This window comes from Kogia breviceps, chromosome 6 (assembly GCF_026419965.1).
Source record: "Kogia breviceps isolate mKogBre1 chromosome 6, mKogBre1 haplotype 1, whole genome shotgun sequence".
Taxonomy (NCBI): Eukaryota; Metazoa; Chordata; class Mammalia; order Artiodactyla; family Physeteridae; genus Kogia; species Kogia breviceps.
This window is the reverse complement of record NC_081315.1, coordinates 103,862,205-103,934,293: the sequence shown is the minus strand read 5'-3', so window position 1 is coordinate 103,934,293 and position 72,089 is coordinate 103,862,205. Positions and strand designations below refer to the sequence as shown.

Here is a 72,089-nt window from a genome sequence, read left to right as displayed (position 1 = left end):
TGTAGCAACATGGTTGGACCTAGAGATTATCATACTAAGTGAAGTAAATCAGACAGAGAAAGATAAACATCATATGATATTGCTTATATGTGGAATCTAAAAAAATAATACAAATGAACTTATTTACAAAACAGAAATAGACTCACAAACATAGAAAAGAACCTTATGGTTACCAAAGGGGAAAGGAAGGGGGAGGGATAAATTAGGAATTTGGGATTAACAGATCCACACTACTATATATAAAATAGATAAACAACAAGGACCTACTTTATAGCACAGGAACTATACTCAATATCTTGCAATAACCTATAGTGGAAAAAGAACCACTATTTTTAGAAAAAAATCTAAAAAAGAATATATATGTATAACTGAATCACTTTGCAGTGCATCTGAAACTAATACAACATTGTAAATCAACTGTATTTCAATAAAAAATTTTTTAATAAAGAACTGGCATAGGGACTTCCCTGGTGGCGCAGTGGTTAAGAATCCACCTGCCAATGCAGGGGACACGGGTTTGAGCACTGGTCCAGGAAGATCCCACATGCTGCGGAGCAACTAAGCCCGTGAGCCACAACTACTGAGCCCACGTGCCACAACTACTGACACACGTGCACCTAGAGCCCGCGCTCCACAACAAAAGAAGCCACTGCAATGAGAAGCCCACGCACTGCAACGAAGAGTAGCCCCCCACTCCCCGCAACTAGAGAAAGCCCGCGCACAGCAACAAAGACCCAACACAGCCAAAAATAAATAAATAAATAAATAAATTTTTTTTTAAAAAAAGAACTGGCATTTATCAAAGTCTCATAAGTCCTCGGCCACTTTTTTTTTAAACTTTATTCACAGATAATGTGTTAAAGAATGACATTCATTTTTAATTTTTATTTTTGGCTGCGTTGGGTCCTTGTTGCTGCACATGGGCTTTCTTTTTAGTTGCGGTGAGCGGGGCTGCTCTTCATTGCCGTGCACGAGCCTCTCACTGCGGTGGCCTCTCTCATCCTGGAGCACCGGCTGCAGGGGTGCAGGCTCTAGAGCACCGGCTCAGCAGTTGTGGCACACGTGCCCAGCTGCTCCACAGCATGTGGGATCCTCCAGAAACAGGGCTCGAACCCGTGTCCCCTGCATTGGCAGGCAGACTCCCAACCACTGCGCCACCAGGGAAGCCCCCCTCAGCCACATTTTATACACTATTTAATCTTCCCAATCACCCTCTTAGGAAAGTATTATTATTATGCCCATTTTACAGATGAGGACACTGAGACTCTAAGAGATTAAGTCAACAGCTAAATAAGTGGATTGACCTAGAATTTAAACGCAGGCCCAACCAACTTCCAGCTTGGGCATACGCCTCAGGCGAGGATGGCTTAGTCAAGCACCACAGGTGGCTTTATTCTACAGAGCAAGATGGTGCTTGAACAAGGAGAAACCCCGTAGATCCTGGGGTCGACTTCTCAACAGCTTCTTCCCTCTGTGGGCCTCACAACCCACAGAGCTGGCTTCTGTAGCCTCCAGGATTTGGAGGAGGGAAAGAAAGCGAAAAAACAAACAAAGCTTTCCCTTTCCAGTTGAATAGAAATCGAAGCTTTTGCACTGCTCCCTAACAGCAAAACTACAAAAGGATATTGTAGGAGGCAAAGAAGGGCACCCATGGTCTATAAATATTGAACTTTTGTTGCAGGGACGTGCAGGATGAGGAAACACTTGGCTACTTCTCCACTAGAGGAACAGGGTTGCCATACACCCCTTGGAGCCTTCATTTTGTTGTCAGTGACTGTTTCTGTAACTATTAAGAGAGGAAAGGGGGTATAAACAGAATTAACAGTAATTTATGATCTGAAAAGAGACAGCAGGAGTTTGAAATCTGTCTCCATTAGGATACTTTCCCTGCACTTCACTGGAACCCCAAGCCACGGGATCCAGTAGGAAAAGGGTATCTATTGAGCAGTCCTAGCAGGAGAGATGCTTTTCCTTGTGCCCAAAGGGCAAGGTTCAGCCAACTTTCCACAGAGGGATCTGGCCTGTGCTGAGCATGCTGCTGGGACCCTATCTCCAGTGTGGGTAGATACTGTGCTTTTTAGATTTTTGTTTTATTTATTCCTTGTTCAATGATCCCCCCAATTTCTACAGGGAACTCCAAGCCTGCCCCTCTTACACCTCAAACATCGGCAAAGCCCACCAGGAAAACTGACAAGAGAGACACTCATCAGCTCTTCAATGGGAAATTTTCCATGAGGCTACCTTTGATAAATCCCAGTTCTCTGAGACAAAGGTTTATTCCACCATCTAAGGCAAGTTTTATGCCCTTCCGTTTCACTTTGCCAAACCTACTTTTCAAGTCAAGGAATCGCAAGGCCACAATATGTAGCAACTTCAGTTGGAGTGAAAAGGAAAGCCAATTGAGTCCCAGGATTATTGTTTCTTTTCTTTCTCCTTTCTTTTGGTGTGGACATTGAGATGCCCTGGCCAGGCTTAGAACACAGTCTCTGGCATGGGCTTATGGTCCACTCAACATTAATGATGTGATCACGCCTTCGGATGAATCTTGGATCTAACGAAAGAGACAAAAAGAAAATTCCATACACCACCCCAAATCTGTTAGCTGAAGTGCCACATGCTTTAGTCCTTCACCAGCGAGTCTCAGATCGCTAGCGACCCCAAGTGGCCAACTTCAAATGATGGTAATTATTTTCTGCGAAAAAGAAACATAAGGTTTTTTTTTACTCCCAAATCCTCCTAGACTTTAAAAACTGCAAAGCTGGAAGATCCATTAATGTCATCTGACCCAACCACCTCTTTTTATAGGAAGGATAGGTCCAGGGAGGTAAAGAGGGGCTCCAAAAGTCACACAGCATGTTAAGGTCAAGTTGGGAAGCAGTATAAGGAAAGGTTGGAAGAGATTCTATGGGACCGGATTTTAGTTCCTTAATGGAAGGGAAAAAAGTTTTTTCCCCCCAGGCCACAAAAGAAATATTGCTATTACAAAAGAATTGCCACAGTGAGAGTGCGTGTTCTAACAGATCCGAAGTTCCATTAGGTACACACCAAATGCACACATTTCTTTTTTCCTTTTCTATGTCTAAACTGACTAGGGCACCTTAAATTAATCATTGCAAGTGTGGTGCTGGCCTGGGAGAGAAGGAAGAAGTCAGAATTTGGCAAATGTGGATTAGATGCTTATTCCCAAAGCCTGAGCCTCAAGTAAAGAAAAAGCTGGCGTTTGGTTCCCATCCTTATAACAGCACAGCTGAATGAGCACTATCATTCCGCCCTTAGAAATGAGCTAATGGAAGCTCAGGGAAATTAACTAACTTGCCCAAGGTCAGTCACTACTACAGTGCAAAGCCAGCTTTCTGCATGACCTTCCTATGAATGCCTTGGTTTATCCATCCATCAGATGGGATAATAAAGCCTGCCTATAGAACCAGAAAATGCTAATGTTAGAAAGGCTCCTCAGAGTAGCCCCCTTCCAAACAAAGTGGACCCCTACAATATATATAAAACAGACAAAAATGATGAGTGTCTGTTTATGATAAAGTCCATCGAAGACAACATGTGTGCTGTTTCAACGAACACCAGGATATCCAACATTCCCTAAAACAAAACCTGGAACCTCTAAGGTTTCGCTCCAGGTCAAATCTCCACTCTTCCCCGCTGTGTCATCTCTCCCTTGAGGGTCTCACGTGGTCTCTTCCTACCATCAGAGGGCCGGACCCCTGGTGTGACACCCCCTCCTCTTGGCAGCTCTGTCCCAAGCATGCACAGAAGTGCCTTTGCTGTCGGCCCTGAGCACCATGGAGACAGTCTGGAATTTTCCCAGCGTTGTTCCTACAATTACTGCAGGAGAATAGAAGGTGAATGGACAGAGAGGGTGAGAGAAACCTAAAATCAGTCTGATTTACAAAGCATGAAATTCTCATCCACATTTTGCCAGAAGTGGTTCTCTCCAGACCTAGCAATCCCTGCTCTGTTCCAGGAAGGGTCTTAAGATAGAAACACTCCATGTAAATTGTTACAGTCCTGAAAAGTAATGTGACAACATGCTTCAAGGTCTGTGAAAGATATTCTACCCTTTGGCTCAGTAATTCCATTTCTAGCAATGCACCTTAATGAAATAAACAGTGCAGACAGAAATTTATACACGAAGGTTACCATCACTAATTTACTATAATTACCTTAAAAATGGAAGCAAATTATACAATAGAGCTTATGAGGTAACCAGAAGATGAAAGATTATGTAACTATCAAAAATGATGTTTTCAAGATATTTTTAATGACACTAAATGGAGAAAAAAGCATTTTAAGTGGCATTAAGTGAAAAAAAGCAGGGTGCAAAACTGGTACATGTCATGTCAAATATTTTAAACCAAAATAAGAGAAGTGTGAGTGTAGAAAAAAATAAGAAGAAACCTGCCAAAATGTTCATGACCAAATGGTAAGATTGACCAAATGGTGAGATTAACATTGATTTCCTTCCTACTTATTATTTTTATTTAGTTTTACTATGAGGTTGCATTAATTTACAATCTGAAAATAAAATCGTCTTTTTTAAAGACACTGACCCTGTAGCACCCAAAGCTGATGCATTTTCTCAGGCCATGTCCTCCTCCCTCTGCTCTGCCCTCACCTTGTTCCTCCACCTTGGTGCCCTGTCCTCCACCCGCCTCACTTCTGCCATCCTTTCTGCTCGTCTAGCTGAGAGATCACATTCATGACCCAGCCAATGATGTGACCCTTCAAGAGACCCCTCGGAGTCATATTTGTCAAGATTCATGTGCCCCTGCTCAATTCTTTACCATTCAATAGAGCAACCCAGTGAGACCTACATACTGAGCATCTTAGAATGCTCTTTTCCTTCCTCCTGGTTGAAAGGCAGGGTTTTTTATAAATTTGGAATTCATTCGACTAATATTTATTGAGTGTCCAAGCCCTGTTCTAGCAGGTCCCTACGCTCAAGGAACTGGCATTCTGGTGGGGGTGACAGATAATAAATAATCATACAAATAAGAAGAATATCAGCTGTGATCATGCCACACTAGGAGGGCCTAGGCGGCTGCTGAGATGATTACACTTCAGATCTGTGGTGGCAAAGACAAAAGGGAACATCTCTGATGATGAGGTGTTTGGAAAAGCCCAACTTCTCCAGGGCTCGTGTACTGGTGGTAAATGTTAGAAGAGGCCAAGAATTCTCGAGAAGAAAGCTGTGGGAGACTTGGAGAGGCAGACATGCCCACACTGGGCAGGGCCAGCTGACTCCCACTTCCTGGTAATCCCCCCACCTTCCCCCCTCAAGTGACGTGGGTTAGGAGAGAGACACCCGAAGAGGCTTGTAAAGGGATTTTTGAGACTCAAATATCCCTGCCCAAAAGAGACTCCTGTAAATGGGCTGTAGGTGACCTTTTGCTTACTTCTTGTGTGAGTTACAGTTTTTTACCAGAAGCATAACAAAAACCTTAAAATCACCAGTAGTCATAAAGGCTTTATCTTTATAAAGTTTCATCAGTGAATACCTTAGAGTCAGTTGAATGTACAATAGGTTTAGGAAACTTGAGGCAGGGTGCAGTGAGAATCTAAACTATAAAGGAGAGAAAACCTCAGACTCACCTCTGCTTTCCCAACACAACACTGCACGCGCGTGCGCACACACACACACACACACACACACACACACTCACTCACTCACTCACACCCATCCTCCCTTCCTGGGTCACCTATGGGGTCACTAGCGTGCATTCAGAAAAATCTCCTACTTTTCTGTAACTTCTGTAATACTTCTTTCTAGACATAAGGGATTTCAACAGGGCAGAAAGCTGTCATTAAATCACCAGAAGACTCACTAAGCACCAAACAACAGACTGGAAAATATTTGAAGCTGATTGTAACAGATTAAGGCAAAGGGTTCTGTCCTCAGGAATCAGTCTTTGAACAGGAAATCAGGGGACCTAAGGGGGGTGTTGGGGGAAGGGAGAGAGCAGACATAAATCAAGGAAACAGCACACACCCCATTGCTCTTGGGCCCATGTCAAATTTTTAGAGAAAACTCTAGAAAATGAAAGTGGATGTAGCTCCAAATACATCCCAAATGTCCACTTCCAACTCTCAAGAAGCAAGAAGGTGAAGTGGAATAAAGCATCTTCCAGCTCTCCTAAAAATGTTTTAAATGGAAATGAACCCCTTGGACTATGTTGCCCACTGATCTGGCCTCCAGCATTTCCTTTCTCTAATTATTTAAACCAAACAGCAAATTGACACTTAAGCAGATGCTGCCTTGCTCCCTGTACGTTCAGTGTAGGCTTTGTTTCTCCAAGTGTATTAATGGGCCTCAAAGGCAGAAGCCATAGCTGGTGCTCTCACTGAGTCCAGGGCTACTAAGGTGTTCAATATGTGTTTACTGATGGACTCAATCCAAACCTCAAAAATGTGAGGGTCTATAGATACATATTCCCTGTTAATGAAATGCACATAAGCAACCAGACTGTGGAGAGAAAGGGTTTATGAGCCATTGGTAATCATCATAACGGTAAATAAAATACCTCTTTGCAATTTACAAAGCGCTTTCATAAACTTTATCTCTTAACTCCCATGACAGACATGTGAAATACATATTGAGGTTAATTTTCCAGTCCCAGCACCTTTCTGAGACCATAACCAGATGGACTAATTACTCAGTTCATAAAAGAGCACGCCCACTCTCACCCCAGGAATCCCAGATCAAGCTGCGTTGGCAGAAGCATACAGCAGTGAGCTTTCCTTGCAAGCCCTCAAAAAGACAGAGTCTGTAAATAGAGCTGCAATGAACATTTTGGTACATGACTTTTTTTGAATTATGGTTTTCTCAGGGTATATGCCCAGTAGTGGGATTGCTGGGTCGTATGGTAGTTCTATTTTTAGTTTTTTAAGGAACCTCCATACTCTTCTCCATAGTGGCTGTATCAATTTACATTCCCACCAGCAGTGCAAGAGGGTTCCCTTTTCTCCACACCCTCTCCAGCATTTATTGTTTCTAGATTTTTTGATGATGGCCATTCTGACTGGTGTGAGATGATATCTCATTGTAGTTTTGACTTGCATTTCTCTAATGATTAGTGATGTTGAGCATCCTTTCATGTGTCTGTTGGCAATCTGTATATGTTCTTTGGAGAAATGTCTATTTAGGTCTTCTGCCCATTTTTGGATTGGGTTGTTTGTTTTTTTGTTATTGAGCTGCATGAGCTGCTTGTAAATTTTGGAGATTAATCCTTTCTCAGTTGCTTCATTTGCAAATATTTCAGCTCTATTTACAATAGCCAGGACATGGAAGCAACCTAAGTATCCATCGACAAAGAAATGAATAAAGAAGATGTGGTACATATATACAATGGAATATTACTCAGCCATAAAAAGAAATGAAACTGAGTTATTGGTAGTGAGGTGGATGGACCTGGAGTCTGTCATACAGAGTGAAGTAAGTCAGGTAGAGAAAAACAAATACCGTATGCTAACACATATATATGGAATCTAAGAAAGAAAAAAAAAGTCATGAAGAACCTAGGGGTAAGATGGGAATAAAGACACAGACCTACTAGAGAATGGACTTGAGGATATGGGGAGGGGGAAGGGTAAGCTGTGACAAAGTGAGAGAGTGGCACGGACATATATACACTACCAAATGTAAAACAGATAGCTAGTGGGAAGCAGCCGCATAGCACAGGGAGATCAGCTGGCGGGGGGGGGTGACCTAGAGGGGTAGGATAGGGAGGGTGGGAGGGAGGGAGACGCAAGAGGGAAGAGATATGGGACACATGTACATGTATAACTGATTCACTTTGTTATAAAGCAGAAACTAACACAACATTGTAAAACAATTATACTCCAATAAAGATATTTTTTTAAAAAAAGAGTCTGGACAACAGCAGCTATAAACAGCAAAGTAAATTCACTGGGGAAGAGAAACTGTGGACTTTATTTTTCATATTCCTGCCATTAATTGATTCATTTTGTGTTTGTGGGTATTTTTATTTTGTGTTTTTAATATAAATTTTTGAATAGTTTAATCCCTGCCCCACAAATATCTGACACTAAAAACAAAAAAACTACTAAAATGAGCTGGGGAAAGAAAAGCTAGAAAATGGTTTATGCATCAAACTATTTCAGCTTGGCTTACTTTATTTTGACAATAAAACCATAGTGTGAACCAAGAAACTCATTAATAAACCTGTTCTTACAATGTTTCTAGACCAATTTTTCAATTTTAAAGGCTTTGAAAAGTGAGTTCAGGATTGTACAGTTCTCCAAAATTTTCAGACTTTTCATGTTATAATGTCTATAATTTATTTTAAAGTACATCAGTATAGGAAGTATAGTGTGTGTGCACGCGCACAAGGGTGCGAGCATATGCATGTGTCTAAATTAGTTTTAATCTACCCCATAGGGTAGGTTAGTTAACATTTGAAGAACCCTTATCAGAAATATACACCCCAGGAGTATTAATTAATATTTGAAAGATCCTAATTAGAAGTCCCCACTCCAGGAGCTCCATGACAATCACTTCAAATATCAAATTCCCAATCTAAAATATAGGGTTCATTCATTCAGCATAAGGAATATTTGAAATAATTTCAAATACTGTTGAAATGAATAGTGTTCAAACATGCAGATTGGTTCGAAATACAACACAGGTATCTCCACTACAGCATAAGTGGAGTATAAAAATCTAAGGAGCCCAACAGTCTGCTTCAGTGGGAAACCCTGGCTTGGTCTCATTTTAATACTATGTTATACTTGATAGAGAACTCTGTTCCCTCATCCAACTGGAAAGCTGGCTAATCTTACCTCTAGACAGACTATTGCTACATCTGCCTGCAGTAAACCTTTCTTACAAGGTGCTTTTAAGTGTATCAAAGGGTAGAGAACTAGAACTTCACCAAGATGACAAGATCATAGCTATGACTGCTGTGGGCCCTGCTTGCTAATAAATGTTTGCACCGCAGCAGAATTCATCGAAACTTCATGGTAACATCACCTGGTAACAAGGTCACGGGGAAGGGACCATGGCTTTCACCTACCTACGACCCTTGGAGGCAACCAATATCCACCAAAGCAACATGACAATTACAAACAGCCAAACTGACAGGACAGTTTGCAACAGCTCAGCTTGAACTAATACTACTGGAATATGTCAGGAGTAAAATAATGTTTATGCCCCTGTACCTGCATTCAGCCCATAGGAAAAGGCACTTCATCCTCCCTTCTATGGGAAACTTTGGGGAAGGCGTTTCCCTCTCTCTCTCTCTCTCTCCTCTCTCTCTCTCTCCCTCCCTCCCTCCCTCCCTCCCTCCCTCCCTCTCTCTCTCTCTCTCTCTCTCTCTCTCTCTCTCTCTCTCTCTCTCTCTCTCACACACACACACACACACACACACACACACACACACACACACACACACACACACACACACACACCATGCAGGTCTCAGATTCAGATTCAAGCCTAAATGACAGTATCCAATCCATCTTTCACCAGCTAACGAACGACGGATTCTTGGGAGCCTGCCTGAACATCACTTAATATAACAGTCCTCCATTCATCATTGGCTATTGATCCCTAGGTGTATATTCCACTGGTTGGAAACAGAGAAAAGGAAAGATGTGTGCTCCCTGAATCACTATCAGAATACTCTGCACCCATCAAAATTATTTTTTCTAACAATATTTAATAACATGATAAAATATTTACAACACAATTGTTAGTGGAAAAAAAGCTTAGTGTTCAAGAGGATATGTAGTATGGTTTCACTTTTGTTTTATAAATGAAGGATAATAAAAGAAAATATCCCCCAAACGTGTATCTGCTCATCTCAGAGAGATGACACTGCTGAAGGTTTCTATTTTCAATCATTGTACTTTCAAAATGCTTTTCAATGAACAAAAGCGCTTATAACCAGTTAAAAAATATGTTACTGTAACAATTTAAATATTTACTCTTACCAGGGTGGGCTCTATACCACTGACGTTCAACAGGAATATAATGCAAGCCACGTATGTAATTTTAAATTTTAAAAGTACAAAGAAACAGGTAAAATTAATTTTAATAATATATTTTGTATAACCCAATATACCAAAATATTATCATTTGAATGTGAACTCAATGTAAAATTATTAGTGAGATATTTTATATTCTCTCTTTTGTACTAAATCTTCAACGAATTTAGGGTATATTTTACACTTAGAGCACTAGCTGTATTTCAGATTGGCCACATTTTAAGGTCTCGATAGCCACATGTGGCCAGTGGCTGCTGAAATGGACAGCATAGCTCTGTACACTAGCAACAGAAGAATCAACATTGAGATCTCTCCTAATGTGCTTTAGACCTTGACATTCTCACATAGTCATATTTTAAAGTTGGGACTGCAAAGGCCCCATCCTTTACACTTCATTTGCTCACTGAGCCATCATCATTGGTCAGGCACTTGGCTGGTGGCTGAAGATGATGAGGTGAAAGAAAGGGATTCTTGCCCCTCCGGTAGTTCACCGTCCAGTGGGAGAGATGAACCCAGACAGATGATTACAATAGCACATCGCAGATGTGATGATTATACATCTCAGGTATAGATGAGTACCATGGCACATAGATGAGTACAACAGCGTGGATAGAGCGCAGATTCCTGCAGGAGGGACAACTGAGCTGTCCCTGAAGATGAATGGAGTCTTGGCAGAGGCAACAGAATGAGCAGCAGATACAGATGCTGAAAGGGGCAGGCTTCTCTCTGGGAACAGGATGAGGTCAAGGGTGTGTGGACACAGGCTGCCCTGGGAATTGCTGTGGGAGCAGAGAGAGGGCAGAGGCCACGGGGTGGAGAATAAACAGGAGACACAGGATTCGATTCATGTTCTAGAAAGACTATTTTGACTACTCTATGGAGGGTGAACTGGAGCCAAAGAGAGACTGGCAATGTGAGGACCGGTTAGGGAAAGACAACCACACCCACGGGAAAGGGGGTGATGCCTGGCCACACAAGTGGCCGCAGGGAATGGACACAGTGAACAGAGGTAAAATGAACAAAACTTAGCAAGCAACAGGGGGTGGGGTGTAACGGAGATGGAAGAAGGTTCCAGGAAAAGTTGACTCCTACTGTCTGAGTTTGGCTGAGTAGGTAGACAGTCATGACCATAAACGATGGAAGCCCAGCCCTGCCACATCCACCAGCCCAGAGAAGAGGCTTGAGCTTGGATCTCTCTCCATAACCAGCCCGGATGCCCTGTCAGGGCCCACTGCTCCTCAAGGCTGGGGTCCCACCCTGACCCCTTGCCTTGACTTGGAAATCCCCTGGGGCCTAACACACCTCACCAGCCCCTGCCCTAGTGCCCCTGTCTGGACAGAGCCACAGCTGCCCACCTGCCCATCTGCCTTCTTGAATTTTCTCTCCTACTAGGAGGCAAGGGGAAGGGAATCATTTACAGTCATTCCTCTTAAATATTTTTTCCTCTCAAATTTAATATCAGACTGATTAGAAAAAGTCACTTAGCAACACCAAAACACTCATATTTTCTTTCCAGTGCCAAAACCATATTTCCAGCCAATGTAATGTCTTATATTAACTACAAACATCCAGCATACACCAAAAAAACCTTAAAACTGTTATTCACATTTTTAGAACACTTTTAGTTTCTAGGGCACTTCACTGGTTTCCCATTTGCTTTAAAAAAAAAAAAAAAAAAAAAGCTTAAAACAATACAAATTTATTATCTTACAGTTCCAGACGTCTAAAAGACGTCCAGAAGTCTAAAATGGGTACCAACCCCTGCTCGTGACACGCCAGGCTCTTCCTGACCTGACTCGCTCGCTGCCTCTCCCTCCCTGCTCCCGTCTTACACCCTGCTTTCCAATCAGACCCACAGCTCCTGGATTGCATCACACCCTGTCTGTCACCTCTGTCTGCCCCTCTGCATGTGCTATACCTTCTGCCTGGAAAGCCTTCCCCCACCTCCTTCGCCTTGTTCATCTCTTTTCTGCCTTAGCGTCCACCTGGAACACTTCCAAGCCCACGCCAGCCCCACCCCAGGCTGTGTTAGGTGCCTTGTCCCTTGGGATCCTTAGCAACTTGTCCACACCCTCCACAGGCCTCCCCACACTGGATTAGAAGGGCCTGCCTGTGTCTCTGCCTGCCTCCTGCTCATGAGACTGAGTAGGTTGTGGGCACATCCTGTGTCTTATGCATCCTCTTTTCTCCCTGCCCAGAGTCTAGCACACGTGTTGAATAGATGAAAAGCATCGTATGCTTACTCTTGGTAACAGGAGCATCCTGGGTTGAATAGTGGCCTCCAAAAGATATGTCCAAGTCCTAATCCCTGTATCTGTGAGTGGTCTTATTTGGAAATGGGGTCTTTGCAGATGTAATTAAGGCTCTCTAAAGGAGATCATCCTGGATTTGAGTGGGCCCTAAATTAAATGACTCGTGTCCTTATGAGAAGAGGACAGTCCACACAGAGATGCACAGAGAGAAGGCCATGTAATGAGGGAGAAGAAATTGAAGTGACGTGTCTACAAGCCAAGGAACGCTGAAGATGGCTGGGAACTACCAAGGGGTAGGAAAAGACAAGAAGGATTCTCCCTCAGACCCCGCACAGGGAGCAGGTCCTGCCAATACCCTATTTTCAGAATGCTGGCCTCCAGAATAGCGGGAGAATAAAGTTTTGCTGTGTTAAGCTACCACATGTGTGGCAATTAATTACAGCAGTTCTAGGAAACAAATACAAGGGATAAAGGTGACATAGGATATGAATGCACATATGATGTCTATATGCTAAGCAAAAAAAAAAAATTGCCTGCTTATGCTATTGTTCGATTTGGGAAACCCCCATAAATGCCTAACCTGCTTCACTCTCTCTGCTGCATGAATCATCCATGATGGTAAAGTAAGCATCTTACTAAAACAAGCAGGTTCATTTTCTTGACTTGACGGCTCTGTTTCTCCCACTGTAACCTAGTTCCCCCCCAACTAGGTTACAGTCCACTCCCCACGGTGGAGTCAGGTCAGGTACTGTGACCTTGTATAGCCCCTGCACCTATGATAGCTCTGCCCCCAGCCCCCGTCTTCCACCGCTGGCTCTCCCTCCAACACCAAGTACTGGCGGTTCCTCCTCTCGGCCACATGCTCTCCCAGGGCACGTTCCAAGATCGCCCATCCCAGCCCTGAACTTCTCACTCTCCCAGGTATGTATTCCATGCAGCATGGACTCCAGAAAACAGAATCTATGAGCATGTAATGAGCAAACATGTTTTCCACACTTTCCATGAGCTATCAATACACTGATAATGATGGTAATTGCTAATTTAGAGCAGCATCAATTAAAGGAGGATCATTTCTTGTCTACCTACAACATTTTCAGGTTCGAAATCTCAAAACCATACAAGGTATCCTTAAGAATGCCGTTGGTAGGGCTTCCCTGGTGGCGCAGTGGTTGAGAGCCCGCCTGCTGATGCAGGGGACACGGGTTCGTGCCCCGGTCCGGGAAGATCCCACATGCCGCGGAGCGGCTGGGCCCGTGAGCCATGACCGCTGAGCCTGTGCGTCCGGAGCCTGTGCTCCGCAACGGAAGAGGCCATTAACAGTGAGAGGTCCGTGTACCGCAATAAAAAAAAAAAAAGAATGCCATTGGTTCTCAAGACGTTTTCTTATTTATTTACTTAAACTGAGATTTGGGATTTACCTGAATAAGTATGAAGGTATGCTGGCCTCCACAAATGGTATCTTTTGTGATACATGGTTTAAAAAGTCAATATCTAATCCTACCGTAATTTATTTGCTAATTGCATGCCATAGATAATATTCCTACTCTTTAACTCAGCCAGCACTCCCACTCCCCCCCAAAAAATAGATTTCAAGAATGCAGGGAAGGCAAACCAAGCGACGGGTCCATGTTCGTGGAATGCCACAGGAGCTTTTTATCACTAGGAATATGCCTATATGAAAATAAGATCCACACCCAGAAGCAAGATTAGCAGTTCTTTCCATGATGCAGGAAAGGCATCGAGGGTTGAGAACTCCAGAGTTTATTTTTGTAATTTTGACACAATTCAGTAATTTTCCAGAAGGTCAGAGGGCCGGCAGCAATTGGTTGGTTTCCTCTGATACACAACAGTTAACATCTTTCCTGGTGACCGGGTCCTCCCAGCCTGGTTCAGGGCCCTGTTATCCTCCCTCCTGCTATTGCCAATGCCTCCTGCCCACTCCCTTCCCACAGCCTCTCAATCCATCCCTCCAAGATGCTAGAGCATCTTTCCAAAATCCACATTTAAACAGGTCATGACCTCTTCAAAACTTGCTTCTCACCATTGTCTTCGGGATAAAATGTGAACTGCTTGGCAGGGCGTCCAAGGGTCCAGCTCACCCTTAATCACCACAGCCTTGCCTTTACTCTGGCAGCAGGTGCACCTGAGCTCAGACCACAGCAACGTCACTTGAATTTCCGGATCATTTCTCTCATTGCCAGTTTACAGCATCTCCTACACTAAGAGATTGTTTTGTTGTTTGTCATGCATATAGCACTCTATTTCGTTTACATTTGAAAGCTGCAGTCTCTGTCCTTGCAAATTTGGTTATTATTTAAACTATGTATTTACTTTCATTTGTTTTATTTTTATTGGTTTTAAAATCCTGAAAAGACTAGAAAACATAACAAGCTCCTTAAAAGTAAGCAAAAGCATTTAAAAAAAAAAAAATAGGTGTGCTAAAGGTCTTGTAGTTGGTGTAGAATGTCCTTGTTCTGAGAGACCCCTGCTGGAATATTAGGCTGTGACACAGCATCTGTAACTTTTTCTCGAATGATTCAGTTAAAGAAAAATGTGAATGTGAGAGGGTAAAATTTTTTCCATTGAATTTTAGGCAAACTTGTCACAGGACAAACGGATCCCAAATGAGCTGACTCTGGGAGAAGCTGCTGCACCTGTAAGCCTTCCGCGTCCTCATCCTGCTTTCTCTCGCTCAGTAAGTCTCTGAGATCCCTGGTCAGAGACCCCCTTGACCTTCCACTGGCTCCTTCATGCCCTCCCCTGCCGACTTGATCCCCCTCCTTTACAATAATATTATGTCAACAATTGTCTTCATTCCTACAATTATTGTGTTTGGGGCTGCAGTCAGCTTCCCAGGAGGAATCTGAGAGCTCCTAGGGCCTATAGCATCAGGCACACAAAAGGGATTCAAACACATTTTCCTAGAAAGAATCAGTGAAGAAACAAGGAAATGAGTGTCAGGATACCATCTATTTTGTACAGAACGATATTCTTTTACTCACTAGGGCACTTGGAAAAATGAGGTAATAAGAAATGAACTGGGCCTAGAAGAGCTTACACTTAGGGAGCCTGAGGATTTGAGTTTATAAGTAAGAGAAATGGGCTCTGGCAGCAGAGTTTGCTGCTATGCTGGGTCAAGAACCATCCCAGCAGACAGCAGTGGGGACAAGCTCTCTGGATGCAGGGGGTAACGACTCTGGGAGCCGAGGAAAGGCCCCTGGGAGCACCAGCCATACTGTTGTTCTCAGACTTGTTGGAACGTGCTGGCTTCAGCCCAAGCCATCTCCAGTGGTTGGTTAAGCATCCCCTGAGCTGACGGCTTCTAGTCTTTTTTTTTTTTAAAGTATAGTTGATTTACAATATTGTGTTAGTTTCACAGTAAAGTGATTCAGTTATACGTATATTTTTTCAGATTCTTTTCCATTATAGGTTATTACAAGATATTGAATATAGTTCCCTGTGCTATACAGTAAATCTGTGCTGCTTATCTATTTCATGTATCGTAGTGTGTATCTGTTAGTCCCATACTCCTAATTTATCCCTTGCCCCTTCCCTTTCCTCTTTGGTAATATCTAAAAAATAATACAAATGAATCTATATATGAAACAGAAACAGACTCACGGGCATAGGAAACAAACTCTAGTCTTTTCCTTCTCTGTGGACTCACCACTTTCCATGGGGCGCTCCTCAGAGCGGTTCTCAAAGCCAAGTATGCAACCCCATGTTACAGCAGACCCACAAAAAAGAACAGGGCTTTCACAGCCGAGAATGCTCACAGCCCTGAAATGAGAGATGGTGCAGAAATGAAAATCTCCAGTGAAGCCTGAGTGAGGACATTTTACAGCTACCTCACCTCAGACTATTGCATCACCTAGTACCTTGTTTGACACCATCTTTACACCCATCACATCTTTTAATAAATCTTTTCTCAGTTGTTGAACCTCAACACAGCATAATTCAAACCACCTTCAGTCTTAAATTGGTCTTCAAAAAGCATTTCCAAATTCCACAATATCTTTCTTATTGGATAATCTATCAATGTATATATCACCTGCCATGTCTTCAGAATTGATATCTTCGAACTCTTCAAATATTTTTTTAAATGTAAGGTTTGGGTAATTGGATCATAATCTGGATTCCTACCACCCCCTTCTCACAACCACCTTCATGGAGGGAAGGCAGAGAGGAGTGGAAACACAGCCCTTGCAGACACACCAGACTATGGGTAATAAGTACCCATCCTGTCTCTAAACTTGATTCCTCAACTCTAAGGAAGTAACAGCAATTGTGCCAACCTCAAAAGACTGCCCTGGGTAGTCAAATGATATAACAAACGCTGGCTGCCGAGCCCAAAGCATGTAGCAGTAGATAGTCAAAGATGCCAGTCTTCTTCCCCATTCTAACAAAAGTGAAGTCTGGTATTTACTGAGCGCTTACTACATGTTTCATATATAGTAATCCATTAGTCTTCACAGCAATCCCATGAAATGAGTTTTATTTTATAGATGAAACTTGAGATAAAAGGAGTTGGAAGTGTCAAACCAAACACTGAAAAGCTACAGGTAGGAGAAATAGTTGAGGTGACTCTATTGCAGCAGCAGAACTTTGAACAGTTACACTAAAACTATCTTCAAAGTGTTCAAAAGAGTCATGTGAGGTCATGGAAACAGTAACGGATAAGAGATCCAAAGGCTTGTGCTCCTGTCCTGACCCCATCATTTACTAGTTTTGTGACTGTTGTGGGAAACTCTCCAAAGGCCCACAATACGTTTTGAGACTGCTGTGCTGTCCTTTCTCCTAGGCATGTATGCACTTGCTAGATGGGGACCACTGCTCTTGAGAGCAGGGAATTCCAAGGTCCTGGTGTCCCTTCCTGAAAGATAGGCTACATATCTGCAGTGAGAGAGGAAAATAAATACCATCTGCAAATCTCCTGCCTCAAAAGCCCTTTGGTTTAGAAATTTGGCTTGCTTACATATGTCCTCCGAAAGGCAAAATGTAAGTTCCAATCAGATGGCAACAAGGGCTCATAATTTATGATCCTAGGGAAAATTTTAAAGGCAGCTCTATGTCCCCTACCCTTGTAGAACCAGTTCCTCCAAGGCTTTGGCTGTAGACTTCAGGCACGATTCCACTGATGTTCTTCTTCCCAATCCCTCCTCATGCCACTGAGCAACACTGGGGTTCAGAAACATTTGACATGGGAAGGTCACAACCCACCCCCAGCAGGCAGTAATAACGGGATATTATAGCCTGACATTGTCTGCATAAAGCCCTCTGAATTGCCTCTGTCTCCTGACAATCAAAAGAATTAATCAAGGTCTAATGCAGAAAAGAGAGATTTGTACTAGGTTTGGCAGGCTCTAGGCCACTGACTTTCACTGAATTTGGTCACTTAGGTTCCCTGAAACTTGAGTTTCTTATCCAAAAATAAGACAGCAATAATATCTATCTTGACTATTTCGAGAGCCACCGGGAAGATTAAATTTAGGAGGCAGTTTGGCACTGAGGTTAAAAGCTCGGATTTACGATTCAGACTGACTGGTTTCAAACTGCACCTCTGCTACCTACAAGCTACCTGACTGTGGGCAAGTAATTTAACTTGTCCATACCGCAGATTCCTTACTTGAAAGAGGAAACAGCGAAGATCCCATGCCAGAAGGTTGCTGTGACAATTCAATTGGTTAATAGATGTAAAGCCTTCAGAATGGTGCTTGCCATATAGTTAGTGCTTATGTAAGTGGTAGTTATTATTATGTGAAAGCACTAAAAAAGCCAAAACTGTCATCCAAAGATACTGGTACGCTGTGGAATGAGCCTTCTGTTCACTTTCTAACAGGAGCCTAGAAGTTTGCTTTTAGAGCACTTCAAAATATGCCCGGCCCAAATCACCAAGTCAAGGTCCCCATCTGCTGTCATCCCGAACAGCAGAAAGGATGACCACTTCCTGAGGGCGGTGGTGAAAACTGGAACCATGAGTTATAACTAAATAGCATTTTCTAGCAAATGAAGCACTTGGATGAGCATTAACCCTTCAATGATCACTGCCAATTCACAGGACATCTTTCTCTACCATCCCCTCTCAGAGGCAGACATGAAAAAGTCTAGGCCATAAAAATCCACATGCCAGGGATAAAAATCCTCACTCTTTCTGAAAAATCACTGTGAAATTCATCCCCAAACCCTCACTGCATCAGTTCCTGGGATTCAATGACTGAACAATCTATAAACTATGACCTCAATGATTCCATGACTTAACTTCAAATGTAAAGAGAGAAAAAAAAAAAAGTTTGAGTCAGTGGCTTAAACTGCAAAACACACAAATAGACCCAAGCCATATGATCTTATTGTATAACATGGTGGGAGAGATACTGGATATCAGCAGTGCCGGGCACCCAGAAGACTCCATATGATCATCGCATCTGTCAGTCACTTCAATTTTAGCAGGCAGCACGTTAGCTAACATTACCTAACACATACAAGGTGCTCCATAAACATTTGTTAGATCTGGGGTTTCCTAAACACTTTCACATACATTATATGTCTTTTAAACCTCAAACTACAGAATAGGCATTTTTACTTACACACTCTCATTTCGCCATTGGTGAAACAGAAGTTCTTATTGGTTCCAGGATTTGCCCAAAATTATAACAGAGCTAATAAATGACACAAATGCAACCTATATCTGCATCTCACAATTGAAGACTAGCGTGTGTGACGTTGTTACCTAAGTATAAGAAAATCACAAGTAGCATGGATTTGTTCAGATTAGACTGTCACACAACACCCCACTCCCACCTTATGGGCCTTGCCATGGTAAATGCAGTTGTAACAAAAATACATTCTTACACTTTGATCAAAATTGGACAATGTACATGAGAAGGTCCACATTATGCTAGCAGCAGGCCAGCTGAGAAGCTGTCTCAAGAGGGAGATTTGACAAGAAAAGGAGAAGGCAAATAGGGTTCTGGGAGGAATAAGCACAGGAGGATGTAAGCTTGTCCCTCCCCCACCTTCTCAAAGTCCTCCCTCTACCCATGGCTCCTTGGAGGGGCTGCAGCATTTCTTTTCATCCCTTCAATTCTAGGAGGTTGTGCTGACTCCCCATTTCCTCACCTCCCACTCACTCCAATCTGCTTTCTTAGCACCGCTCATGAAATTGTTCTCTCTGGTACAAAAGAATTTTTCCCCTTCACTTATGAATAACATTAGTATGACAGAATATAAGCACTCTCCTTTCCCTTCTGTCATTTCAGTCAAGTCACTAATTCATATTCATTATACAAATGACTGGAAAAATTAGATAAGAAAAATAAAAATTGTTAAAGTTTTAAATCATCCAGAATTCCACAGTCAAGAGATAACTGCTATTAACACGTTGGTGTATTCTTTCCAGACTTCTCCCATCATACCAACACATATATACATATATATCTTTACAAAACAATATCAGAATATGACTATTTTAAGACCTGCTTGCTTTTAACTCAAAATATCATGCACAGCTTTTCATGTTAGTACATGAAAGCATGTAAACATCATCATGAATTTGGCTTAAACTATTTAATTAATTCTCTATTACTGAACATTTAGGTGGTTTCCAACTGTTCGTGATTACGGGCAACACATATGAGCATTCTTGAACATACATCTTCAGGCACCTGTTTTATCATTTCTTTAGGATAAATGCCAACAAGTATCTGATTATCTCATTTAGCTTTGAGAGTCCCTTGATTTTTAAGATAAATTTCAAATGCATGAGCTGAACTCATTTTTAATCTTATCTCCCTTTGCCCCATCATTGCCCCACATATACTGCTGACACCTTTTGCTGTTTTTACCCTCCTGTGCCTTTCTACCACTTCACCTATCCCCCTCTTCTTTCTCCAGTATTAAAATATCACCTTCTTCTAGAAGTCTTCCATCATCCTGATCATTCACCAGTACAATCAATATTATACTACTGTCCCTTATAATCATCATCATTATCATCATCACATACATATAGCAATTATTTTGTACCAGGCAATATTCTAAGAATGTTACATAGATATGTCATTTTATCCTCTCAACAAATCTCTGAGGCAGCGACTTAAAACCCAGTTTTACAGATAAACAGACAGACTTAGATGCTTAGGTTTGTTAGAATTTCTGAATCTGTGAGTACTTATACAACATTTTAAACTAAATAAATACATGTGAATATGTGCAGCTCTAACTCAAGGTACAACTTCAGCTGTTGCAATGAATAAATTATTCTTCAAAAAAACTTAAAAGTGATGTCATTATCTAGAGGAAAGAACTATAAGATGCAATTTAAAGGAACTAAGCAATTTAAGGTAAAGCTATTTGGATTTAAAAAAAATAGAAATGAAGGTGAATTATGAGTTTTCTAGGTTAAAACTCAAGTTCCAGAATCTGGTAAGCACTTTAATTGCCTTTACACATCAGTAAGAATTGGGGAAAATCCAGCCTATATACACCATTTTAGTTTAAGTAACATGCCTTTTCATCAGTTACTTAACATCCTATAATAAAAAGCAATGTTATTACTTTATTTTACCCAGTTAGTCAAAAGGAAAATTGGAATCCTTACTCATAAGAAAACAAAACCAAAACAACACCCCATTATATAGCTGTTAAGCATTTATCTAAGCACATTACATTTTTAAAGCATTCAACAAGTAATGAGTTGAAATTAGAATTGAATTTGTTTTCATTGTCAGAATGTGGAAGTAAACCATCCACTGAATAAGTTATTCAACTATTAAACCTTGACCAAAAAAGAAAAAAAAATTATTGTTAATTGTTTAAACCTCAATAAAATTAAAACAACTTTGTTTTCCTTTCCAATTAGCTAACAAAGCCCACATGACTTTCACTAAGTCACTTAGCTTCCACCAAAGGTAAAATACTAGACACTCAATGAAGAAGGTGGCTTCCTGAATGGTGAGGTCTGTGTCAAGTGGTGTGAGAAGACAAGACACAATCGACCCCCCAGAGGACATCCACTTCTGAGGAGGAAATAGACATTACAGTTATTCTAAAACAAGCACAGTTACACCATGTATCAAACAACATTGCATAACTTTTTGAAATAAAAAACTATCATCTGCTTAAATGCTTTCCTTTTCATTTTACAACTTGTTGGCCTTTTGAATTTTGCACTATCTGAATGTGTTACCTCTTAGAAGAATAAGCCTTTTAGGCTATAACATGGGGAAAATGATTAAGAAAAACTAAAATAACAGTTTGGCACACCTGATTTGGTGGAGAATTCCTACCTGCTACACTTGTGAACAGCTACAAAGATTATCCTTGTCCAAAATATGTGTATTAATCTCTCTATCTCTCAATATTTGTAGTACATCTAAAAGTTTCCCACATAAGAAATCCTAAAAGCCAAAATAAGTAAAAACTTGTCCACCCTCTCTCCATTCCAAAGGCATGACCCAGAGAGGCCACTAGAAATACTAATGTCTTTTTAAGTCTTGGTGGGGTTTTCTTTTAAGCTTTAAATTTATTTTAAATTAAATTTTAATTTAATTTATTTAGCAATGCCTTGATAATTTAAATTCATTTGAATAGATAACGGTTCAAAATTCAAAGGGAACAAAACTTTCCCCTTCTACCTCAGTCTCCAGTCACCCAGTTTCCTTTCCTGAAGGCAACCATCAGTGTTACCAAGCTCCTATGCATCCCCCCAGAGGCCTTCTTAAATCTAACTCCATCCCCAACACACTAGGCTGGAGAAAATTTAATATCATTTTAAAGAACAAATTTTTTCAGGTATAATCATGATTTTCATACAAATATAAAATGAATACATGTTAAAATTTTCATTATAACTTATTAAATAATGAACCAATAAAGCAAGGCATTAGAACCAGTTTAAAGAGGAGATCAAAGAACTACACCTATTTATTGGTAAGGAATGCCAAAGTGAATTTACAAATGGATACAAAATGAATCTGTCCATATATCAATAATCAGTTGCATCCCACCAGGCATAATTGACTTGCATTTCTGTAAACAATGATCCTTTCACTAGCATCAGGTTTCTACAACTTACAGAGTTATAAAATAACTCAAAGTCATTGAAAGACGGAGATAAGCAGGAAGGATGTATTCAGACAGAACACTGAGTCATCTTTGCCCATTTTGGTCTTTCACCATTTTTCCTGATGGTCACTTAGGTGGAATCCTTACCCCCTCCACTATACTCTATGGGAAGGTGCAGAGATCTATCTCACAACAGAAAATTCAGGAAGACTCCTCCAGTCTTTGGTCTACACACTGCTGACGTGTTCAATGTCCTTGTGGTAGTGCTATGAGGGGAAGGGGCCTTCCATTGTTTCCCAGATGCTTTATTTTAGGTTCTCCAGAAGCAGACCCAGAGATAAGGACTTGAGGAAAGGTACTTTATTTAGGAGGTACAGGTACCACTAGTATGGAAGGAAGGAAGGAAGGAAGGGAGGGAGGGAAAGACAGCCATTAAATTATTGGGCAACTGGAGCTTAATCCCATAGAAAAATTATGAGAAACATTGCAAAATATCCCCCTCAGGGTGTCCTAACTAAGAGGTGAGGGAGCTGGGGCATTTATACTCCAGCTCCCTAGAGTCACTGGAAGAGGGCTGCTCCCAGAGGTGTTAATTCTCTGGCACTTTTGGCTGACTCTGATGGAAAGTAGAGCAGACCTCCATGAGCAGGAGAAATATCTATGCCAAAAAGATGTACATACTGGCAGATAGAAGCCTGCAGGAACACAGGGAAGCAATGGGGTCTGGAGATGTAGGCAAAGCACGAAAAGCATCTGCCTCACATGCCAGGCTTGGATGTGAGAGCCTTGGCTGGGCCTGGAAGCTCTGAAACTGGAGACCTAAACTTTGTGCCCCTCATGGCCTCCCTCCTCTGGGGTCCTGTCCCCTCCTGTCCCAGGTACTCTGAAGGCACAGGACATGGGTCCTAACTACTTACAAAACCACCAATCCCCTGTCCCTTTCTAGTCCTGGGTCCACTTCTCCTCTCCTCTTAGAGATTTGGCCTCCCTGCTCCCAAAGGCACTCACCTCTCTAATTCCCAATAAGACCACCAAAAACCAAAGCCAAAATAGCATGTTGTCTTCAGTCAACTTTGAAGCACATTTCCCTGGAAGCAAAGGAAGCTGGAGTCTCAATCCCCTTCTTGAAACAGAGAGAGAAAACAAGGAGAACAAAACACAAGCTCATGTTTCAAACTTTATCCTGCCATGTAGGCACTCTGCTCCAAGCTGCCTGATAGAGAATGAGTAGTAAAACTGCAGCATCCTCTTCAGTTGACTGTGATCTGGTGGCTTCTGCTAAAGAGCACTCTCCCCACTTGCTTCTGGAATGCCCCAGTGAATAACAGAACAAGAAATTGGCTAAGCTGAGGACTGCTTTGGTCTCAGCAGCGACCCAAAGGCAACCCCCGCCTTCAGTGTTTGGAGGGTAGTATTCCTTAGGTTGCCCCTTCCTCCCCACCCCTAAGCCAGAGCTCTAGGGCATATTTCTCCTTAACCCAGAAGTGGGAAGTGGTAGCTATAGTCCCTGCCTTCTCTCCACATTTCATTTTCTCATTATTTTAGTTAATTTACTCTTCTATAGTCTATGGTGAGAAAAGAAAGTAGCTACCATTTTTTGAGAGCCTAGAAAACACGAGCAGCTTCAAACACATTATCTCTTAAAAACCACCACAACCCTGCCTTGTAGAAAGCATTATAAGGTGAGAACATTGAGGTCCAGAGAGGTTAAGAGATGTCCCTAAGGTCACAGAGCTACAGGTGGAACTAGAGTTCAAACCTACTCCATCTGACATTTTCCACTGTACCATGATAGGTATTTTATTTATTAAATCCTGACTGGCTTTCATGTCTTCTAAGGCTAAAACTTCATGCGAGGATGAAAACAATAGAATTTTCTCTCAATTTTTTTCAATTATTTTTGAATATTTGAGCTCTTTCCATTATAATGATGACAAATAGAAAATAAAGTTGAAGAAAATTCATTACATCAATTAGTGGACATCAAAGTCAATTCTCCATGCTCCAGAAGCAACATTCTGCCAAGCAATTAACAATTTAACTTGACAATGGAGAACAGTTTCCAGTGCCTTTCCTCAGGCAGCACAATGGTTCCTTCCCCGTAATATTTCATCTTTTTTTTATGCTCATAGGATGGAGTGACTGCACTGAAAAGATCAGAGGCTTTGCTGACAGACTGACCTGATATCTAGCAGTGGATACTGAGCAAGGCATTCATTCAATCAGTACATGCTTCCTGGGCACCTGAGTACCAGGCGCTTTTGGGCAACTGGTTCTGACTCACAGAAACTATGAGGTAATAAATGTGTGCTGGTTTAAGCAAGTTTGTAGCAATTTGTTATACAGCAATAGAAAACCCATACAAAGCACAGGCTGCCCCGAAAAGCCCAGGCTTGAAACTAAGTGATGAGATTAGGCCCCCCCTGAGGAATCACATTTAAGCAGAAGCTGAATGGTCAGCAGGATCAGCCAGGAATGTTGGGGAAAGAGAATTCCAAGTCCCTTCACCTTTTCCCCAGATGGAAAATGAGAATTTTCTCTAGGTACCCATCAACAGCTGCCTGCCTTGACAGTTGTTCTGAGGACTAAGTGAGACAGTGTGCATGGTGTGCTTTACAAGGTGCAAATAACAAGCCCAGTTACAGTGATGGTTGGTGGAGATAAGTTATTACCACCGGTATTTTATGAATAAAGTTCTACTACCGAATGTCTCCCAATGGTCAAAAAGCACATGAATCAGCATTTCCTGCCCATAGAGTCTACTCTTTTTAACCCTCCTCTGGCTGGTCCAGGCCTTCCCCTGGTCAGGCTTTCCTAGGCCTTCTCATGCAGGCAGGGGGAAGAGGCTGGGTGAGCCCTCTAACCAATCATTTTGCAGATACATTTGTTTCTCTGGGGCAAACCACTGTGGCATTACTGGCCGGTTTTCTTATCAGCAAATAGCAAATAATTCCATACTTAGCTCTGGCGGCCCTGCTTTCTGATTCAGTTCACTCCCCTCTACCTAATTAAAATGCACTTCCCAAAGGCAGGGATTGTGACAGGTCTTTCTTTACATTCCCAATACCACAAAAAGTACTAGAGAGGCTATCCCATTCCCCCGCCAGCCCCACACACACCAAAGTCTGATGGACCGGTTCCTAAACACCCTCCAGATCCCAGCTCAGAATCACAGCCCCTGAGAAATCACCCTCCACCCCAAGTGGTAGAATAATCTCTTCTATCTGCACCTCGAACCTGCTTCCTGATCAGACTGTATCATGACTTACTCATTGGTGTTGTCTCCTCAACTAGCTGTTTCTTGAGCTCTAACAGCTCTGAAACAGCATTCTGAAAGCCTCCGGTGTGCTAGAATCTGGGCATACAGTAATGAATCTAACACAGTCCCTGCCCTGGACGCAGGATGTAAGCAAGGAGGTTTTTTTTGTTTTTTGTTTTTTTGCGGTATGTGGGCCTCTCACTGTTGTGGCCTCTCCCATTGCGGAGCACAGGCTCTGGACGCGCAGGCTCAGCGGCCGTGGCTCACGGGCCCAGCCGCTCCGCGGCATGTGGAATCTTCCCGGACCGGGGCACGAACCCGTGTCCCCTGCATCGGCAGGCGGACTCCCAACCACTGCGCCACCAGGGAAGCCCCAAGCAAGGAATTTGAACATAATATGGTAAGTGCTTCAATCCATGTGTGTCCCAGATGCTTTTAATCTGAAAGGACAATACCTGAGCCCTGAGAATCTAAAAAGTCTTCCTGGAGGAAGCAGCAGGGGATCTGAGCCCTGAAGGATGGGAAAGAGTTAGGCAGTCCTATGGACTAAATTGTGTCTCCCCCGCCAAATCATATATTGAAGCCGTCAATGTGATGGTATTTGAAGGTGGGGTCTTCAGGAGGTAATAAGGATTAGATGAGGTCATGGAGGGTAAATCCTTCACAATGGGATTAGTGTCTTTACAAGAAGAGATACCAGAGAACTTGCTCTCTCTTTCTCTCCCTATCATGTGAGGACACAATGAGAAGGTGTCTGCCTGCAAACCAGAAAGACTTCATCAGAAATCAACCACACTGGCACCCTCATCTTGAACTTTCCAGCTTCAAGAACTGTGAAAAATAAATTTCTATAGTTTAAGCCATCCAGTCTATGGTATTTTGTTATGGCAGCCTAAGCAGATTGAGACAGGTGGGCAAAGAGTGATGGGCCTGGATTTTTTGTCAGAAGCAACCATTTAAGGAAAGGCATGGCGGCATGAATCAGCACAAACTATGGAGGAAGCTATCGAACTGCATGTGACAAGTGTGAAAAGTTGAGATATGCAAGACTGTATAGCCCAGGTGATGATGGCAGTAATTGCCTGACAGGAACCCACTTTCTCTGAGAAGCCCATCTTCCATCTCCACAGGATTAAGCCCCCAGCAGCCATGTTTCTATCACATGACCCTCCTGGGCACAGCTTATTTGATTATGGTGCCCATGTGACCCAATCAGATCTTCTCTGGTAAATTTAGAATTGGTATGAGAAACTCCCAATAAGACCAGGACGTTCTCTTAAATACAGATGAAAATGTAAAAGCTATGTGGTGGCCATGCACAGAGAGAAGCATACAAAGATCTTTTCACGATGAGAAGAATAAAGTAAATGGGCCTGGCAAAGAAGGAGCCAGAAAAAAAAGATATCTAGAGTTCATGGAAGATCCTTTCTAGTTCTTGCCTCTGGTCACTTGAAATACCCCCAAATCCTTCTGATAAATTCCCTTTTTTCCTTATATGCTTCAGTGGTTTGACTTGGTTTCTGTGACTTGCTAACCAAAAATGTTGATGTATCTCATGTCTCTGTCCAAGGCTCCTTTTCCCTTAATCATCTTCTCTTTCCTCTTAGATAATCATCACCTAGCCCCTAGATAAAAATACCACTTATATTCTCTCAAGTGCCAAATTTGCCTTCTTCCCTCCCATATCCAACCGCCTACTTCACATCTTCACTTGACTTAGCCAAAGATATCTCAAACATATCACATCCACCAGAATTCTGAGTCCACCTTCTCTCCTGAAACTGTTTCCCCCACTGTCTTTCCCATCTCAGTAAATGACACCAGTATTTACCATTCCTCAAGCCAAACACTTGGAATTATCCTTATCTTTCCCTTCCTTCAGTGCCCTCATTCAGTCTTCCAAGAAGTCCTACCACCTCTATCTATAAACTCAATCCCAAACTGCCCCATGTCTCTCTGTCTTCTAAATCCAAGCCACCAAAATCTTGTACTGTTCTACCTCAGTCATCTCCTAACTTCTCTCCCTCTCTGTCACTCTTCCCAACCCCCTCCCTTTTCTCTACTACAACCAGCATGTACATACAATCATTATTCTCAGAGCTGCCAGAATCATCCTTTTAGAATATGTCAGGTCATAGCATTCACCCATTTAAAACCTTATAATGGCATCCTGTTGCATTTAAGGAAAAGTATTTTAGTCTATAAGTCCTGATATGATCTGGTCCCTGTCTGACTTTTCTAATATTACTCACCTGCTTGCTTACCAAGCTTCAGAAACTGGTTTCTGTTACTTTATTTTTTTTTTTCTTTTAAAAATATCTAGGTCTTTTTTTACCTCGGGCCCTTTACATCTAATAGTTCCACTATACCCTGTCTCCTCCTTTTTATCATTCAAGGATCAGTTCAAATGGAACCTCCTCAGAGAAGATGCCCTGATCACATGTGTAAATTAGGACCAAGATTAACTATCTCACATATGGCTCTATTTCTTTCAAGCACTTGTAGCAATCTGAAAAGATCTTGTTTATTTGTTGTTTACCTGTCTGTAACCTGAATTCACCCACTAGAAAAGTCATCACCATGGAGGCAGGTACCTTGTCTGTCTCATTCACTCTGTAGACCAATGTCAAGCCCCATGTCTGGAATATAGTAAACATTCAATGAAAATTTATTGAGTAAATAGATGAAACCAAGGACAACAATGAAGAGTTTTTAAATGGGAGAGTAACATGAAACATCTTTCCTGCATCATCTATGTCCAACAACAGTATGGAGGATGGATTTAAGGTGGGAAGAGTCCATGTTTTATTCATCTTTGATGAATTCATCCTGATGTCTAGTATGGGATAGTCCAGTCTACTGTTATATAATAATGAGATTCCCAAGCAACAGCATTTTATCAAAAATCTCATTAAAAACAGACTTGTTTTGGTGTGTTTGGGTAGGAGATGGAGAGTTAGAGATATATAACACAAAGGTATTTTTCTTGTATGCATTTCATTAATAAAGGCATAATTTTAATTGAACGTGCATTTTATTAAGACAAAAATAATTTTTTCAAATAAACAGAAAAGTAAACATCATCTGAATGCACCAAATTTTTTAAAAATAAATTCTCATGATAACCCTTGAATTATAGAGTTTGAGTTTGAAGGAGACGTAAAGATGACCTGGTTCAGTCATCTCAGAGAAAAGATATGGTTAACAGGCCTGGAGAAATTGAGGGTTCAAGACCAGAACATAAGCTATAACCCAAATTTCTGACCCTCCGTCCTGGACACCATCCTTTCTACCACCTTGAGTTGGGAAGGTGACACTAACGGTGGAGTTGGCAAGATGGTGACCCAAAGCAATTCATGTCAAAGTTGGCAAAAAGCCATTGGGCTATTTGAGTCTAAAATTTCAGGCTCTGACTTTTGTGATTTATTCATTAAAAGAAAGTTCTTCTTAATCTCAATAAAAGAGGATCTTTCCCCAAAAGAAAAGGAAAGCCAAGTCTTGCTTTACATTGGCAAGTCCACTTTGAGCCCTTTTATAGTCCACAACCAGATGTGCACTTAGAGAAACCATCTGTTCCATTTAGGATGCAAAACAAACCACATATAAGGGAACTCTCACCCCAGATCCTTCTCTGAATGTGAAAGGAAATAATAGGGTAAACCATAAAACAGAAGTCAAAGAGATAGGTAGGTAATTAGATGGATAACACAACAGAAATTGCAATCAATGGCAATAGATGTAGGTGTTTGATAAAAGTTGGCAGATGAGAAAGGTATTGAGACTGTGGCTCCATGTGTTTCAATTAGAAAATTCTCAGTAACCGAGGCTTTGGGGAAAGTCTGTCAATTTGGAAACTTTTGCCTACGGTCATGTTCACTTCATAGACACCTACTTCAGTATCATTATTTTTTGGCCTTTCTTTTGACTTCACATTCTAGCTCTCTCTTACTTACTTCCTATTATTGCTTAAAAGTTTGTAGCCTTTATGTAAAATTCACTTTGTTTTTAGCTACACTCGTTCAGGGAAATAAACACCAGAAAAGCTGCATTTGGCATGTCTTATAAAACTGCTTCTGGATATTTTTTGCCATACTAGCAGCCTGCTTAGAGCTTTAAAATGGATTCCCCTATTGCAACGCTGTTTTCAGGCTGATTGGCTGGAGTGTGGCTGGAGTATTCACCACGTGGAAATTCCTCTTGGTACATGATGAACTCAATTGCGCTCTTAACCCAAATCCAAGAATGTGGGCCAAACTTAGCTTTCTGCTGAAAATCCTATTTACCACAGACATGTCTTATCAGCAGCCTTGAATCAGGAAGGATTACAGTATCATGACTATTTTACTGGAGAGTTATAAGAACTTTATTCTACTGTTTTCAGTGTGTGTAAGCAACCGTCAAGGCGTTCTTTCAATCAGTGCTTACTGAGCACCCATTCTGTGCCAGACCCTGGGCTAAATGCTGAAAATACCAAATGATTCATAGTTACTTCCACAGCTCCTGTCCCCAGAACTCATCAACTAGTGCAAGGGGTTGGTGTAAAAGCCAGACCCCACAATTCCCACCTCCTGATATTCATGACCTTACAGAATCTCTTGCCCTTGAATGCGGGCAGGATCTGTGACTTGCTTCTAATCAGTACGATATGGCAAAGATGATAGGAGATCACTCCCTGTGATTAAGTTACATCGTATAAGCTTCATTCTTGCTGGCTTTATAAAGTACGAGGCCATGTTGAGGAAGCCCATATAGCAAGGAACCACAGCTGACTGTGAACTGAAAGTCAGAACCCTCAGTCACACAGCCACGGGGAATGAATTCTGCCGACAGCCTCAATGAGCTCAGAAGTGGCTTCTTGCTGAGTCAAGCCCCCAGATTAAAACACAGCCTGGCTGACACCTTGATTGCAGCCTTCGAAGACTCTGAGTAGAGGACCCAGCTAAGCTGTACATAAACTCTTGACCCATAGAAACTGTGAAATAATCAATGTGTGTTGTTTTCAGCTGCTCAATTTGTGGTCATTTGTCACACAGCAATAGAAAACAAACACAGCAAACTATAGCTTATGAGCCAAATTTGTTCTGCTGCCTGTTTCTGCATGCCCTACAAGCTAAGGAGGATTTTAACACTTTTAAGTCATTGAAACAAATCAAAAGAAGACTGTTTTGTGACATGTTAAAATTATATGAAATTCCAGTTTCAGTGTCTGTAAACAAAGTTTTATGAGAAAACAGCCACACCCATTCATTTGTGCATTTTCTAGGGCTGCTTATGTACAACAATGGCACAGTTGAGTAGGGGTGAAAGAGACCAGATAAACCAAAAAGCCTAAAATATTTACTATCTGGCCTTTTTCAGGAAAAAAGAAAAAGTGCTAGCCCTTGATCTACTGGAAGGGACAGACAGTTAACTTGATAAATTACAAACTCAGAAGAGGCATGGGAGCTGGTCCTACTGTTGAGTAAGAGAGTTTTCCAGATGGAAAGTGAAGGAAGGATATCACAAGGAGGGATCAAAAGTAGACAGACAACAAGCTTTGGGGAAATTATTGCATATAATAAGATCCTCAATTTAATCCATATCTCTAAACTGTTATTGTGGTTTGCCTAGGGCTCTTGGCCAAATCATGTCACACATGCTTCTGCCTAAATGAGTCTAGTGATACAGCTGCATCCCCGCTTCCAAATGCCATAAAATCCACAAATGATCACTTTCCAAATTGGAAAGCATTAATCTTATACTGCCATTCTTGTTTGGGGGGTGCAGAGGGGGGGGATATTTGTCTACAGTTTAGTGGCTACAGATCACAGTCTGTTATTGGGTTACTTAAAGATTCAGTTTCACCTCATTTTCTTGAATGCTCTACTCCTATCTTTGACACTCATGTCTGTTCATTTGTAGGTGGAAGTGAAGTTTGAAAAAAAGGCACACACTCAAGAGCTCCACCCAGGGATGATCAGTTACCTGGACTTACAGGGTGAATTTGTCAGGGTCTGGCCTTCAGTTTCTAAGTCCAGAATCTCTTCATCAGTGCTATATGTCTGTCATTATTATTATGATACTCTCAAGTTTTATCAGGGGTTATAGCGTCATGTGCCTCCAAACTAAATGACCCCCAAACTACTGCATATTCTGTGACTGCACGTTACAATTTTTCTGTCTCCTTTGTGTTCTTGGGTGTGTGGGCACCTCTCCCTTCTGCTGGCCACCTTCCAGTAGCATCCACACTAATAAATTGCTGAGAGCTTAAAAAGGGATAACATAGGTCTTTAAATTATGGGGAAAACAATAATCTATAGAGAAAGAGTGAGGGCCTAAAGTGTTCTTCAATCACTTAAATGATATCAATTTACTGTATTCAGTTGGTACCCTCTTTGGCTTTGAGGAATCCTTTTATGCTCTTGCCTAGTTATCAATTGCATTCCAGGGAGCTAAGTTCAATATAAGTTAGAAATTACTACTCTGCTCTTGAAATGCTCAGGGACAGTAGAAAACAGAAAACGAAACTATCATGCAAATGATTGATCTTCATTCAGTACATACCTGTTTACAGTCAATCGATCTACATTGTGTGTTATAAGAATTTCTAATCAATGTCCTTCAACTTAGATCTAAGTTTGAGGAATTCAGCAAATTGATTAAACCAATCAATGGCTCCATATCGTTAGGGCTTTATGACATTTTCAGAAGCTCAGCAGTTACTTACAGGCAGCAGCAAAAGACAGGACAGTATTGTGGCTAGCTGTCTGCCAGTGTCCTTGGATGGTAACTTTCCCCTTCTTACCCCTTCCTCTCTGGGCTCAGCAGGAACTAACAGGCTCTTACTATTTACTTACTATTTTTAGTTTTAAAATATGGGAGGTGGGACAGAAAATGGGCAGGGAATTCTGTTCAAACAAATATGGAGATAGTGACCAACTGTCTCCATTTGCCTGGGACTGGGGAGTTTCCCAGGATGTGGGAATTTCACTCCTAAGACGGGGAAAGATCCAGGTGAACTGGGATAAGTTAACCACGCTGTATATGATACTAATTGTGCTGTGATTATTTTTTTTTTTTAGAAATCCATAACTGAACTGAAAAGGAAAAAGGAAGATGGTTTTCTAGCAAAAGTAAAAAGAGAAAAACACATTAAGAGGCTCCTGGTGGTTCCACTGATTGGAAAAGTTTATCAATGAATATCAGTTACCACTGCTTGTGGTAACTTGACCTTCCAAGTCTTTCCTACCTCTGAATTTCCCCGCTAAGCCCACATATTTTTCTCTTCTAGAATATAAATCTCCCTTGCCAACGGCGCCCGTAATTTAAAATACTTCAGCATAGATTCTGTGCAGCACAAAGCACATTTTCAGTAAGTTTCACTCCAGGATCCTTCTAAACGGAACTCACACTCCTGAGGATGCTACTGTGTAAGCATTTCCATTATCCTCATCTCAGTTAACACCAGAAGCTTTGATAATTACCATTAGGAGAGTCAGAAATGCGCCATCACTGGTGAAATTACTGGTTTGTTAATTAGCATCGGGGATATCAGAAAGCGACCCTCACTGGTAAAATTCACAGTATTCAAGAAGATATGCGAGTTGACAACTATTTTAGAGACACTCCAGCTATATTACTTTCTTAAGGCTGCCATAACAAAGTACCACAAAGTACAGTGCTAGAGGCTAGAAGTCTGAAATCAAGGTGTGGGCAGAGCCATGCTCCCTCTAAAGTCTCTAGGGAAGAATTCTTCCTTACTTCTTCCTAGCTTCATCTAGTGTTTCTCTGCAATCCTTGGTGTGCCTTGGTTTGTAGCTGCATCATTCCAAATTCTGCTTCCATCTTTACATTTCCCGCCCCATGTGTCTCACTATCTTCACACAACCTTCTTATAGGACACTAGTCATTGGACTTAGGGTCCACCCTAATCCACTATGACCTCAGCTAACTACTTCTGCAAGGACCCATTTCCAAATAAGTTTCATTCTGAGGTTCCAGGTTGACATGAATTTGGAGGCACACTATTCAATCCATCACACTTCCCATGCCTAAAGAGGGTATAAGACCTTAACAAGCCTCTAACTGTAGAGATGGTTCTTGAGAGCTGATTTCTAACAGTGTCCAGCCAATTGGGTTGAAGGATTTCTGGTTGCCTGGTAATAACTAGATGGCATACCTCTGGCATACAGTTGTCAGCCTCACATGAACCTTTCATCAAAGTGAAGTTCATATCACTGAAAAGTTCAGAAAGGTCGGAGTTCATGAGACTTACAGAACATTTGAATGCACTGTCTTGCCTGCTAGACAATATATGCTTGAGGAATACATATTTGTACATGTGTAAGAATTTGGTCTAACACTTGCTTTCATTATAACCTGGAAATGAGATTGTAAGGGAATAGTGGTCACCCTCACACATGCCAACATTTTGGTGGCCTCTGTTATTAACCAAAAAGAACCAAGGAGTTGGGCATAACCAAATTGATGTAAGTTGTCTGCAATCCTCTTTAACCTCACTTCTTTCTCTCTCCTTCCCTTCTCAGCCAAACTTCTAGAAAGAATAATCTACTCTCTCTTATCTGCACTTCTATCATTTCCATTCATCCCTCAACCCACTGAAACTTGGCTTCTGCTGCCATCAAACCAATAGAACGCGTTCTCCAAGGTCACCCACGTTGTTTGAATTGCCAGACTCACCGGATGCTTTTCAATCCTTCTCTTAGGAACTGTGTCAGCAACACTGGACTCTGCTGAACATTCGTTTCTTCATACAACCCTTTTTCCTCGGCTTCTGTGACACCCCTTTCTCCTAACCCTCCTACCCTCTTTCAAGGGTTCTTCTCCTTCTATTTGCCCCCTTCACGGTGTGTATTTCTGAGAGTAATATTCTGGACCCACTATTGTTTTCATTCTACAACCTCCCCAGGTGAGTAATTCAATTTTCACTGCTCTAAGTGATGACTCCAGAGGCATATTTCTCTAAGCTTCAGATCTGCATGCCCAATGCCTGCTCAATGTCCTGGGTGACCCATGGGGAGCTCAAACCTGCTTGCTTAAATCAATCTCATTGCTTCCCACCAACATGTAGACTAACTCTTGGGCTGACCTCAGGTAACGGCTGCAGCAGACAAGGCAGAAACTTGACCACTCCCTCTCATTTTCCACTCTCATCCAATCGCCAAGTCCTCAACCCATCTCTTCTCTCCCACTACAATGGCCCTGGTCCAGACACTCACGGGTTCCCTCTGTGCTGCTGCAGGAACCTAACCTCTTGCCTCAAGCCCCCTCAAATCTACCTTCCATACATACTGTCTAACACAAGAGCATGCCATTCATTCACTTAAAGTCCTGCAATAACCCATCTCCCTTTCTGAAAGCAGGATTTCTCAACCTTGGCACTGTTGACATTTAGAGCCAGAAAATTCTTTGTTGTGGGTAGCTGTCCTTGCATTATAGGATGTTTAACCATATCCTGGTGTTATCTCCCAAGTTGTGCCAATCAAAATTGTCTTCAAACACCACCAAATGTCCCCTGGAGGGGTGCCAAATCACCCCCACTTGAGAAGCACTGACCTGGAGAACAAAGCCAAAAATCTCTAATGTATCAAAAATGGACCTTCATCAGCTGGTCCCTGGCTACCTGCTAACTCTATCTCTTCCCTCTGCCTGTGGTGTATCTGACACCCTACGAAAAATCTTTATAATTATACTTAACATATTGCATCATAATTAACTCTGCATATGTCTGCATTTCCCATGAACCATGAACTCCTTGTGTCTGGAAGACCATCACTTATTCCTCTATCTATTCAAAGCTCATAACAAGTGCAGTGCATGTAAGTATTTCATGTTTGTTGGATAAGTGAACAAGTGAATTGGAGAGGACTTGGAAAAATAAAACAACTTTGGCTTTTGTGCCTACTACTGCTGCATCTCTGATGAGCTACAGCCACACACTCGCCTCTTCAACTTTTGAGCTTAACCAAGCATATTCCTATGTGGCTCTCTGTGTCACGCTGTACACTTTGTCTTCCCAGTTAGGATGTAAGATCTTCCAAAGCAAAGATCTTTGAATCAAGCTTCCTTCCTAAATCTCACATCCCCTACTACAATGCTGGGCTCATAATGTAGCCTAACAATGACTTTGAGAAACACACTGACTCTCTGTAAAAACTTCAGCTGTGGAACACAAGCCTGGGTAAGGTAGTAATTAAGTTGGATTCTAGAGTTCAACAATTCAAATTCCAATCCAGGTTCTTTCCACATTTTCGTAGCTCCATAACCTTGGACAATTCATTCAACATATCTAAGTTTGTGTGTATTTGTGGGGCACAATGAAGATAGTAATAGTACTTACCTCATCCATTCAAAAAATATTCATTGATTATTTATTACATGCCAGGCACTGGAGGTACAACTGAGTTCAAAACAAAGTTTCTTCCCTCATTTGCGCTTACATTTTAACAGATAAAGACAAACAATAAATATGTAACAGATAAATAATGTAATTCCAGATAATGGTAAGTGCCGCAAAGAAAATATACTAGGGCTTTGGGATATCACAATAGGTAGGTGAGATAACCTTAGATAAAATTATCAGTAAAAGCCTCATTGAGCATGGATTTGATCTCCTAAATTACAGAGGGTATTGTGAAGATAAAATGAAATGCATGCTTGCGAATTTCTGAATAATGAATATTCATAATTTGCAAATGTTCTACAAAAATTTACTATTGCCATTACACGGAATCCCCACTAGAGGGAACTACCGTTCATTGAGTACTTGCTGCATGCCAGGCACATGGCTCATCATTTTACATGCAATTTCCATTGATCCTCCAAACAGAAACAACCCTGAAGAACAGATATTATTGGTTCCATATTCCAAGACTGTCAGAGAGCAACTTGCCCAGGGGTCACACAGTTGGTAAGTGGTGGAGCCATGCAGGTCTGTCTGACATCAAACCTGTGCTTTTTCAGTTAAACCATGCTGCCTCTTTCTTCATACTGACTTCCTTCAAAAACAAAGAGACAAGAGCACAGCAGTCGAAGATCAATAAGTAGGAGGGGGAAGGAGAAAGATCTATACGAAGTTCATGGTTCACAATTTGGAGTCAAAAGCCCTGGCAAGTCACAGAATGAACAAAGCCCTCACATTAAGGGAAAATTCTTCAGAACTGTTTTCAGAGATGGTCCAGCTTACTGCTCCATCCTGGGGCTTCAGACCTCCTAGATTCCCATGAAATCAAAGCTCAAAGCAGTGACTCTTCATAGCTGTGAAACAGAACTGACAGAAACACTTCCTCAAGGCCCCCCTCGGGACAGAAGTAGGTGGAAATTTTCACTCTGTGCATCCAACAGAATTTATTTTCTGTAAACAATTTTCTGGTTTTTCCCCCCTGACTACCGAAGACTCTGCCCAGAAAAACAGGTAAAGGGACCCATAAACTTCCATTTCAGGAATACAGAGTGCAGAGATGTACCTCGAATTCAATGAAAGTCATACTTTACAGAGTTAGCAGGGTGGAGAATCTGACTGCTTTGTGGATAAATTAACAACCTGACAAGTGAACACAACCAGACAAGAAACGTGGGAAATAAACTCCCAAATGGTTCATCCCATCATCCACCAAACATTCATTAAGCATTAATATTGTGTCTGGCTTAATGAAACAATTGCCATTTGCAGCAACATGGATGGACCTAGAGATTATCATACTAACTGAAGTAAGTCAGAAAGACAAATACTATATGATATCACTTATATGTGGAATCTAAAATATGACACAAATGAACTTATCTGTGAAACGGACACACAGACATAGAGAACATACCTGTGGTTGCCAAGGAGGAGGGGGGGTGGAAGAGAGAAAGATTGGGAGTTTGGGATTATCAGATGCAAACTATTATTTTATAGAACGGATAAACAACAAGGTCCTATTCTATAGCACAGGGAACTAGATTCAATATCCTGTGATAAACCATAATGGAAAAGAATAAGAATATATATGTGCGTGACTGAGTCACTTTGCTGTACAGCAGAAATTAACACAACATTGTAAATCAACAACAAAAATAAAAAAGTTTTAGAAGTTTTTTAAAAAGAATCAAGAATCAGAAAAAAAAATATTGTGTCTGGCTCGGAAGGAAGACACATGCTGCATTACTGTTCATAGTGTTAATTTACTTAACTATATTTGCATTTTGTCCAAGAGTAAACACAACTGAATAATATTTATTGTACAACACGTTCTGCACTTTTTAAATTAAAATAACAGCTGTGTGCTGGTAAGGGTTTGCCAGCTGTCCAAGGAGGAGTGGGTGGTGAGAAGCCTAATGATAGAGTCTGCCAATTTCCATGGTGTAAATATTTCCGCCATGGCCAGTTTTGAGCTGCCACTGTGAAATAACTCAGATGAGGAGTTCAGAGAGATGCCAGGAGCCGGGGAGCCAGCTCCAGCACTCCACTGAAGATCAGAAGTTTGCTAGTGAAGTTTTTCCCCAGCAGCTTGAGAAGAAGTAAAATGTAGTCCACAACTTGCAAGTTAAGAAGACAGCATAACATAATAGAAAAAGCACAAAATAAAATTTCAGAACCCTGAGTTCTAGGCTTGCCTCTGCCTCGGATATCCTGTGTAATTTGGGAGTAGACATTTTTCCCACTCTGAGTCCAAGCGTCTTGTGCCTAAAAGGCGGGATTGAGACACATCAGTAGTTTTAACCATGGCTACACATTTGAATCACTGTGGATTTTTTTTTTAACTACAGCTGCCTGGATTCTACCTGTCAGAATGATTCTGAGGGTTTAGAGAGGTCTCTAGGGATCTTCCTTTTTTTGTTGTTTTGTTTTGTTTTGCTTAACTCCATCTTTCTATACGTATATCTGAGACTGGGGAAGCATTGGACTGTTTTATGTTTTAGGCCCCTCCTAAGTGAAATATCCATATTTCTAGCCTAACTAGTGTTGCACACAGATTAACGGTGACCCCCAATGATCTCTATCTCCCAGCATTCATGCCCTTGTATAGTCTCCTCCCCTGCAGGGTGGGCAGGGCTTGTGACTTGCTTCTAACCAGTAGAACATGGCAAAGGTAACGGGATGTCATTCCCATGGTTCTGTTACATTATGTAGGACTCCATCTTGCTGACAGACTTGTCCTAGAGATTCTCATTCTCCTGCAGGCCCTAAGAGAGCACGCAGCCATGCGGTGAGCTGCCTGTGGAGGGACCACGTGGCAGAGAGAGCTGGGGGAGACACCAGCCAACAGCCAGCAAAAAGCTTCAGTTCTTAGTCCTACAACCACAAAGAAACCAACTCTGCCAACAATATGAGTGACCTTGGCAGCAGATTCTCCTCCAGCTGAGCCTCCAGAAGTGAGGCAGCCCAGCTGGCACCTCAATTACAGCTTCATGAGACCCTAAAACAGAGAACACAGTTAAACTGCGCCTGGGCTCCTGATTCAGAGACACTGAGATAATAATTATGTATGGTTTTTAAGCTGCTATGTTTGAGGTAATTTATTATAAGGCATAAAACATACATCCCCAAACACTAGAACCTCATTCAGCTAGAGATGCTGAAACCAACAGATTCACGCTTCCCTTTTCAAGCCCACTCCACGGCGTAAGCTCACTGCACGGAGTGACTGGAGGATTATGTCACGCTTTTAAAAATATAATTTGATTCCCCCTTTTTATCAGTCTTTAGTTTGCTAAATTTTATTAAGTTGAATGTGCAGATGATGTGACCTCACTGTAAAATTATATTACACTTTCTGGTTTATAAACTTTCTTAATCTTTACCATGTCCCTGTGTAGTCCCCCTTTATTGTTGTACTAGTTTTCTTTTGCTGAGTAAAAAAATTACCACAAACTTAGAGGCTTAAAAACACATTCATTCACAATAGCCAAAAGGTGGAAGCAACCCAAGTGTCCATCGAGAGGTGGATGAATAAATAAAATGTGGATTGGAATACTATTCAGAATATACACATATACACTGAATAACGGAATATTATTCAGGCTTAAAAAGGAAGGAAATTCTGACACATGCTACAACCTGGATGAACTGTGAAGATATACATGACATGAAACATCAGTCACACACAAAAAAAATCCTGTATGGTTCTGTTTTTATGAATTATCTAGATTAGTCAAATTCATGGAAACAGAAAGGAGAATAGTGGTTGACAGAGCTGGGGGTGAGGGGAAATGGGGAGTTGCTGTTTAACGGGTATCTAGTTTTCAGTTTTGCAAGATGAAAACTTTCTGGAGATCGGTTGCACAACAATGTGAATATACTTAACACTACTGAACTTAAAAATGGTTAAGATGGTGAATTTTATATTGTGGGTATTTTACTACAAATAACAAACATTTTAAACTAATTACCAAAAAAACCCCACATTTATTATCTGACAGCTTCCATGGGTCAGGGGTCCAAGCTCAGCTTAGCTGTCTTCTGCTCAGGGTCTCACGGGGCTGCAGTCAAGGTATCAGGGCTGCATTTTCATCTGGAGTTTCAACTGGGGAAGAATCCACTTCCAAGTTCATCCAAGTTGTTGACAGTACCCACTTCCTTGCAGCTATATGACCGAGGGCCCTGTTTTCACTATCTGTCAGCTGAGGGCTGCTCTCAGCTCCCAGAGGCTGCCTGTAGTTTTTTTGCCACAGGGGCCCACTGTCTCAGTCTGTCTGGGCTGCTATAACAAACTACCATAGTCTGGGTGACTTAAACAGTAAACACTTATTTCTCACAGTTCTGCAGGCTAGGAAGTCCAACTTTCAGGCACCAGCAGAATCGATGTCTGGTGAGAGCCCACTTCCTGGTCATAGATGACCATCTTTTCATGTTCTCACTGGGTCCTCACATGACAGAAAGGGCAGGGAGCTCTCTAGGGTCTCTTCTATATGGTCAGTAAACCCATTCATGTTCCACCCTCATGACCCAGTCACCTCCCAGTGCCTCCACCGCCAAATACCATCACTTTGGGGGTTAAGTTTCAACATATGAATTTGGGGGGTAGGGGGACACAAACATCCAGTCTATAGCACCATCTCCATAGGACCTCTCCTAACATGGCAGTTTACTTCTTCAAAGCTGGCAAGGGTAGCTTCTCTCTTCAGCCTGCGAAGACAGAGTCTTATATAACATAACCTGGGCAAGGAAATGACACCTCATTACCTTTGCCATCTTCTATTGGCCAGAAGCAATTTACAAGCTCCTCCTACGTTCAAACAGAGGGAGAGACAAGGTTGTGACTCACTAAGAGTCACCTTACGTGTGTCTGCCACAACTGCTGACCCCATTAGTTATACATGAGAAAACTGAAGCTTAGCAGGGTTATGTGACAAATCCAAGGTCACCCATTCAGCAACAGGCTGACCAGAGACCTCTAGCTGTGGACTTCTGGATGCAACTTCCAGGCTCCATTCAGTCCCCACATGTAGGAGCCAACAGGCACTCACTGGAAAGACGGAGGCAACCCATCTCCTTTTACTGGTGGCAGCAAAGACATCCAAACATTAAGAAATAGGTCTCAAGTCTCAGCAGGAAATTAGCTGGATTATGTGGCTTCGGTGTTTCTTTTCATTACTCCCAAGTTCAATGTCAACAATCGGGATTTTAGAAGCCTATTCTGAAGTCCAATCAATAATCTTGTTTGTAAAAATACTTTGGAAAATGTAAATCACATTTTGTCCCCAAAGAAAAAGATTATCACTTTAAAAATGACTGCATGTTTAGCCAATTCTTTAAAAGGAAACTGTACCCTGACTTGTTAAAAATCACATCTCTTAGAAGTGAGATTTATATCATATCAGAGAATCTTAGAACACAACTAGAATACATAGTGCTAACTACTGGCTCAGCTTCAAGGCAAAAAGCTTCCAGCAAAGTAAAGGGAGGTGAGGTCATATACGAAATAAAATTAGCAAGGGAAGATGAAAAGAGATCAGTGAGGTCAGCTTAGAATCTAGTTTTAATTTACACCCAACACTCATTTTGTAACCTTATGTAAAGGTTTCTACCTTCTGAACCTGCCCGAGATCACCTCCCAGGATTCTCCTCTGCTGGACAAGATTTAGGTGCCTTTCCTTGTCACTGTGACAATACACAGTGATAGGAAAAGGAAATCTATTCCTCAAACTTGTGAAACTAAGAAATTACTTATATTGCAATTTTTCATATTTATCCCACCTAATAATGATTGTAGGGTATTTGAGAGTCATGATTACCAGCTAACTCAAAAGAGATTGGTATTCTTCCAAATGAATGCTTTCTGATAGAATGTCTAAAAAACAGGAATGAAGGAAGGAGTGGACTGATGGCCCCTTCCCCTAGTAAAAATGAAGAGATCAAATAACATCATGGAGAAAAATGTCACCAAGGAAAACCATGTGCCTTTGTTTCTAAATTAATTACAAGACCCTTACCTTTCAAGTTCATTTCCTATTCATACTTATTGAAACATGCTATTGCGAATGAAAGTTCATTTTGAAATCAAATATCAATATATGTTTTCATCTTTCTTGGGAAAATATCAAGGAATGTGATTGCTGGGTTAAATGGTAAGTATATATTTACTTTTTTAAGAAACTACTGAAGGTGCTGTTTTCACCTTGTTTTCTAAAGGTGCTGTACCATTTCACATTTTACCAGCAATGGCTGAGACTTCCAGTTGTTCTGCATACTTATCAACACTTGGTATTGTCAGCCTTTTGAATTGTAGCCATTTTAGTCAGTGTGGTTTTAATTTGGACTTCCTGATTAGTAATGATTTGTGCATATTTTCATAGGCCATTTGTATATCTCTTTTTGTAAAGTGTCTGCTCAAATATTTTGCTTAGTTTTTTTAAGTGGGTTGTTTAGCTTTTATTGTTGGTTTGTAATATTTCTTTATATATTCTTGATATGGAGTTTTCATTTTAATACATGAAAAAGATAATTAATAAAGGCTGAGATGGTACAAGGGAAAAAAATCAAGCTCAAGTAGCAAATAGCCCCGAGATACATATGATTTAAACCTTAGAGTTTCTTCAGCTATAAAGACCAGAGGTGGGAGCAGGTCCTGGGCTGGTGTCCCTTCCTATGTGGGTATCTCCACCATCGATATTGGAAAGCAAGCTACTTTCTTTACAGTTTCCATTTAGATGCAACTTCAGCTTGCCTTCATCTCCTATTAGCCTTCATCTCCCGCCATGGTAAGAAGAGAGAATTCTAGCCCTCCCGTTCATCATCACCCCAACAAGCTACTGGAGGGGCACAGCTGTGATGAGCACAGGAGCTGTCACTGATCATCAGAAGGAATTATGGACTGGTGTTAAGTGGGAGCATTTCAGGCAACTTACTTAACCACTCTGTTCCTCAGTTTTCCCATCTGAAAGATGGGATGACAGTAGTACTCGCCTTACGGTTTGTTGTGAATATTAAATAGCTCAATTTATTCAAAGCACTTGAAACAGTGTTTGGTGCTATGTAAGCATTTATTGTCACGATTCTTTCTTTTTGAACTACATGAAAGAGGCTAAATGCATGGTGATTGACCAACTGACAATATAGGTGACAGAGTAAATCATTAAAGAACTAAGATCTCCATGATCTAATACCTATTTCCATGTCCAACCTTACTTCCCAACTCCCCACCCCCTTCTCAAGCCTGTGCTCCATCCTTGCTAAGCCTCTTTCAGTTTCATAAACTCTCCATCTTCTCTGCACCTTTGACCTTTGCACCTGCTGTGCTGCTGCTTGGAACACTGACACCCACATTCTACCCCCCCACAATATGGCTCTCCTCACTGCTTCCAAGAAGCCTTCCTTGACCCAAGTCTCAAATAGATGACCCTCTCTGTGCTCCCATGCACCCCCGGACCACTACATGACATCACTTCACATTCTGTACTGTGATGACATATTTGTTTGCCTCTCCCACTATCGAGTGAGATCCTTGAAAAGGATCATGTTCACTGGGCCATGTTCACTGGCTTCCCTCTACTTGGCACAGGACTTGGCATACAGTAGGTGGGTGTTCAGTATGCACAGGCTTTTGTTGAATGATGAACAAATGAATAAATGAAATGCCTACCAACACATGTTATAAGAGTCACTACTATGGGCTACACTGGAAAACCTAATAAAAAAAAATCTTACAATCCAATTAGGAAGATAAATCCTAAGTAGCAAAAAGTTAAATAATTTTAAAAGATTCAGATACACAGGTAATTACAAATAAAAATTAAACCCTCTTGTACATGTCACTGACCATGATATCAGGGTGGCAAGCTAACTTCAAATAGCACTGGAAATGCTACAAAGTCTTCTACGCAGGTCCAGAAATCAAGACTCATATTTCATTGATGATAAGATAACACATTTTCTCAAATTTTAACATCTCAAATTTATGATGCACACTGTAAATAATAACACATCTTAGTTTAAGCAGAAACCTTTCTCTTTCTTAGTGGTACATAAAACAATGGTGCATCTTAACAATCCTTGGTGTTTGATGACATCCATGATGAAATAAGGGGAAAGGGTCAAGGAAATCTAATTATTGTATATGCATTTTTTCCTTAGAGGAAACATCAGAGAATTTAAGAGCTGGGGTGTGAGGACTTTGCTAATCTCTCCTGTAGCAAGTAATTAAAAATAAATGGTTACAAGGATCCTGGAAGGTCACTCCTGCCCCTCAATACCCAAGGTGCGTATCTGATGCAGTTTGAGTGTAGAGAGCTTATCTTGGCAACCGGTAAGGATAAAACCTAAGAGATGAAGGGGCGTGGGCTGCATTAACTACATATAAACAGTCAGTATAATACTGAACTATCATTTTTATGATCTTCTAAATGCAGATATTCTTGCACCTTTCCACCCTGTTTTGTTTTTTGTTTTTTGTTTGTTGTTGTTGTTTTGTGTTTTTTTGTAGTACGCAGGCCTCTCACTGCTGTGGCCTCTCCCGTTGCCGAGCACAGGCTCTGGACGCGCAGGCTCAGCGGGCCCAGCCGCTCCGCGGCATGTGGGATCTTCCCAGACTGGGGCACGAACCCGTGTCCCCTGAATCGGCAGGCGGATTCTCAACCACTGTGCCACCAGGGAAGCCCCACCCTGTTTTATGAATTTTATGAAAGATAAAAAATAATTCAGCTATCCTGCAAAGTCCTTTATAACTAACTCCTTCCTCTGCCCAATGATCATTCCTATGTGCAGAATATTTTGAAAGGTGATAAACGATTTATTTGTTCCATTAAAGACGCCTCCTTACTAAATGAGTGTTCTTTAAAATGACATGGTTCCAGCAAGAATCACACAATCACTTCTAGTGACCCAGAAACTGAAGATGTGTAATACTCATCAGTATACTGCAACGTCCCACCTGGCAAGTATAATGTTTAATTTATTTGATTTCTTAACTGATTTCACACTTACTAGGATTTTCACAGGGTAGTCACACTAATTTTTTAAAATAATCTTCCTGTAATACCGCGGCAGATAGTGAAAAGTAGATTTTTGCCAGAAACTGCTTTTTTTAAAATTGCAAAATAGGGATTTTGCAGTTAACTTATCCCATCTCTCTTCTCTCTCTCTCTGTCAGTCACACACACACACACACACACACACACACACACACAGAGCAAAGCAATGCTGTCCTGTCAAGCTAAATCCATCTTATTTTGATATTTAAACATATCACGTAATTTGTATCTTTAATCAACACAGCCAATTTGGCTAATGCACATGGGGTGATTGGGTGTCTATGTGCTAATAACAGTGGCTGGGTGCTAATGCTGGGAAAGGCTAAATGCCCTGAGAACAGACTTGGATTAACTGTGAGCATTTGCCTCTTGGCTTTCCTAGAAATATTTGGTTTCACCTCCATTTAACCTTGACATTCATAAACAGAATCTAAAGGTTTGACAAATAGGGACCCAACTTAAACACAAAACAGAATGCCAAAAATCCTACATGCATTTCCCAAGAGGGGGGGGAATGCAAAGCTGAATCAGACCATCTTCTTTTAACACCTTGCACTTTGACCTCATCCAGTAAAGCTGGTTCAAGAATCAAGTAGTCTGTTATTAAAAAGACTTTGGTGTGGGTAAAAGAAAAAAAATGTGTATTTGAGGAGTACTTAATTACCCATGAAAATATTCAAGGACCTCTAGCCTTGAAGAAATTATAGCGTCACTTTTACCAAGTGTCTTAAGGAACACTATCTAGTGTAATTCTGAGTGAATATAGAATTCTCTTTTCAAATAAGCTGGGAATTCTTGAATATAGTGCAGGCCCTCCCTCCTCTGAGTTTCACTTTACCGATCTCCATCTTAAGGGCTCAAAAAACTCTTGCAGCAAAGACACCTATTTAAATTTGGTTAACCCATTGTTACCTAAATCTATTTGACCACAGAATCTTTTTTTTGAGCAAGAACATTTTGGGAATGTTAGCTAAATGAAAAGAAATCCAGGAAAAAGATCAGGAGACCTAAAGCCCAAGGTTAGCTTTCCTTTTAGTTCACTGTACAGCTTGGAGCAAGTCCTTTTGTTTAATTCATGCTTTGAGAAAATAAAAGTGTTGGGCTAGATAAGTTCTGAAGTCTCTCCCAGCTCATAAATGAAATGATCTGAGAAAATCTGATGAAAATGAAGGTGAGAGGCTGAAGAAAATATTAGACATCACCTAAAGGACTGGGATAAACGAGGTGAGAATAATGACCAAGTAGGTAAAAGGGCATGAAGATAGGGCAATTCATTTCGAAGAAAGTCTTACCAAGCAACCCAGGAGCAGATCTGGGTCATTGTCAAGAGAAATCCAGGTCAGACCCAGGAAGACAAGATGCTGAAAAAGCAAACAGACAAAACAAAGACTGAAACAAAAACTGAGTCAGAAGGGTGGATGGAGAGTCAGCCATATGTGGGATCAAAGGAGGTCCACGAAATAGTTTGAGGTGAGGGGTTCATGAGTGAAACTGAGAACAGAAACTTGGCAAAACTACCCTTTTTATCTGGCGGGCAACATTCTGGGAGCAGGAGTGGGCTGGACAGAAGAATCTGTGATAGACCAGTCAAAATTAAAATTATAGGTCACCTTTTCAGCAATATTTGGTTGGCTCGTTGAACCTTTTAATAAATTTTGAATGAAATCTGTCTTAAACTCAGTAAACAAAAAGGAAAAGAATGCGGTTGAGTAAGACCAAAGCTTTCCAACCTAGAATCCCTGGGCTGCTAAGGCTTGCAAAGGTTGTAAAGGGTCGCCAAGTAGCCTTTCTGCTAAAAGAAGTAGGACTGTTGTCTGCTTTTTCAGGATGCTGAGCAAGAGGCCACTGCCTGTGGTTGGAGTCCTCAGGGACACAGCTAGGGCAGGGGGCCCACATGGGTTAGGGGAAGGCAAAAATGCAAATGCCTGACCAGAAAAACACTGGGAGAATAAGAGCTCAACCTGAAGAGCCAAGAGTAAGCAACGGTCAGCAGAACCCTGACGCTCTTGGTTTGTGCACCATCATTAAAAAGAATTTTGAGGGGACTTCCCTGGAGGTCCAGTGGTTAAGACTTCGCCTTCCAATGCTGGGGGTTCAATCCCTGGTCAGGGAACTAAGATCCCACATGCCTCGTGGCCAAAAAACCAAAACAAAACAGAAGCAATATTGTAACAAATTCAATAAAGACTTTTAAAAAATGGTCCACATTAAAAAAAAAAAAAAAAAAAAAAAGAATCTTGAGCACAATATATACCTGCACTGTATGCAAATTACATAGGTATAAAACTGTACTAATAAGTTATATGCACGACAAAATATACACAAAAAAGCAGAAAATTTAAACCAGTGAGAAAAAAATAAAGAGGTATAAAGCTTCTAATACCGCATAACTCCTAGAGAGAAAGCACTCCACTTTGGGAGACCACTGACAAAGACAAGATGAGAGCAAAAGAAGATGAAAAACAAGCGAAAGGGGAACCAGACAAAGAGATGGCTGCAGACATGTGGGAGCTCACTGCTTGCAGCTGTACAGCATGGAGGCATCAGGCTGCTTTAAAGAATTAGGAGGAAAGATAACAGGAATCTGAAAGCCCTTTTTGGAAATTCAAGACTATAATGTAAATATGCCTGTACCTATGATAAGGCCACCAGCATTGAAAAACCATAATAGTTTTTTAAATTTCGGCTAGAATTATATCAGCTCAGTGTAGTCATATCTACCTCCTAACAGATGGTATTGCATTTGTTTATGCCTTGACTTTACAAGTGGGGGAAGATATTATCTTTCATCTAATAAGAACCCTGCAAGACAGAAATTTTTTAATGGAAAAATATATATGGAAGTTCTCAGATGTAAAAATATTAAGAATTACAGGACTAGAGTATCTCTAACTCTGTGATGTGAGGTCATCAATGTGGCCACTTTCCTTCACCAAAACTATTCTTCAAACTGAAAAACCTTTTTTTTTTTTTGCGGTATGCGGGCCTCTCACTGTTGTGGCCTCTCCCGTTGCGGAGCACAGGCTCCAGACGCACAGGCTCAGCGGCCATGGCTCACGGGCTCAGTTGCTCCACGGCATGTGGGATCTTCCCGGACCAGGGCACGAACCCGTGTCTCCTGCATCGGCAGGCGGATTCTCAACCACTGCACCACCAGGGAAGCCAGAAAAACCTTCTTGATCAGTGCCATCCAACAGAACTTTCTGCGATAAGGAAAAATCTGTATCTGTGCTGTCTGCTATGATAGCCCCTAGCTCCATGTGACAATCAGGCATTTGAAATGTGGCTAGAGAAACTGAATTTTAAGTTTTATTTAATCTTAATAATTTAATTTTAAACAGTCACATGTGGCTAATGGCTACTGTATCGGATAGTGCAGCCCTAGAATAAAATCTCAAACAAATGTATAACAATCAGTTATTAGAAGCAATAAACATAGTTTATGAAGATTTGGGCAGACTTGCTAAAATCCCACAATCTAATTTGTCAAGTAGACTGAATTCAACAAACCACAAAAATCAAAGGATGCTGTTTAATAGGCTTTAAGTATAAGATATTAGACTGTAACCAAAACAAAGAAAACCCACAGATACAAGAGGGTCAGTGACCTGAAAAAAAAATAAAAAGAGAATAAAAACCCACAGGGACCACAACGGGCAGCAAATGGAATGAGCCTGAAGCATGTCTAGAGTGAAGATGATCAGGGCTGAGCTGAGAGATAAGGATATAAAAGTGCCAGCGAGGAATCCCTCCTCTAGACTTGGCTTGCATTTTTGGCCTCCACCTCTGAAGAGGGATGAGAAGGAATTGGAGAAGGTCCAAGGAAGAACAAAATGATTCAACTGTTGGATCACAGATTCACAATGGGGAAATACTGGATGCACTGTGGCTTTTTAATCCAGAGAAATAGAATTTGAGGGTAACAACAATATCTGCCTTCAGGTATCAGCGAAGTCACAATAAGTGACATCTGCCAGATGGTCCCCATGCACACGGAGGAGAAAATTACACTTAATATACAGCAAGGATGATATTCCATTTAGCCAGAAGGAAGACTTATCTATTCATAGGTAATGGTTTAACAGGGAAGCAGTTTCATTTAATCAAAGAGCTGTTGAGCAACAGAGCCTGCAGGGACTGAGCCTAAAATATAAATAAGACAGTCCCAGAGCTCAGGACCTTCACCTGGGAGAGGCGTAGGAGGACTATGCACTGCCTCACACCCAACCACCCAACGCTGGGACAAATTTGTAACGAAGAGGAGGAGGGCTGTTGACGATTCCACACTCACACCTCCCTCCCCTCTCTACAAAGAGAGTTGCACAGGCACACCTTGCTTAATGCACTTGGCTTTACTGCACTTTGCAGATACATTTCTTTTACAGATTGACGGTTTGCGGCAACCCTGCATGGAGCAAGTCTATAGGCACCATTATTCCAACAGCATTTGCTCAATTCATGTCTCTGTGTCACATTTTGGTAATTCTCACAATATTTCAGAGTTTTTCCATTACTAACCTATTTGTTATGGTGATCTGCGATCAGTGATCTCTGTTGCTACTATTGCAATTGTTTTGGAACACCATGAACCATGCCCATATAAGATGGTGAACTTAATTGAGAAATGTTTTATGTGTTCTGATTGCTCCACCAACTGGCTGTTCCCCCCACCCCCGCCTCCCTCTCCTCAGGCCTCCCTATTCCCTGGGACACAACAATATTAAAATTAGGCCAATTAATAACCCTACAATGACCTCTAAGTGTTTAAGTGAAAGGAAGAGTCACACATCTCTCACTTTAAATAAAAAGCTAGAATGATTAAGCTGAGTGAGGAAGGTATGTAAAAAGCCAGGATAGGCCAAAAGCTAGACCTCTTGTGCCAAACAGTTAGCCAAGTTGTGAAAGCAAAGGAGAAGTTTTGGGTTTTTTAAAAAATTTGTGGCCATGCCCTGTGGCATGTGGGATCTTAGTTCCCAGACCAGGGATTAAACCCATGCCCCCTGCAGTGGAAGTGCAGAGTCTTAACCACTGGAGCTCCAGGGAAGTCCTGCAAAGGAAAAGTTCTTAAAGAAACTTAAAAGTGCTACTCCAGTGAACACACAAATGGTAAGAATATGAAATGGCCTTATTGCTGATATGGAGAAAGTTTTAGTGGTCTGGATAGAAGATCAAACCAGCCACGACATTCCCTTTAGCCAAAGCCTAATCCAGATCAAGGCTTTAATCCTCTTCAATTCTATGAAGGCTGAGAGAGGTGAGGGAGCTGCAGAAGAAAAATTTGAAGCTAGCAGAGGTTGGTTGATGAGGTTTAAGGAAAGAAGCCATCTCCATAATATAAAAGTGCAAGGTAAAGCAGCAAGTGCAGAGGTAGAAGCTGCAGCAAGTTATTCAAAAGCTCTAGTAAGATAATCAATGAAGGTGGCTACAATAAACAACAGATTTTCAATGTAGACAAACAGCCTCGTATTGGAAGAAGATGCCATCTAGAACTTCCATAACTAGAGAGAAGAAGTCAGTGCCTGGCTTCAAAACTTCAAAGGACAAGCTGACTCTTTTGTTAGGGGCTAATGCAGCTGGTGACTTTACATTAAAGCCAATACTCATTTACCATTCCAAAAATCCTAGGGCCTTTAAGAATTAAGCTAAATTTACCCTGCCTGTGCTCTATAAATGGAACAACAAAGCCTAGATGACAGCGTATCTGTTTACAACGTGGTTTACTGAATATTTTAGCCCACCTTTGAGAACTACTGCCTAGAAAAAAAGATTCCTTTCAAAACATGACTGCTCATTTGACAATGCACCTGGTCACCCAAGAGCTCTGATGGAGATGTATAATAAGATTCATGTTGTTTTCATGCCTGCCAACACAACATCCATTCTGCAGCCCATGGATAAGAAGTCATTTCGACTTTCAAGTCATTATTTAAGAAATACTTTTCGTAAGGTTATAGCTGCCATAAATAGTGATTCCTCTGATGGATCTGGGCAAAGTCAATTTAAAACATTCTGGAAAGGATTCACCATTCTAGATGCCATGAATATTCATGATTCATAGGAAGAGGTCAAAATGTCAACATTAACAGGGATTTGGAAGAAGTTGATTCAACCCTTATGGATGACTTTGAGGGTTTCAAGACTTCCGTGGAGGAAGTAACAGCAGTTGTGGTAGAAATAGCAAGAGAACCAGAATTAGAAGTGACTGAATTACTTGAATCTCATGATAAAACTTTAACAGGGGAGGAGTTGCTTCTCATGGATTAGCAAAGAAAGTGGTTTCCTGAGACAGAATCTACATTTGGTGAAGAAGCTGTGAAGATCATGGAAGTGACAACAACAGATTTACAACAAAATATCACATAAACAGCTGATAAAGCAATGGCAGGTTTTGAGAGAATTGACTGCAATTTTTAAAGACGTTCTCCTGATGTTAAATGCTATCAAAAACTATTGCACGCTACAGAGAAATCATTCATGAAAGAAGAGTCAGTCAATGCAGCAAACTTCACTGCTGTCTTATATGAAGGAACTGTCATGGCCACACCAGCCTTCAACCACCACCCTCATCAGTCAGCAGCTGTCAACACTGAGGCAAGATGCTCCGCCAGCAAAATAATTACAACTTGCTGAAGGCCAAGATGATGGAAAACATTTTTAGCAATAGGGTACTTTCTAATTAAAATATGTACATTATTTTTAGATGTAATGCTATTGCACACTTTATAGACTACAGTATAGTATAAACACAACTTTTCTATGCTCTAGGAAACCAAAAAATTCATGTGACTTGCTTTATCGCAATATTCGCTTTATTGTAGTCGCCTGGATCTGAACACATAACATCTCTGAGGTATGTCTGTACCCCACTGGGGGGAAACAAAGCATTAATAAAAGAGAGAGAAACTGGAAACGCCTAACACCATGTGCTCAGGTAAATGCTGGATTGGTATATATGGAAAGGCTCAAAGTTCAAAGAAGCCAGTGGGTATCTTGTCCTGAATCTAGGATGACAGGGTCTGTGGGGCTGAGCATCCCTAACTTATCCTCTCACGCGCAGAGAGCAAGGCAGAACCAAAAGAGGAAGCAAGCTCTGTCTAGGTGAGCTTGGCACCTGGAAACGGGATGTACGAGGGATCCTGCTGTTGATGAGTCCTGACCAGGGGTGCATACATGGTGGCTAATGTAATTAACCAGGGCTAACCCAGGAAAACTGGATATAGGGTCACCTCCCTTTAAGGTACTGTACTCTTATTAGTTAAACATTCACTTTGCCTAATCAAGGCTCAGGCTTTACCCAATCAGATAGCATCTTCTCTCTTGAGGAGAATGAGTGAAGGTTCCTGCCGCAACTATTGCAATTATATCACAGATATATTTAAGCACTAATGAAAAATCAGAGAAGGGAGTATAGTGAAGGACAACTGCATATTATGCAACATTGAATTAATTTGAAACTATGTGATATAAAAATATTAATAAAGTCCCAATTTATGCACAAAATTTAAAATTATGCAGTTATCAAACCATTGTTTAACTCATCAGGAACTGTTTATTTTCGATGTTATTATGCCAAGGGACTTGTAGAGAGTGATTACACTACTAGCACTTGAGCAGGTGAACAGAAATGCCCACCATCAGAAATACTTTTGTCAGATCTGTGAGAAAATTAATCTTAAATTATGTTTCTTTGATTTATGTAAAAATTTATATAAATTCTTCAAAAATCTATCCCTCATGTACATTATCACTTCTGTGTATGACAGCAGAGGAAAGACATTTCAGGAAGAGATAAAAATTGTTTGCAAATACATAGAGGCAAGAAAAAATTAAGGGAAGGAAAGCAGAAAGGAAGGAAGAGGGTTTGGAATACCCAAGAAACAGTGGGAAGTGGGGAAGGGGGAAATGCGGCTGAAAAAAATTGGTTGTAAACCAGTGATTCCCAAAAGCCAGTCCTCGTTTAAGTATCAGGCCATGGTGGAGTTTTCATTGATTCACAGTAACATAAGAAAAACAAGGACGCTATTTTCTATAAAGCTAAATATATAAAGTGTTTAATATTTTCAAATTATCCTTTATTATGAGATTATATCTTCCTTAATTTGTTGGCATTAAAATATCTTGTTATGAAATGTTGGCAACAGGAGATGACAGATGACAGGTAGGGTTAGGTATTTTTTTTTAAATCTCCTTATTTAACAAAATAAAATTTGACAACCCTCTATAAGTCCACAATTTATTTTTCAGAAATATTACTGCTCCAGGGCTTCCCTGGTGGCGCAGTGGTTGAGAGTCTGCCTGCCGATACAGGGGACACGGGTTCACGCTCTGGTCCTGGAAGATCCCACATGCCACAGAGCAGCTGGGCCCGTGAGCCATGGCCACTGAGCCTGTGCGTCCGGAGCCTGTGCTCCACAACGGGAGAGGCCACAACAGTGAGAGGACCCACGTACCGCAAAAAAAAAAAAAAAGAAAGAAATATTACAGCTCCATAAAATGCAAAAGACAAGGAACCACAGTCATATAGTAAGAAATTTAGATAGTTGAACAAGGTATCAGATTAAGCACATTGAGAATAATTCTAGATATTGATTTTTCAGTATGTTTAAATGTACATCAATAATTAAAAGAAACTACTAGAAGAATATATAGAGCATGCAAGTGTTCCAAAAAAAGAAAAAATATGACAAAAAAGTATTATAAATTCAACAAAGGGAAGAAAGAAAAAGGAAACTAAAAAAACAAAATAAGATAGCAAGAATAAGTCCAAATGTATCATTAATCACAAGAAATATATCTGGGTTATATTCACCACATGGAAATTCCCAGACTGGTCATGAAACCCAAACCAAACCAAACAAACAAATAAAAACTGTCTGTATGCTTTCTGTAGGAATCATATTAAAATAAGACCTTGGAAATTTAAAAATAAAGTGATGGAGAAAGATAAATCAGGCAAATGCCAGCTACTATTCTTCAATCTGAACACCTCAAAAGAAAATAGTGTCACAATATTAATTTCAGGTGAAATAAAATTCAAAGGAGTGAACATTAAATGAGACAAAAAAATTTTATGTTGATAAAAAATTAAAATCTACCAAATAATTACAACAGCACTTAACAAAATGGTTTCAATATATATAAGGCAAAAATTGTTTAAAAAGCAAGCACAAACACACTAAACCATAACAGTGGGATGGAATAGATATTTCTTAGAAAATGATTGTGTTTTCTATACAGACGTAGAGATTAGGATTTCACAATTAACAAGCTTAATCAAATAGCTACATAAAGAAGTTGTACCCAACAGAGAAAAAATACATTTTTAAGCACTCGTGAAACATTTAGAAATAAAGGTGGCACAAAATAGCTCAGTAAGTTCCAAAAATAGAGATTAAACAATTCATTTTCTTTTTCTTTATTAGTTATCTATTTTATACATGTAAGTGTATATACGTCAATTCCAATCTCCCAGTTCATCCCACCCCCACCCCCACCCCGCTTTCCCCCTTGGTGTCCATACGTTTGTTCTCTACATCTGTGTCTCTATTTCTGGTTCATCTGTACCATTTTTCCAGATTCCACATATATGTGTTAATATACGATATTTGTTTTTCTCTTTCTGACTTACTTCACTCTGTATGAAAGTCTCTAGGTCCTTCCACGTCTCTACAAATGACCCAATTTCGTTCCTTTTCATGGCTGAGTAATATTCCATTGTATATATGTACCACATCTTCTTTACCCATTCGTCTGTCGATGGGCATTTAGGTTGCTTCCATGACCTGGCTATTGTAAATAGTGCTGCAATGAACATTGGGGTGCATGTGTCTTTTTGAATTATGGTTTCCCAGTAGTGGGATTGCTGGGTCATATGGTAATTCCATTTTTAGTTTTTTAAGGACACAATTCATTTTCATTAGAAATTTACAACAAAAGATAACGAGCAGCATCCAATCCCCAAAATAACTACTTAGAAATTTTAAAGAGCTCTTTTAAATACTTCCAAGTAAAAGCAAAAATCAAAACCAAAATTATAGACTCTTTCAACATTAACACCAATGACATCATACAGCAAAATCATTGAGATGCACTCTCAGTGGTATTTAGAAGTCTTTGATGTGTTTCTTGGGTTAAATTATATAAGTATTCAAGTCAAGAAATTTAAAAATGAAAACTAAATATAGAGAAAGGGGAAGAAAGGAATAATATATAAAATATAAATTAATCAAATGTAAAAGAAACTGTAAGTACAGAATGAATTTTAAAAATAGTGTTGATCAATAAAATGAAAACTGGTCCTTTGGTTGGAGAAATAACAGCAACAATAATAAAACTGGCAATCTTTCAGCATGTTTGATTATGAAGAATAAACGAAGGCAGAAACAAACTCTTAGGAAAGAGAAGACAGGCATAGTTACAGATACAGAAGGGATTAAAAAACATATTGTAGTTTCTGAAGCCAGACTACCTGGGTTTGAATCCCAGTTCCACCACTTGCTGGGCAAGTTAATAAATCTCTCCTCTGGGCCTCAATATTCATACATGTAAAATGGTTATAATAATAGTACCAACCTCAGGGAAGATTAAATGCCATATATAAAAATACTTAACACTATTCCTGGCTCCAGAGTAGGCAATGTATAAAGGTTAGCTATTATTATAAGAGTATAATTTCAACTTTCACCTAGATGAAATGTATGGTTCTCTAAAAATATATAAATGAGCAAATTTGACTCATAAACTTAGAAACTGAATAGGTTAATAATTAAGAAAGAAATGAGAAATACAGTCAAAGATTTAGGACTAATCAGGCATCAGGCCTGTTTTATAAAACTGTTTTATAAGAAAAGTACTAAACCTAATATCAACTGTTTCAGAACATGGAAAAATATGAGAAGTTTTTCAATTTTTTTCTATTGGGCTACCATAATCCTAGTACTAAAACCAGATAAAAAACAAATATAAGCACAGAAATCATACAAACACACACGTACCCCTTTGGCCAAAACTTAATTACAAACGTAAACAGAAAGTTCCAAATACAGGCATACCTTGTTTTATTGCACTTCACTTTATTGTACTCCAAAGATATTGCATTTTTTTTTACAAATTGAAAGTCTGTGGCAAGCCTGCACCAAGCAGGTCTATCAGCGCCATTTTTCCAACAGCATTTGCTCACTTTATGTCTCTGTATCACACTTTGGTAATTCTCAAAATATTTCAAACTTTTTCATTATTATCGTATTTGTTATGGTGATCTCTGATCAGTGAGTGATCTTTGATGTTACTATCGTAAAAAGATTACGATTTGCTGAAGGCTCAGATGGTGGTTAGCATTCTTAGCAATAAAGTAGTGCACACTTAACAGATTACAGTATAATGTAAACGTAACTTTTATATGCACTGGCAAACCAAAAAAATCTGGTGATTCACCTTTATTTCAATATATGCTTTTTACGGTGGTCTGGAACTGAACCTACAATATCTCCGAAGTATGCTTGCAAAATGTGAGCAAACTAAATCTGGCACATATTGTTTAGATATTAGGGGAAATCTTAGGAATGGGTCAACATTAGGAAAAACACATTAATGAAATTCACTGTCATAACACATTAGGAAAAAAGAAATATATACATAATTAGATATTATAAAAAAGAAATACATATTGTATATAATTATATGTATATAATTACATATATAGTATACATACATATATAATATATATTTCTTTTTTCACAATCTTTATGTATACAATCAATAATCCTCCCTTATCCATAGGGGATATGTTCTAAAACCCCCCAGTGGCTGCCTGAAACTACATATGGTACCAAGCACTACGTAAAATACTATGTTTTTTCCCATACATACTTACCAATGATAAAGTCCAACTTATTAATTAGGCACAATAAGAGAGTAACAATAATAACTAATAATAAAATAGAACAATTATAACAATATACTATAATAAAAGTTATGTGAATGTGGTCTCTACCTCAAAATACCTTATGGTACAAATTTAATGACTTTTCTATCTTAACTAGGCACTTATAACACACTGTGGCTGTAACTTTTATAATTTGATGTGTGACAGAAGAATTAGCATGAATATTTTTTCCTTCTTCACAATTTCATGGGTAGAAGATTTGTTCTTACTATATATCTCAACATAAAATTTTTTTTTACTAAGTTGAGAACTTTCCCCTTTTCATTTAAGGGAAGCACTTTACAGCTTTTCTTTGGCATATCCAGATAGCCAGCATCACCACTCTTGAGATCAGGGGCCATTATTAAGGAAAATAAGAGTTACTTGAACACAAGCACTGTGATATCCAGTCAATCAGACAACCAGGACATCTACCAAGTGACTAACAGGTGGGATTGAGGAGGACAGTGTGAGATTTCATCACACTATTCAGAATGGCCTGCAATTCAAACTTTATGAATTGTTTACTCCTGGAATTTTCCACATACTGTTATCAGACCGTGGCCAACCACTGGTAAGTGAACCTCAGGAAGCAAAACCATGGATAAGGAGGGACTACTGTATTTCCTAACACATTAGATGTATAAATTCTGAAAAAGTATTTTATAAAATTCAATATTCTGCTTAATTAAAGACAAACAGACAAACAAAATCTTGCCAATAAAGGGTATCTACCAACAGAAAATATCACACTTAATGGTGAAACACTAGAATAATGCCCACTCATCAAGAACAATGCAGGGAAATCAACTATCTTCACTATTATTCAATATTATGCTAAAGGAACTGGTAATCTCAATAACAGAAGACAAAAAGAGATCAATTTTTTTAGAAAGAAAGGGACAAAGCATTCCACTTTGTAGATAATATAACCTACCTAGAAACTCCAAGAAAATCCATTTTCCAAACTACTAGAATAAGAGGATTTGGTAACATGGCCAGAAAAAAGATCAACATGTAAAATTTGACAGCTGTCTAAACACCAGTGCTAACTTACCAAGACTCACAAGGATACCTTTTCACTTAGGGTCCAGTTGCAGAAGATGAATATTTCCCTAGCTGGTTTTTTTGTTTTGTTTTGTTTTGTTTTTTTGCAGTACTTAGGCCTCTCACTGATGTGGCCTCTCCCGTTGCGGAGCACAGGCTCCGGACATGCAGGCTCAGTGGCCATGGCTCACGGGCCCAGCCGCTCCACGGCATGTGGGATCCTCCCGGACCGGGGCACAAACCCGTGTCTCCTGCATCGGCAGGCGGACGCTCAACAACTGCGCCACCAGAGAAGCCCTAGCTGGTTTTTTAATAGCAAGGAATTTATTTCCAGGTTTATAAAATTATTAGAAAGCCTGGAGAAACAGGCCTCACCTAGGTTGAACTTCCAGGAATCTTAATCCTCTATTAGGACTGAAAAAACTGCCACAAAGGCAGGAAACCACATGATTGGGAAGCTGCTGACCATGGATCAGTTGGCTTCTGTCACCATCAGAAAAGAGGTTTTCAGAGTCAGAAAGTTGCTGACACCAGAAACAGAGGGTAATGAATTAAAGGAAAAAAATAATCAGTTGTAAAAGAATATATATAGTATAATTCTGTTTATCTTTGAAAGAATTAAATATCACATCTGAAGTGCCTGGATCACAGGGTAGAATACAATAAATGGTAGCTAGCTATTTTTGAACTTTGCAAAAACGTCTGGAATGATATTTTGTAGGTTCTGGAAGCTACTGAAGGTTTTTCCAACAGGAAAGTATTCTGATTGGATTTACGTTTTAGAAAGATTGTTCCAGCATCCAAGGGGAAGTTGAGTGATAACAGTTAGCATTTATTGAGTGTTTACTATATCCTAGGCATTGTTCCAAGGGCATGACACATCTTATTTCATTCACTGTTCACAACCATCCGATAAAGTTATTATTACTATTTTCCTCATTTAGCAGATGAGGCACTTCAGGCAAGGGAGGCTAAATAGTTTGCCCAGAGAGTCAGAGTCAGTTACTGGTGAAACAGGATTCAAATCCAAGCAGTCGGACCTCAGACCTCACAAATTGACACTGATGCCTTCGAATTGAAAGGGAATGGAGACAGGGACCCCTAACTCTATACCAGTTAGGGGACTATCAAATTAATATTAGTCTGTGACAGTTGATGATGATACAGACATAGTACAATGAGGTCTGATAAATATTTTGGTACAAGATAAAAAACGGAGTTTTAGATAGAGGGAGGAAGAATGAAGATGTGAATAGGAAGTGAAAGATTCAAGAACGTTTGGGGTTCCTGGAATAGATAATTGAGGGGAAATTTGTTTCATAAGCCTGGATGAGGGATGGATGATGAACATCAGGTTTGGGTTCAGACATGCTAACAAATTCTAGACGGAGATGCCTTTGTCAAGCAGTGGCTATAGTAGTTAGGAGGTGGGAGACGGATGCAGTGAATTTCAAATACAGGCTCTTCTCTCTCTAGCTGTGTGACCTAGGGCACTTTAATCCCTCTGAGTCCTAGTTTCCTCATCTGTAGAGTAAGGATACAAAAACCTTCCTGGCAGATTTTTGTATGACTCTCAAGTGAAAGAATGAACAGAGAAATACATTGTTGGCTATTAAATGCTCACACACATACACACACAAAGGGATTTAAGAAGCCCTCATTGCTTTAGTAAAATAATTCAGGGCTTCCCTGGTGGCGCAGTGGTTGAGAATCCGCCTGCCGATGCAGGAGACACGGGTTCATGCCCTGGTCCGGGAAGATCCCACATGCTGCGGAGCAACTAAGCCCGTGAGCCATGGCCGCTAGGCCTGCGCGTCCGGAGCCTGTGCTCCGCAACGGGAGAGGCCACAACAGTGAGAGGCCCGCATACCGCAAAAAAAAAAAAAAAAAAAAAATTCAGCCTCATGTAGACAAAGTATGTCAATAATATCAATCCTTCCCATACTTTGTTAACTTTTGGTCTTCTCTAATGAGAGTCAGCAGTTAGAACACAATAATGAGAAATCAAAATGACTTTACAGACTCAAGTTTTTAACAAAGTCTATACTTTCATAGTTTTTTTTTCTTAAATGGCTTGAATTGTCTTTCTGAAATCAATACGTTGCATTTACAGAGACACTTTAGGAAAAAAGAACGGTGACTTTTATAGAATCAATAGTAAATGACTTGATTCTTACCTAGACAATGAGCATATCCAAGTTAACTTTTGGGAGCGGGGAAAAGTTTTCCTCAAAACCCAGGCTTGTCCAAGTCTTTCTTGTTCATCCTCAAGGCACCGTGTCCTTGACACTTTCAAGATAGAGTAAGGCAGTCTTCAAGAGCATGTGCTTTTTTAAGAGTATCAGGCAGTAATGGGTTCGGACTCCAGTTTTATCACTTTTTTTTTTTTTAATTATTTATTTATTTATGGCTGTGTTGGGTCTTCATTTCTGTGCGAGGGCTTTCTCTAGTTGTGGCAAGCGGGGGCCACTCTTCATCGCGATGCGCAGGCCTCTCACTGTCGCGGCCTCTCTTGTTGCAGAGCACAGGCTTCAGACGCGCAGGCTCAGTAATTGTGGCTCACGGGCCCAGTTGCTCCGCGGCATGTGGGATCTTCCCAGACCAGGGCTCGAACCCGTGTCCCCTGCATGGCAGGCGGATTCTCAACCACTGCGCCACCAGGGAAGCCCCTGGTTTTATCACTTTTTAGCTCTGTGATCTGCAGCAAGTTACTCAACCTCTTTAAGCCTTAATTTCCTAATTTGTAAAATGGGTAGAATAATATCATAGCATCATTGGTTATGGTTGGGATTTTTTTTTTTAAGTACATGTGTCTTATGTCAGGTTTCCCATCTAAGACTCTCAAATGCTAAGTGTGCACAGGCAGCTTTTTAGAGAGTGATACCCAAAGTCAACACCCATGAGGTAGTGAGGGACGCAGGATTGGACAGGGGGATGTACTGCACCGGGATGCAGTCTCGACAGAGGCCTCAGCTGATACCCTGGGGAGCTCTGGAGCCGGGATAGCCCTTCCAAGTAGTCTGAAATTAACGCAAAGCGTTGGTCCTTTGTACCCCTCATCTGCTAGTCACTGGATGCAGGCTGCCTCCAAGAGGGAGAATAACCCAAGGCAAGGCAGGACTCTTTAGCTGGTGACAATCCCTGTGAACTACCAGCTGTTAACACTGGTTAAGAGCTGGAGGAACGATTCTAAAGGGGGATCTGAGTGGTGCAAGACAACGTCCACTACAACATACAAAGGAAGTCAGCTCTCTAGATAGTAAATGCCGCAAAGGTAACCACCTTCTCTACTATTTGCTGCCCATACCAATGCTAGTTCCAAGCATATAGTATGTGCTTAACAAGTGTTGAATGCAGAGAAGAAGCAGAATGTGCTAGTTACTATTATGATTAATAAGCCTTCCCTGATATACTTCCTAAAAGGAGGTATTTTTACCCTCATTGCTTTGGTCCTGTCTTTCCTATTCCCTTATTCTATTCTATCTTGCTACCCCACCATTTTTATTCAATTATTAATACCTAACACCATTCCACAAAACATAAGGTAACCCCTTAATTTTATCTTGTCAGATATTATCTGTCACTCTTCAGCTGAAACATGGAAAGAATGAGTCTTTTTTTTTTAACATCTTTATTGGAGTATAACTGTTTTACAATGGTGCATTAGTTTCTGCTTTACAACAAAGTAAGAATAAGAGTCTTCATGGTATTACGGGCAGGAAGAAACCAGATTTACAATCCCGTCCCCTAGGAATGTGGGAGCAGATAACAGTGTCCATATAAAAGCAACTGGGGATGAAAACAGTGGCCAAGAGTTGGAAGTGTTTTCTCAGATAATGATCCCCTACCCTGCCCCTCACAAACACTCAAGAGGTTAAGTTCCCATTATACCTCCACAGCAGCCTGAACTAATCTTTCCAACACTCAACACCCTGAAAATTGCTCTTTCATTGTTGGGTCTGGACTACAAGTTGCATGAGACCTAGGACCATGCAACGCCATATCTGGGGCCAAGACTAAGCCAGGATGCACAAACATAGGTACACCAATCATTTACAACAGGCATCCCTTCTGAGCAGCCTGGTCAGTCCTGAATGCTCAGCATCCGTGTCATAGCGGTTGTCAAGAATTTTGAAAATCACTTACTTTCAGCTTCAGGGCTTAGCACAGGTCCTGACAAATGGCAGGTGCTTGTTATGGGCTGAATTGCGTCCCCAAAATTCATACGTTGAAATCTTAACCCCCAGTACCTCAGAATGTAACTGTATTTGGAGATAGGGTCTTTAAAAAAATGATTAAGTAAAAATAAGGCCATTACCATGGGTCCTAATCCAATCTGGCTGGTGTCCTTAGAAGAAGAGGAAATTTGGACCCAAAAGGAGACACCAGGAATGACTGTGTGAGGACACAGCGAGATGGCAGCCATTTGCCAGCCAGAAAGAGAGGCTTCAGAAGAAACCAAACCTTCCAAAACTTTGATCTTGGACTTCTAGCCTCTGGAACTGTGAGAAATTAATTTCTGTTGTTTAAGTCATCCAAATGTGATATTTTGTTATGGCAGTCTGAGCAAACTAATACAGTGGTTAATAAATTTTATTGGTTGACATACTGGTTACTTAGGTCTCAGGAAGTAAAGGGAAAAATTGATTATTTGACACACCGTTCAGCAAATATTTACCAACTACTGCCATATGCCAGGCCCTGAGCTAGGTGCTGGATAACATAACAAAAAAATAAATAAAATGTGGCCCCATGACCTTTGTGAACTAACAATTGCCTGAAAGTAGTAAATAAGAAATATAAAATTGCTGGGACCCAGAGGGAGAGGGAGTTGCCAGCCCAGGGGAAGATTTCAGTCATGCAAAGAATTCTGGGAGCCCAGCTGAATGATTCTGGCAGGGGCATAAAGATACACACAGCACATTATCCCTAAGGCCAGCTGTGTAGACTGCAGACCATACATAAGGGACAAATAGAACTTGACCTTGCTCATATCTGTCTTTTCAGATCCCTCCGTCCTTGGGCTCCCGGTAGCTGATCACCCTGGGGATAATAGAAGATTCACAGTGTTCTGGATCATTAAAGCTTTAAAAAGGTCATACAGTGTGGAAACAACCCTCCACCAATGATCCAGCAAATTGAGCAGAGCAGCCAGGGGACACTGAAAAAACACGGGCAATAAATATAGTTGCCTTGGCAACCAGGCCCCTCCCCAGTCTGTGATACTATCATTTTTTAAGCCACAGGCAAATGAAGGAAACTGGACACAAGGGCAACATTTGGCTTAATTAGCTCCACCTTAGGAAAGGGTCTTGGAAGTAGACCTTGGAAGGGTAGATCTTGGAAGTAGACCTGTGCAGGGGCAAAGGATAAGATCATGAAGAGATAAACTTGATTGTAAATAGCAAGAATTGTATCAAAGTTTCAGAATTTCTTAGGTTCTGCAATGCATCTTCCATTGACAAGGGTGCAGTGAGTGTAAATAATTTAAATGTCTGCAAGCCCAGCACATGTCATTGGATTTATTCTACCATAACCACTGCAAGAAAGAAAACTGTGGAGCCAGGAGAGCTCCTGCCCGTATCAGGTATTTGAAATTGGCTTCAGTTACCAGCTTGCTGCATTGATTAAACTCCCACTCCCTTTCATCCATCCAGAAGAACTGAGTCCACCAAAGGAATTCAAGGTGGATATAAGGAGAACCTAAGAGTTCTCTTAGCTTAGAAAACACATTTCCCAGATTTCTCTAGAACCTAGAGGCCCTCACTATCTCATGTTTCAGTTCCAATTTTAAATAATTCTCTCTTCTCTCTTCTCTTAAATATGACTCTCATATTTAAGACTCAGTCCTTTGAGAGCAACATATTCCCTTGCAGTTTTTTAAAAAAATAACTAAAACTAGAGCAGATGACGGTTTATGTGTTTCCCAAAACGTTTTTTCTGGTAAAATCTCCTCTTCTCTTTTCAGCCTATAACCAAAATGACTTTTTCCTTATACTACCCTAATCCAATGTTTCTGTTATAAAGTAAATGAACGGGCACAGGCCAAGCTCCCAAACATGTCAACAAAGAGTGATGGAGTTTAGCAGAAAATAGCTCATAGAAAAGTTTAATCAGCCACAAATGTTATATTTTATCCTACAATGTCACCGCCTCCCTCCATCACCGCCCATGCTTTCAGCCCTCCCCCAGACATCTCCACTTCCCAGACACTCTTCTGCTCATGAATCCAGCAGAAGAGTTGAATTTCTCAGATTTTTTTTTTTTACATTCCTGGTCACCGTTTCTTATGAAGCCTTATGAACTGAAAAATCTCCCCAACCTCTCCCTTCCTTGAAATCAAGAAAATTAATAAAACAGTCAAGCATGGAATGAGCTGTTACAAAGAAGAAGCATATCATTTGAAGCAGCTTGCGGGTAGATCCACAAAGGGTCAAAGCCACACAAAACCAAACAGTAATGCCAAATTCCAAAACATTTGTATTCCACTGACTGCAGTGAAAGCTAGATGCGTCCTAATTAAATCACTAAACACTTCATACTTGTAATGAGCTTAGGGAATGGAGCTCAGTTTCATCTCAGCATGCAGCTTTAAGAAAGTTTTTTGTTTAATTTGGCTTTACCAATCCCACTGATTTGGGGCATGACCAAACCTCTATTTAGAAAAACTGTTAGCTAGACCTCTAAGGGAGGCAGCATGGAATGATATTGAGGATATAGGCTTTAAAGTCAAACAGATCGATGTTCAAGTCTCACTTTGTGACTTAGTATAAGACACTTAATCACTCTGAGATACAGGTGCCTCAGTGCCACGTGGGAGTAATCATATCCAATTTGCAGTGTTGTTTTAAGAGTTAAATAAGGTTATATTGCTAAAGTGCATAACACAGCACTGGACCGAGAAGACTTCAATAAATTTTAGGAATGATAGTCACAATAATGACAAAGAGGACCACTATGATGATGATGTTGGTGATGGAGATGATGGTACGGATGAGGATAAGGATGGTCATGTTGAAAAAAGAGGACCAAGACCAGCTACTATTCATCTGCACAGTCCCACTGAATAGGCTCTTCAACTCGCAGAGTTTGAAGAAGAGTAAGCAAGTGCCACACAACCACCAGTTCTGAGCCAGAGTCAGGACAGGACAGGAGATCAGAGAGGGAGGTTTGATGCACATGCAGATGAGAACTTCACCTCCAATAAATCAGTCTTCTCAGGGCAATGCCCCAAGCATGATGCATTCATAAATCAAAGCATCTATTACATGGTATATCCACAGACCTGTCTACATCACAAAGCAGGCAATCACATGCCTGGGCTCCCATTTGTTTCAGCCCAGATGCTCACAGGGATCTGAAACTGTAAGTGATTTCTCAGCTTCCTGAGACAAGGAAATTTACCCCAATACAATATCACAAAAATGAATCTTTGACACTTGATTCATATTTGCACTAACAATTGGAAATAGGAATAGCAGTTCTTTTTAAATACAAGATTCAGTGGAGGCTGGGGGAGATGGAAGACTAAGGGTGAGCTTTCCTATGAGGGGTGGTGGTAATAAATGTCACCAAGTGGGAAATATTCGAGCCCTATTCCCAGAAACTGGGAGGCAGTAGCTCAAGGCAGAAAAATGACAATAATTATATTGCTCAGAAGTTGACAGCACGCATAAATCTGGTGTGTTAAGCCCTGCCCGTGGATTCGCTTTCCAAATCACATTTCAGCAGCATCCTTTCTGGGAGCTAGAATCCCCTTTTTCTGCCTAGAGATTTTAGGTAAATTCTGCTCCTGCAAAAGGTAATTATTATCAGACTTTCTCTTGCTTTGCTTGTTTTTTGTTCAGGCAATACAAGTTCCACAGTTTGGTGAATTACCAGCCACAAGGAAGGAGTAGGGCAGACAGTCTTTGGGTTGGCGTCTCTCTGTCTTAAGGTGGCCATTGTGTGTGTGATTTTTCCCTGCTCCCTCCCAGACAAGTCCCACTTGAACCTGGGTTTATGTAATAAATCTCAGAAAACCACTGCTCAGGCAATTTCCGAGTTACTAAGCTGGCCTCCTCAGTCAACCTGGCTTTAAGACTCCATTGGGAGATCGTGCTGGTGTCTATGTGTACCTAGGAAAATGCATTCAAAATTTGTCATGCCGAAGGAAGGGACTGGGCTGTGTCTGGGGAAAGTTCTGTTTCACAGTGCAATTTCTGGAGAGATAGGAAGGAATCTTAGAGTCACACAGTTTTGAAATACAAATGATAAACATTCCTTTTAGTGGCAGATTTTACACTTTGGAGTGAATTTTAAACTTCTAGGTTTGGAAGCAATCAAAGCATTAGAATAGAAGATTCTGTGTTTGAAGGGCCTTGGTACTCCCAAGTTTTAAGTCTTCACAATAAAAGAAAAATAAGTATTCAGGGAGAACTTCTCTGCTCAGAGGAACATTTTGAACTTTGCCATCCTCTGAACTTCTGTGTTGAGACTCAGGACCAAGCAGGGGCTGGTGGAGGGCAAGCACTGCAGGGGGGTTAGATAGAGAAGAAGCCTGGGGGTTAGGGGGCAGGCCCATCCTTCCCCAACTTATGATCTGGCCCTGTCCAAGTCCCAGGGCTCCTTGCCATCATCCCACAAGAGTACAGTAACACTTGGAAACCTAAGAGAACATGAAACAGAATGAGTGAATCCAGGAGGGTAAATTGTGGAATATGCCATGATTGCATTTATTCTGAGGTCATGTCAATATCACAATTTGTTCAAGATCAAGACCAAAATTAAACATAAACCAAGAGCACCATCTCACAGAGAGATCTACCTCCACCAGAGTGGCTCTTCCCCAAGCTGCCCCAAGGTATTTTTTTAAAGGACACCTTTGCCAAGCACAACCCCACAGCTCAAGGGACATGCAAGGTGAATGCATTCATTGTCTACTCCTTAAGCCTCTGCAGAAGGGAGAGAATGTCCACTGTCTCCCACTGTACTAGTCCTGGTTCTCCAGAGAAACAGAAGCAATAAGATAAATATACATGTATCTAGGAAGAGATTTATTTAAGGTATTGGCTCAGGTAATCATGGAGGCCGAGAAATTCCCTGATCTGCTGTCTGCAAGCCAGAGACCCAGGCAAGCTGGTGGTTCAGTTCTAAGGCCTAGAGGTGGAGAGCCAATCGTATACAGATTCCAGTCTGGGTCTGAAGGCCTGAGAACAGAGAAACTGGAGTGCCAAGGGCAGGAGAAGATCAATGTCCCAGCCCAAACGGTCAGGCAGAGAGCAAATGCAACCTTCCTTTGCCTTTTTGTTCTATTCAGGCTCTCAACTGATGAGATGAGTCCCACCCACACAGAAGAGGGCCCTCTGCTTTACTCAGCCCACCAATTCACATGCTAATCTCTTCCAGAAGCACCCTCACATTCACACTCGGAAATAATGTTTAAACAGATATCTGGGCATCCCATGGCTCAGTCAAGTTGACACATAAAATGAACCATCGCATCTGCCCAAAGTGAAAATTACAGAAGGAACACAGGGGAGGTTTCAGGTTGCTCCACCCCTGAAGCAGAGGCCGGCTGTCGAGGAGGCCACGGGAGGGCCACCAGTTCAAAGACTGCTGGCAAGTCCTACGTGGCCACACATCCAAGTCTCATCATCCAACTCAATTTTCTCTAGAAATAAAGCAGAAGTGCTTATCATCTTCCTTTCTTTCTTTTTTCGTTGTTGTAAACATCCGTAACATAAACTTTACAATTTTAACAACTTTAAGTATACTGTTCGATAGAATTAAGTACCTTCACTCTGTTGTACAAAGATCACTACCATCCATCTCCAGGACATTTTCATCTTCCCAAACTGAAACTTTGTACCCATTAAACAGTAACTCCACATCGCCCCCTCCCCCAGTCCCTATCCATATTACAGTGTGCATCAGAATTTCCTTATTTTTTAAGGCTGAAAACTATTCCTTTGTATGTATACACCACATTTTCTTTAACCATTCATCTGTGGTTGGACAATTAGTCTGCTTCGGCCTTCTGGCTACTGTGAATAACACTGCTTTGAATAGGGGTGTACAAATACCTAGTCTCATCCCTGCTGTCAGTTCTTTTGGGTATATACCCAAAAGTAGAATTGATATCTCCATTTTTCTGACTCCTGCATCCATCTCTGAAATGGTCTTGATCTCAGGCCTAGAGAAGAGTATCATCTATGACTCAGCCAGACCCCAACAGACCAGGCTGCCACATCCATTTCTGTACGTTGGGCCCTACCCAAAAGACCTCTGGGTGGGTGGCGGAAGCTGAAACCCTACCTATGCATCCACATGGAGAAGGGTCTTTTCCTAAATCTTCCAAAGGTACCCTGGTTGCAACTCTGCCCGTAGGACTCGTGTCCTTCCATGTTCCTAATTGGGTCTCATCTGGGTCCCAACTGTGTCTGCTCCCCAAGCCCCTTGCCCCTTGCCCCAGGGCATCTTTGGAAGAGCTCCGTTTCTTCCTGCCTCTCTCAGTCCTGGTTCCTTCCAAAGGTCTCCACGGTCATTAATGCAGAGATAAATGAAAACCTCCCTTCTCAGATAAGACCTTCTCCTCCTAACTAGTATTATGCATCCAGCCCAGGCAATCTGTGTTTGAGAAAAATGCTGAACTCTTCCAAACCATGTGAAAATCCAGTGGTAAAATCCCAACAGTCTGGAGTACAACCATTCCACAGCAATTATTATCACTTAATACTTTTTTTTAAATATCGAAAGTACCATTCTCTTGCATAGCTGAAACTCCTTTACAGATGCTAGCCCAGATGCCTGACATCAAAGGTAGCAAGAACTCTTACTGACCAACATTTTCCAGTAGCAAAAAGTCAGGGAGCTTCTGTTGCTCTGTTCAGCTTAGTGTCTTTGCCAGGATTATGAAGCACCTCAAAAGAATTAGGTTCAAAACATAAAGATCAAGAACAGGCAAAAATAGTTTTATCCTACAGGAATATGGCAGTGCATTCATTTTTTTATTGTTGCTGTGGCAAGTTACCACTAACTTGATATCTTACTTAATAAAGACAATGTGGTTTTTTTTTTTTTGGGGGGGGGGGGCCATGTGCATGGCTTGCGGGATCTTAATCTTAGTTCCTCAGCCAGGGTTCAAACCCATGTCCCCTGCAGTGGAAGTGTGGTGTCCTAATCATTGGACTGCCAGGGAATTTCCATAAACACAAATTTTTTATCTTATAGTTCTGGAGGTCAGGAGTCCAACATAAGCCTCACTGGGCTAAAACCAATGTGTCACAGGGCTGTGTCCCTCTTCCGAGGCTCTAAGAAAAAAAAAATTTTCTTGCCTTTTCCGGCTTCTAGAGGCCACGTACATGCCTTGGCTCATGGCCTCTTCCTGCATCTTCAAAATCAACAAAGCTGCATCTCTCCAACCATTCCTCCATAACTACATTTCCCTCTGACTTTAATTTTCTACGTCCCTCTCCCAATTATAAGGACCCTTGGGATTACACGGGACTCACTCAGACAATCCAGGTAATCTCCCTATTTTAAGGCCAGATGAACAGCAACCTTAATTTCATTTACAACCTGGATTTCCCATTGCCATGTAATCTAACACATTCACAGGTTCTAGGGATTAGGACACAATAATGGTCCTCTGACCATTATCGCATCTTCCATAGCAGGTAAAGTAAAAGAGTAAAACAGGCCAGACACAAGCCCAAAAGGAGATGCTAATTTTTATTTGGAACCTTTTGGTTCTTAAACGTTAGCAGCCGAATCAAGTTAAACCCAAAACACTGTCCAAATCAAACTCCTCTGGAGACCACATTTGCCTGTGGGCTGTAGTTTGCAACTACTGCTTCATAGTACAGGGCAGTGATTCCTAACCTTTTTTTCACCACCAAAAGCCCCTTTTGATTTCTCCTACTTAGACCCCCAGGTTTTAATAGATCCAAATAAATAAATAAATATTATTTATTAAGTAATTATTCATTTTCCAAAGTTTTATTAATCAAAGCAGATTAACATCTATCATCTGTAACAACAACCTGAGATAAGACTTATTAATAATAAAAGCCAATGTAAATTGAGCACTTACTGACTGCCAGGAGCTATGCTAAGTGTTTTCTACGTATAAACTCCCTGAATACTCGTAACAATTCTATGAGATCAGGACTATTATTCCTCCCATTTTTATCAATGTGAAAATCAAGACTCAAAGAGCTGTGTCCTTAAAGTCACATCGTCAGAGAGTGGCCAAACCATAATTCAAACCCAGGTCTGACTGTGGGAGCCATAGTTTTAACCATTACGTTATTCTGCCAATATACATCTAACAAAAGAAAAAATGTTATGGTTTCATGTGTCTGTGCTACCTAATGGTAGGCAAATGGATGTGAGTCTCTTTGGGGTGTTGAGAATATTATGCTTTTGTGTCACTGTTGCTTCCTTTGGCCACCACAGAGGACCATCCAGGAGTGGGCTTTGAAATCATTCAAGCAATAAAGTGGTGACATACAGATCCTATTCTATCAGATGAAGAAGTTCCCAAGGTAATCTTAAAACTGTCGCTTCAAAGCAACAAAAAAATGCATAATAGACTGGGCATCATACACAGGAGACTCCAACCCTGCTAAAAAAGCCTTAAAAAGGAATCCTATTTCCTGAGAGACTTTACCCACAGTTTGCATTTCAGAGTTGAACAACTGCTAAAGACATCTGACTTCCTGGTGGCTCAGCTGCCCTGCCCCAGCCTGGAGCAGTTCTGGTTGTTTCCTGGAGGCCACTGCACCTGGAGCAGGTGAACCTCATCAATCTTAGAGCTGTGGAATACACAGTATGATTGAAAATATGGTACAATACTGTATATTCAAACACAAACACAGTCATTAATCACCCTCAGCCTTCCCGGACCAATGCAACCTGGTCCAGATGTTACTGAATGTAGAGCTGTAGAGCTAAAACAAAGGTCAGTCCCTCAGATGTCTCTGAGAGTCACATTCAAGAGTTATTTCTAAGACTTCTTATTTCTAAGTCTTGAGCCAATCCTGAAGACAAATGGGAGGGAGAGGGGACGCACGAGGGAGAGAGAGGGAAGGGTGGAAAGAAGGAGGGAGGAAGAGGAGGGAGGAGGAAAATAACCATGTATCTTAATTCAGGAAATACGGTGAAGTTCTAGTGTGCTTCATAGCCAGGTTTCTTATTCCAGGCACAGAAGGCTGATACTTCCTTACCTTCCTTGGAGGTGGGTAGGGTCCTGTAACAAGTCTGCTTTGAAATGTTTAATTGCTGGCACAGGTCCCTCTGTGTTCTCTTCCCCTGCTGGGATAATCATACAGGAATCAGAAGCCTTGTGACGGGATGGAGGAGTCACGCCATTGAAGCTTTGTCCTGGACAGTTGTCCAGACGCTCAGTGGACTTGAGTAAGCAAGAAACATACTTTGGTTTCTTAAGCCACTGAGATTTGGCTGGGGGGGGGGGGGGGGAAGGGGGTGATCAATGCAGCATCCCTTATCTTAACCTGACTAATATAGGATATTAAAGGCAAAGCTTACCAGAGCCAACTTACAAGAGAATTTTTTAAATTTTATAAAACAAAGTTGTACACAGCCTAGGACCTAATCAGGGCTCAATAAATATCTGTTGAATATTGCATAATTGGTTTTTCTCAACTACTATTTAGTTAAGAAATAGTTCAGAAATCTCTTATGCAAAATATGTTTCCCACTGCTCTCTACCTCATATCTTCCATCTTCCTTAGCTTTAATGACTATCTCAAAGAGTTGTGAGGATTAAGTGAGATGATGCATATAGAGTACTTTCCATGGTATGAGCACATGCTGAGTACTCAATAAATGTTAGCTATTGGTGGTGGTGATGGTGTTAGTGCTTTATTATTCCTCCCAAACTCCATCCTTATGATTTTAATTAGATCTATTTCTTTCCCCTCACCCTGTCTCTGCTCTTCCCTACCTTCAAATTCTGCCCAACCTTCAACAGCCGGCTCAAGTCTCATCTTCTCCAGGAAGATGACTCTCAAGTCTCATCTCTCCCATCTGTATAATTAATGCTCTGAGCTAGTACCTCCCAATTCAATCCATT

The 72,089-nt window shown here is 40.9% G+C and overlaps 1 pseudogene; it reads left to right on the top strand.

The window, feature by feature from the left end:
• Window positions 1-49,791: 49,791 nt before the first annotated feature.
• LOC136794383 (tigger transposable element-derived protein 1-like) lies at window positions 49,792-51,700 on the top strand (annotated as a pseudogene).
• The last annotated feature ends 20,389 nt before the right edge of the window (window positions 51,701-72,089 follow it).